At 36.0% G+C, this 65,044-nt stretch overlaps 1 protein-coding gene across 1 annotated transcript; it reads right to left on the bottom strand.

Annotated features, from left to right (window-relative positions):
* Positions 1-35,486: 35,486 nt before the first annotated feature.
* LOC139863552 (uncharacterized) lies at positions 35,487-36,158 on the bottom strand. Its single transcript, XM_071852173.1, has one exon. The coding sequence runs from the start codon at positions 36,156-36,158 to the stop codon at positions 35,487-35,489; it is 672 nt and encodes a 223-aa protein (XP_071708274.1).
* Positions 36,159-65,044: the final 28,886 nt, after the last annotated feature.

Here is a 65,044-nt window from a genome sequence, read left to right on the forward strand (position 1 = left end):
ACTATTTACGGATCAACGTTTATTTTAAAATCATATAAGTTTGGATTTAACTTGTTTAATATCGATCGAATGATAAAAGAGTGTCACTCGTTCACTAAATAAATTTGAAATCACATATACATTATATATTCATTTTAATAATAAATTTTATTATATCTTTATTAACTTACATATTATTTTAACAACAATTGCATATAACAATTTATTGATATTCTTATATATAATTATTTACATATATATTTATATATTTATATACATATCTATTAACACATAGTTGTTCGTGAATCGTCGGAACTGGTCGAAGGTCAATTGAATATATGAAACAGTTCAAACTTTTGAGACTCGACATTACAAACTTTGCTTATGGTGTTGAAATCATAAAAAGATTAAGTTTAAATTTGGTCGGAAATTTATGGGTCATCACAGTACCTACCCGTTAAAGAAATTTCGTCTCGAAATTTAAGTGAGGTGGTCATGGTTAACAATAAAAATGTTTTCATGACAAATATGAGTTGATAAATAAAGTTTTATCATCATCGAGTAATATGGATAAAATGATTTGATTAATCGAAGCGTATGAATGAAGCTATCACAAAAGATCGAGATGAAGAAATGGAGATTTTCCATAACTTTTGACATAGTCACGATTTAATTTCGAAATTTAAGGGATTTAAAGAAAATCTTCGAAATCTAAGAGATTTGATTCTTCGGCGAATAAGGAGGTTAAGATCTCTATAATTAAATACGGTGTTCTGCCTCGATTACTCTGTCTGATATTTCCATTACAAATGAACTTCTTCCGTTCCATTATTTTTCACTACTCCTATACTAAATTCCTAATTTCAAAAGATTTTGAAAATGTTTAATCCAGTTCTGATCCTTGTTTTTATTCTGATTATCGTAATGATCGTTCTTCTTTTCCAACTCCCACCGGAAGTATCTGTTTATTTCTACTATGCTCTAGGGATTATTGTATTTATAATTCTCCCGTGTCTTTATATTGCTATTCGTATTAATATTCACGGCTTGTAACTTTTGTGATGTTATTGGACTTTATATTTTCTCTTATTTTTCAATGTTCCTATTCCTGTCTCCTATAATCACTGTCATTCACCGTTAATACTCCCTCCTATTTGCTGCGGTTTATACTCCAATTTCTATTTCGGAGCTTTGTCCCTTCATTTCTTCTTCTTGCGATTGGGCATCTCTTGTAATGGCCCAGAATTCACAGATATAAGTTTCAGAATGAACATTGTTAATGTTCTAAGAAAGAAACGATAATAGCACAATGTGACTTGTCAGATTACCACAATTCAAGGAAGAAAAAAAAATAGGACTATCAAAAATATGTTCTTGATATGTTTATAGATTAGACAGAACGTAATAGTCGCGTGTAACATGGCACATGATGACGTTAGAGTCTATGAATCATCACGTTTCATTAGAAACTCAGCATGACTTACTGTAATATAATCACGTTGATCAAGTGTCATTATATTATACTAACTCATGCATCAGTTCCCAACATTACTTCAATAACATTCATATTTTAAGCTCGAAAGTTTACAGAATATAGAAACTAACAGTTTCTATATGATGTAACACTGATAGCAGGAAGAGATTAATGATTTCAGATAAGAACAGTTATAAAAATATCTTCAGAAATATGGATGATATTTATAATGAAAGATACGATGATATCTTGGAATTTCTAATATCGAAGGATGGTGAAGAAAATTTGTCCGCAAGAGTTTGGAGTAAGAAGCAAGGTATTCGCTAAAGATTTCATCAGAAACAGATTCATCAGGATTCTTTAATGTACAAGTTTAGTCCTTGTGATTTGTTCAGACACTCCTTCGTAGTTTGCTCAATCAGTTTTTCAGTTCCAACTTTTCTGAGCTTTTTCCAACATACTATTCTATATCATCAAACTTCTGACGATTAAGGTCATTTACGGTTACCCACGGTTTCTGCTGCTTCATTCAGCTTTTTCAACATTCAGAGTATTGATTTGTAGACTGAGTGCTTTTCAGAATTTCAGAATGAAAGATCATAATTCTTAAGAGATAAATGTTATACATTTAACTGTTGATGTAGATATGCTGTGAGTCTTCAAAGTACCGATTGCTAATTCCCGGTAATTGGTATGACAGTTCTCGTTACAAGATACGGATGAGCATATGATAGGGTTTCAATAAATAAATATAGTGATTTGTCGGAGAGATTTAAACCAAGGAGCGACGAGGTTGCTGGTACATTTGCTGATAATAGGGTGGAATATAAAAAGTTCTCCGGTAACAATAAAAGAGCACACGTATATATATATCAAGGTGTTAATAAGGTTGTTTCGTACGAAAAGTCAAAGTTGACTTGCTGGAGCTGTGACAAAATTTGCTACTTTGAAAGGAATTTCCAAGTTAATTTGGGTGATAATACACTAAATGAATTAGCACAGATACGTGTTAAACATTTACTCAGGTTCCGAGTATTTTCAGATGCATAACTATATGTATCAATCTTTTCTTCCGTAGATGAAGTGCGGTTGGTTCATCCTCTCAATTGAGGTGTTTTTAAGAATTATGAAAGGTTCGAACGCAGATTAGAATTGTCAAGATACAAATGGCATTTAAGATGAAATCAAGTGGCAAACTTGAAGAAATATTTAGTTTCATATTTTATATTCAATATTTTAATTCATTTTAATTGTCCAATGTTATTAGTCCACAGTCGATAGTCCACAGTTGACAGTCCAATAATTCATATATAATTTAATATATAATATTCGAATTAATTAATACATGTCGTGACCCATATACGTCTCAGACTCTATCACAACTCAAACTATATATATTATTGTAGAATCAACCTCAACCCTGTATAGAGAACTCGATCATTACTGCATATAGAGTGTCTATGGTGGTTCCAAATAATATATATAGATGCATCGATATGATATGTCAAAACCTTGTATACGTGTCCCGATATTTAGAGTGCGTAAAATAAATAACAAAAATTAAATAACGATAAATAAAGTGCGTAAAGTAAATAACAGAATTTAAATGACGATAAATAAAATTGCGAGAATGTAAATTGTGATAATTTAATTGCGATAAATAAACTGCTATAAATAAAAATGTAATCAGTTAGCTAGGAACAGTTAGCTAGGATTATGTTAGCGTGGTTTCTTAACAAAATTTCATATAGTTAATTAGTCTGTTTCTAATCAAATTTTTTTTATTGTGTTTATTATTTCTTCATTATGCCACTTGTTGGATTCTGGTAAGTCAAAATCCAAATATGAAATTGAATTTGAATGAAAATGGTTATTCTGTGGTGAACGGATTCGTATATCGGTAGATGTAAATAGGATAGTAAATGATTGTTGAATCAGATTCGAAGAATGTACAGTGTATCTTATTAATGTGAAATCTAAATATTTCTCGGGTATTACCTACCCGTTAAAATATTTTCACCATTAACAGTTTGTACAAGAGAATTTTAAATTACAATCTTTATGAAAACATATATGCATATATATCTTCTTCAGATGTATTCATGGATTTAATGAGTTAATATGATATTAAACTCATTTGCTTTTCGGTTGGAACTAGAATAAATAATCTATAAAACTTTAGAGATTACATATTCGCCATGTCGAACGATGATAAATGAGGTAGAACGATACGTAGAACGAAGATCATACTCAAAGTACAAATGATGATATTGAAGCATGGATTGTTGATGGTACTGGTGCTGTTTTTGATGGCACTGTTGGTGCCGGTGATGTTGTTGAAGCTGGTACATTTTGCACCATATTCTCCGAATTGATTATTCGAGCGCGAAGTTCGTTGACTTATTATTCCAGGATGATTGTCGGTCGGAACAAGCGGATGAATAAGGTTCAGAATTGTGGATAGAATTTAATCTTGTCGAGTTACCCTGGAAATGAGACTGAAAATGGTGTCTCGAACAGGTTCGCCGGTAAACGCTTCAGGTTCATTGTCAAGAGGTGAATTTGGTTGGTGGAAGGGATTGCCTTCTGCGCGTTTCCATTAATTAAGTCGACTACGAACCCATCAGATGAATTGATAATGGCTGATTGGTTGATTCATGCCGATGACGCTGTTTCCGGAGCTTAGGTGAACATCTATGTCAGAATAGCTGTCGGAATAACTATCGGAATAGCTATCGGAATCTGAGAGACTCGAACTGGTTGCAGGATTCATCTCGTACGATCAGGTGAAGGATTTTCGATAAGAAATAGATTATAGTATGTAGATTAGTACCATGCAATACATAATTTACATATGCATATATAATACTAAAATCCCATAAGTTACGGAGGAATCTACGAGAGTTGTCAGGTAAAGGTAACAATAACAGATACGCTAAGATATGAATTTATCTATACACTGTCTATGCAATAGAGGCAGTAAGATGTGTCTAGACTTTAAGGATGATAAGCAAATAATTTTCAACAAGAAATTATAAGCAAAACTTTTGACATGCAGACACGATCGAAGTCCAGACTCACTAATGCATCCTAACGACTTATCAGTTATACACACTAATGCAGACCTGGTTCGCTAAGACCACCGCTCTGATACCAACTGAAGCGACCCGTCCTAATCCATCCGGACAAAGTCCATATCGATTATAAACGATTCACAACAGTTGATTACATCGCGAGGTACTTGACCTCTATATGGTACATTTTACAAACATTGTATTCGTTTTTGAAAAGACAATCTTTCATTACATCAAAAGTTGACGGCATGCATACCATTTCATAGTATATCTAAACTATAAATGACTTGTTAATAATCTTGATGAACTTGACGACTCGAATGCAACGTCTTTTGAAATATGTCATGAATGACTCCAAGTAATGTCTCTAAAATGAGCAAATGCACAGCGGAAGATTTCTTTCATACCTGAGAATAAACATGCTTTCAAGTGTCAACAAAAAGGTTGGTGAGTTCATTAGTTTATCATAAATAATCATTTCATCATTTTAATAGACCACAAGATTTCATATTTCCATTTCTCATAAACATACGTCCCATGCATAGAGACAAAAATATCATTCATATGGATTGAACACCTGGTAACCGACATTCACAATATACATATAAGAATATCCCCATCATTCCGGGATCCTCCTTCAGACATGATATAAATTTCGAAGTACTAAAGCATCCGGTACTTTGGATGGGGCTTGTTGGGCCCGATAGATCTATCTTTAGGATTCGCATCAATTAGGGTGTCTGTTCCCTAATTCTTAGATTACCAGACTATATAGGGGTATATTCGATTCGATCATTCAACCATACAATGTAGTTTCGATTACTTGTGTATATTTCGTAAAACAGTTATAAAAGCAGCGCATGTATTCTCAGTCCCAAAAATATATATAAAAAGGGAATAATGAAACTCACGCATATAAATATTGTAAAACAGTTAATAAAGCATTTGCATGTATTCTCAGCCCAAAAATGTAAAGAGTAAAAGGGAGCAAATGAAACTCACCATAATGTATTTTGTAGTAAAAATACATATGACATCATTTAACAAGTGTAGGGTTGGCCTTGGATTCACGAACCTATATCATTTGTATATTTATTAATATTCATAGCTGTAATTGAACATATATATATATATATATATATATATATATATATATATATATATATATATATATATATATATATAAATGTATTAGTTATATCATTTTTATGTTGATAATATATATATGTTTTATATGTTCATTTTGTGTATTTAAAAAAATAAATAAAAATATTAATTTTGTTATGTTATATATATTAAATATATTTATATATATATATACATATATATATCATTCGTTTGTTAAAAATAGTAATTATAATAATAATGATAATATTATTAATAATTATGATACTTGTAATAATACAATATTTAACAATGATAATCATAGTCATAACCCTAAGATTCATTACACTTAATAATGATACTAATTTTTATAATAATAATAATAATAATAATAATAATAATAATAATAATAATAATAATAATAATAATAATACTAATAATGTTTTAATGATATTACTTAATAATAACTACATGATAATAATATTAATCATTTTATTTATGTAATAACAACAATAAATAATAATAATAATAATAATAATGATGAAATACTACCTTAGAAAAGCTTTCCAAAAATAAATGTCATTGCCCAGATTCGAACCCATAACCTCTCATTCAACCGCAAACATCTCAAACCATTGAATCGTTTCAGTCTTTTTGAGTTAAATCAGATTCCATATATATTTAACCCATCTTTTTCTGTTTTCTTATATATGGTTCATCATTCTAATTACAGTTGGGTTTCGGCCCAATATCACCAATGATTTACGGCCCAATTATCAAGAGGGACATAGCAGCCCAATACAGCCCAACACTTAGCCCAAGTCATGCAGTTATTTATTGATAAAAAGAATAACTGAGGCAGCCTAGGTTCGAACCCACGACCTCTCGCTAACACATAAACACCTTAAACCATCCTTCTGTCTTTACTTTTCTGAATTAAATGGGTACATAAATTCTTTTAGTCGAACTTTTCTGTTTTCTTTTTCATCACATATACCATCATCATCATAATAATCAACTATATTGTCATCACTTTAATTAAAGAAATTAGTGGGTGATTGTATAGATTTCGACCCTACCATAACTCAATATAACACAACTCAAAAATTGTATCATTCGATTATTGAGCAAGTGGGTTTGTTTGCTTTATAAGTTGTCGGTCCAAAAGGAAAAGAAAAGAACGTCCTTATCATCATAACCAATTATTGTTGTCATCATCTCAACATCACGATATAATTATCATTGTCATCGTATAATTATCACTTCACTCGTCATCATCCTTAATTATCTAACAGAAATCAAGGAATCAGTCTTGATTCGTTTGGATCACTGATCAAAACAAAAATATATAAGCTGCAATAGAACATTAGCAGCGACGGTTGTGGGTGTTTTTTGTGGGTTTGGTTAGTTTTGCAAGTCAATTAGTAACCAGTAGCAGCAACAAGTAATGATTCGAGCTACATAACAATTTAATGGTGGTTTGAAGTTGGTTGGCTCGAACAGTGAATGGTTACATGCAAGTTGCAGCAGGTTGTTGCTCAATAGTGACAAGAGAAAAAAAAAATTGGGTTTGGTTTTGGTTAACCGGAAACAAAAACAAGTCAGCTGCATTAGTTCATGATGAGGCTGTTACTATGTTTGATAGTTTCGCAGCTGAGACAGAAAATAGATGCATAATAGTAGTAGAATTAACGATATAGCAGCAATGAAATGGTGCAGTTGTATAAGGTGGTTGTTTACGGGTGTGGTCTTGGTGGTTGATGGTAGAAATAAAAAAAATAATTATGATTATCGAAGGTTAATGGTCTCAAGGGTGTTCTTAGGTGATTCACGACCTAGAATATAGGGGACAGAATAGTAACTTGCAGTGGTGATTTTCAGTTATAATAAACCCATAATAACAGTAACGACACCCGTGGTAGATAGTTTCGTCTTGAGCTCAAAAAAATTAATATCAAATAACAAACCTGAGGTGGGGATTGAAACAAGAAGCAACATAGTAACTTGGTAGTTCGTTGTGGATATATGGTGATATTTGATAATGTTTTTGGTGTTCCACTAGCATAAACATAACAAGATAATTGTTTGATGGTTTAACCGATTATAAAGTAGTCTTGTTCATCATGGTGATGATGTTGGTTTGATGAAAGTCATGAGGGTTGTGACTGTTACAAGAAGCAGTAGTTTGGAGATCGAAGGTGTTTTGTTGGGTTTATTGTGTCGTCGGGGTTTGACGAGCAAGAAACAAGAACAACCCGTAAGAGAGTTTAACAGTGACAAATTGATAATGATAAATGATGGTCTTGTTTGCAGAAGAAAATAATAGAAGTAGTAAGAGAAAAAGGGTAATGGGGATAAAGAACAAAGAAAATATTGTTTGTGCTTTCGGTAGTGGTGATAGATCATGTATGTCAAGTATATCTATATAATAGTAATTAAAACAATAATTCATGAATTCACGGACATAATTACTATTAGTCTGCCGACACTATATACAATAATATTTAGTATATAATGATAATAGTATAAGATAATTAAAGAGTGGTAAGAAATGTGTACAAGGAAAGACGCTAATCAATTTATTTGATATTTTGTGCCAACACTTTAAGCACAGATAATCTTTCGTCCTCCATTTCTAATCAGTGAAGGGTAACAGTCTTTAGAAGAAAAGGAATAAAGAAAACTCATATTTCAGGATAGTATTTGCATAATCAATTTAGTCTTAATTCTCGTAAAACTAGTCATAAAATGTAGTCTGTCACTTATTTTTAGTCCCAGGTAATATACACAGTGTATTAAATTTCAGATTAAGAAAGTGAAGGTATTTTTAACAAATTTAATATTTACATAAACTATTTACGGATCAACGTTTATTTTAAAATCATATAAGTTTGGATTTAACTTGTTTAATATCGATCGAATGATAAAAGAGTGTCACTCGTTCACTAAATAAATTTGGAATCACATATACATTATATATTCATTTTAATAATAAATTTTATTATATCTTTATTAACTTACATATTATTTTAACAACAATTGCATATAACAATTTATTGATATTCTTATATATAATTATTTACATATATATTTATATATTTATATACATATCTATTAACACATAGTTGTTCGTGAATCGTCGGAACTGGTCGAAGGTCAATTGAATATATGAAACAGTTCAAACTTTTGAGACTCGACATTACAAACTTTGCTTATGGTGTTGAAATCATAAAAAGATTAAGTTTAAATTTGGTCAGAAATTTATGGGTCATCACACCTTTGATCACTTGACAAAACTAGTCCCTCAAGTTCGGTTGCGGGTGCGTGAATTACCTAGACGAGATATTTTTAAAACACGTATTAACGGGAGATGTTATAAATATATAACAGGATTTAAATAGTATAACGGAAAAGTAAACGGAAAAAGGCGGGATGTTACATTACCTACTCCTTAAAAGAAATTTCGTCCTGAAATTTAAGTAGGCGTAGTAGTCGTTGTTTCTCCCTCGGAATCTTGCGTTTCCGGAACCGGGAACAAGTGAGGGTATTTCTTTTGCATTTGATCTCGCCTTTCCCAAGTAAACTCGAGTCCCCTTTTGGCGTTCCAACGGACTTTAACAATCGGAATTCGGCTTTGTTTCAAAGTCTTGATGGAGGTGTCCACAATTTCAACCGGTTCCTCCACAAAATGAAGTTTGTCATCAATAGTAAGTTCCTCGAGAGGGATGACGATATCGGGTTCGGCAAGACACTTTTTCAAGTTAGATACATGGAAGGTAAGATGAACGGAGTTCAATTGAGGTGGGAGATCTAAACGATAATCAACGGTTCCAATACGCTCTAAGATTTCGAAAGGACCAATATACCGCGGATTTAGCTTTCCGCGTTTCCCAAAACGGATTACACCTTTCCAAGGTGCGACTTTTAACATTACTCGGTCACCGACTTGAAATTCGAGGTCGTTGCATCTTTTGTCGGTGTAGCACTTTTGACGACTCCGGGCCGTCCGAAGCCTATCTCGGATTTGTACAATCTTCTCGGTAGTTTCGTGAATGAGTTCGGGTCCGGTGATTTGCACGTCGCCTACCTCGGCCCAACAAAGAGGTGAACGACATTTTCGGCCATATAGCGCTTCAAAAGGTGCGGCTTTAATACTCGCGTGATAACTATTGTTGTAAGAGAACTCGGCGAGAGGTAAGTGCTTGTCCCAAGCTTTTCCAAAATCAACCACGCAAGCTCGTAACATGTCCTCTAAGGTTTGAATTGTACGTTCGCTTTGTCCATCAGTTTGGGGATGATATGCGGTGCTCATGTCTAAACACGTTCCCAACGCTTCTTGCAAGGTACGCCAAAATCTAGAAACAAAATGGCCATCTCGGTCGGAGATAATCGATAAAGGTACACCGTGTCGGGCTACGATCTCCTTGATGTAAAGTTGTGCAAGTTGCTCCATTTTGTCCGTTTCTTTCATGGCAAGGAAGTGTGCGGATTTGGTGAGACGGTCAACAATAACCCAAATAGTATCATAACCGCCCGACGTTTTTGGTAGTTTGGTGATAAAATCCATCGTTATCCTTTACCACTTCCATTGAGGGATTTTGGGTTGTTGAAGTAATCCGGACGGTCTTTGGTGTTCGGCTTTGACTTTGGAACATGTCAAACACTTGGAAACATAAGTAGCTACGTCCCTTTTGATGTTCGGCCACCAATATTGTTGTTTAAGGTCATGGTACATCTTATTGGCGCCGGGGTGGATCGAGTATCGTGACTTATGGGCTTCATCTAAAATAAGACTTCGTAGGTCCCCATATCTAGGCACCCAAATCCTTCCGGCGAAATATCGAAGTCCGGTCTCCCTAACTTCGAATCGAGAGACGAGAATATTCAAGAGCTCGTGTGAAACGTTTTCATCCTTGAGAGCCTCATATTGGGCTACCCTAATTTGGCTATTAAGGTTTGTGTGAATGGTAATGTTTAAAGCTCGTATACGAAGAGGCACCGCTCTTTCCTTTCGACTTAAGGCATCGGCTACTACATTTGCCTTTCCGGGATGGTAGCGAAGCTCGCAATCGTAATCGTTTAAGGTTTCAATCCACCTTCGTTGTCTCATGTTTAGTTGCTTTTGATCGAAGATGTGTTGGAGACTTTTGTGATCGGTAAAGATAGTACTCTTGGTTCCATAAAGATAGTGTCTCCACATTTTTAGTGCAAAGACAACGGCCCCGAGTTCGAGATCATGTGTCGTGTAGTTTCGATCATGAATTTTGAGTTGTCGAGAAGCGTAAGAAATGACTTTCGTTCGTTGCATCAACACACACCCAAAACCATGTTTCGAGGCGTCGCAATACACAACAAAATCATCGTTGCCTTCGGGAAGTGACAAGATAGAAGCGGTGGTTAGCTTCGTTTTCAAAATTTGAAATGCAGATTCTTGTTCGGTTGCCCAAACAAATTATCTTCCCTTATGAGTTAACGCGGTTAGAGGACGAGCGACCAAAGAGAAATCTTTGATGAATCTACGATAGTATCCGGCGAGACCCAAGAATTGACGAATGTGAGTAGGAGTAGTAGGAGTCTCCCATTTACTAATGGCTTCGATTTTTGATGGATCGACTTTAATACCTTGATCACTTACAACATGACCAAGAAATTGAACTTCCTTCAACCAAAATTCACACTTGGAGAATTTGGCATAGAGTCGTTCTTGTCTTAAAAGTTCAAGCACAAGTCGGAGGTGTTCCTCGTGTTCTTCTTCGCTTTTAGAATAAACCAAAATATCATCGATGAACACGATAACGAATTTGTCAAGATACGGTTTGCACACGCGGTTCATAAGATCCATGAACACCGCCGGTGCGTTAGTGAGACCAAATGGCATGACAAGGAATTCATAACTACCATAACGAGTTCGGAAAGCGGTTTTGGAGACATCTTCCCCCTTAACCCTTAATTGATGATAACCCGAGCGGAGATCGATTTTTGAATATACACAAGGCCCTTGTAGTTGATCAAAGAGGTCATCGATGCGAGGAAGAGGATATCGGTTCTTAACCGTCAATTTATTTAGTTCACGATAATCAATGCACATTCGTAGGGATCCGTCTTTCTTTTTAACAAACAAAATCGGAGCGCCCCAAGGTGAATGGCTAGGTTGGATAAAATCACGATCAAGTAGTTCTTGGATTTGACTTTGCAATTCTTGCATTTCGGAGGGAGCGAGTCTATATGGTGCACGTGCTACGGGTGCGGCTCCCAGAATAAGATCGATTTGGAATTCAACCGGTCGATGGGGTGGAAGACCCGGCAATTCGTAGGGAAATACATCGGAATAGTCACTAACAATTGGCACATCATCGATATGCTTCTCATCGGACTCGACTTTCTTAACGTGAGCAAGGATCGCAAAACAACCCTTACGGAGTAGTTTTCTAACTTTAATGCACGAAACGAGGTTGAGTCCGGTGCAACTCTTATCACCATAAACAATCAAAGGTTCACCATTCTCGATAGGAATTCGGATTGCGTTAAGATCACAAAGGATGTGAGATTTCATTTTGGCTAACCAATTCATACCGATTATTACATCAAAGCTTCCTAGTTCCATGGGTATCAAGTCAATTTCAAACTCATTACCCACAATGTTTAATGTGCACCCTAGGTAATATGTGTCGGTACTTAATAGTTTCCCGTTGGCCACTTCAATGGTATAAGTGGTATCTAGTGGGAGTGGTGGAGTGCTAAACGAATGAATCAAAGTCTTGGATACAAAGCATTTATCGGCACCCGAATCGAATAAACAAGTAACATAAGTGTTGTCGAGAAGAAACGTACCCGTGACTAATTCATTGTCATCTCAGGCTTCCTCGGTGTTGATGTTGAAAGCTCGGCCGCGCGTATTGGGGTTATCTTTCTTCTTCGGGCATGCATTTATATAATGGCCCGTTTGGCCACATTCGTAACAAGTGACCGTTTTTGGAGGATTGGGCCCTTTTCGAGCGATGGGGGCGGCACTTGTGCAATTGTTGGCCTTATGACCAACTCCTTGGCACCGGTGGCAAATTAGCTTGCCGCATTCACCCGAGTGGTGCTTGTGACATTTGTTGCAAAAAGGTTGAGTTCCGGCATAACCTTTCTTGCCGTCGTTGTTGAAAGGCTTTTTGGTGAAGGTGTTGTTGTTGTAGTTGCTTGATGGAGTGGCTTACCATTTCCTTTTGTTGCCACCCAATTTTTCTTCAGCTTTAGGAGCCGGCACTACGATTTCATCAACCGTTTCAATCAAATGGCGGGCCATGTTCAAAGCAGCTTGGTGATTAACGGGTTTGGATGACATCACTCCTTGTTTGATGCTTTTTGGAAGACCGTCCATATATAGTTCAACCCTTTGAGATTCGGGGTTCACGAGATTAGGACACATCAAGGATAGTTCGGCGAAGCGTTGGTTGTAGGCCTTAAGATCGTTTCCGACCGCCTTCAAAGTTCTTAGCTCTTGTTCGAGCTTTCGGGTTTCTTCGCGAGGGAAATATTCAACAATCATATTTTCCCTTAAATCGGCCCAAGAGAGGGCATGAGCTTCATCGGTACCCACCGATTGTATATAGGTGTTCCACCATGTGAAGGCGACACCGGCGAAAGTGTGAGAGGAGTATTTGACCTTGTCTTGGTCCCGACAACCGCTTATGCTAAAGACGGCCTCCGTTTGTTCGAACCATCGAGTAAGAGTAACCGGTCCCCCGGTTCCATCATAAGTGTGAGGTTTGCACCCCATAAAAGCCTTGTAGGAGCACCCTTCACTAGAGTTACCGGCCCCTTGGTTGTTGTTGTTGTTGTTGTTGGTGGTGGAGTGAACGGCCATAGCTGCATCTACGACGGTGGCTATCATTCGTTGTAGAGCTTGTTCGGGAGTCTCATGGCGTGGCACACGACGAGGAGGCATTGTTCCTTCAAAACAAAAGAATACCGTTGGTTAGTATTCTAAATAATACTAACCGTGATATGGAATAAAGATAGAGAGAAAATTATCCTTGACTCGCCTTAAATTCTCTATGTCATAATGTCAGAATGTTCATATGAGTCACCGTAATATAATCTCGGAAATTATATTACCCTAATTCATATGTGCATTCGACATTACTTCATATGGTCAAGGTGGCGCGTCAATAAAATTTATCAACGTAAGATCAAGATCGAATATGAGTTAGATATGATAGAAGAGTTCGAGTATAAATGCACAAGTAGTCAAGTAATTCCTACTTCGAGTCTATATGCCGGTTGTAGTCTAGATTCACTAATGTACCCTATTACTCGGGGTTGACACCAATGAACTCTAAATCCCTACAACCAATGCTCTGATACCATCTGTAGTGACCCGACCAAATCATGTTTGACGGCGCCGTCTACGTAGGTCCCATTACATGGTCATAAGTCTTTAAGACAAAGTTTGACCGAAAATATGTCGCATTCATTTCATAAGTGTGAATGTTTCAAAGTTTACAAAAGTAGTTTCCATAACTAGTACATAACGATGTTTAAGTACAAACGAAACACGTGCGACACAGTTTAAAGTAGTCAAAATACGCTCCACATATGCATGTATACTCGACATCCAAAGCAAGTATCAAAAGAATGAGCGGAAGCATGTATCACCTAATGTTCAAGGACCTGAGAAAAACATAGAAATCTGTCAACGAAAACGTTGGTGAAATCATAGGTTTAAGTAAGTAAGTGAGTAAAAGTAAGTCGAACCACAAGATTTACATCAATGATAAAATAGTAATACATTCTAAAAGTTAATATTCACGAGCACCCAATTATCAAGGCTTAACATTCCGTCCGTTGAACCCCATTAATAGTGCTAGAACAACACTGTTTCTCGAAAATATATTTCATCTGCGGACGGTAGCGAACCGTCCGAGATGAGGGTTTGTCAAACCCATATGGCCATACAACATAAGTTCACGCCTACACTTACACCCTGCAAGTGTAACTAATGATAATCGAATTGAGGATTTCGTTCTAAACTCGTATGTAGAATGTTTGTTTTCCGGTACTTGTGTTCACTTAGTTAAAAAGAAACGTTTATGTTTTCTCATCCCAAATACAAGTTCAAAAAAAAAGTAAAAGTGGGACTATGATCTCACCTTGAGCGCAAGAGTAAATAAGTACTTCGACAAGTAACGTGTGCAAAGAACAATGCTAGTCTTGACCTAAACAAATAGGTTGTATCAATAACGATAGTCATGATTGGTCAAAGATGTTCAATTAGTCCTATGGCTCGTTACGAACTCGATTATGTAGCATGTGAATCAATTTGTCAAGTTTCATGCAAGATACAAGTATAGAAACAAGTTAGGAATGTTGCATAATCATTTGGTTAAGTTTGACAAAAAGTCAAACTTTGGTCGGTCAGAGTCAACGAAAAAGTCAACACGTTCGGGTCGGGTCCCGAACTATTTTTCTGAGGTTTTTAATCATATATGAGCATGTTAGAACAAGTTACATGTGAATTGGAGGTGCATAGCATAGCAAACATTATTCGAAAATTGACAAAGTTGGACAGACCACTTTGGCGCGCCGCGCGGGTATATGGCGCGCCGCGCCATCACCTGTACAGAGAAATCTGGCAGTTTTTAAGTTTTATGCACGAACCTAACTTCAAACAATCACCATTTATGACCCGCAAACAACCAAAACATGTATCTTATATCATCGGAAAGGTATTTTGACAAGGAAAACAACTAAACACATTTCAACAATCACATTTACTTTTACAACAACCAAAATCACATTCAAAGCTCCTCATTAAATGCATTCAAGTTCATAAATGAAATTTGATGATTCGGCAACCAATTTACATGAATGATATGCCGTTTCGAAGGTGATCAAGCATACAATACAACCTAACACTTACAAATAACATTTCATGTCATTCAAAGCATTAAATGTTCACATTAAATTCTATCAAACCCTAACCAACAACATCAAAATCACTAATCATGTTTATGAAGTTTTGTAAAACAACCTACACATCAAATTGAAGCTAGTGATACTAGGAACACATTTAATACATGCATTTATAACTTTTAACAACATTCAAACAACTAAATCACCAAATCAAACACACCAAAGTTCATATTCAAACTAGTTACTTCAAATAACGAAATCGAACATATAAATCATATATTCATGTTAGACTTGAGCCATAGACACTAGTTAACAACTTTATAACTTAAAAACATCAAGAACACAAAATCTAGTGATTTTAGAAAGTTACCCAATTGTAATGAAATCGGTATGGAATCGAAGAGGAAGTTGCAAGGATTCCAAATATGCAATTTGTTTTGATTGATGCTTGCTTGAACGATTTTAGATGATGAATCTTTGTATGAGTGTTTGAGAGAAAAATGAAAAGTATTAAAAGAAAAGAGAAATGAAAGGGATAATGGATGGTGGAAGGGGTGTTGACTAGTCAAAAGCTAGTCACACCTTTGATCACTTGACAAAACTAGTCCCTCAAGTTCGGTTGCGGGTGCGTGAATTACCTAGACGAGATATTTTTAAAACACGTATTAATGGGAGATGTTATAAACATATAACGGGATGTAAATAGTATAACGGAAAAGTAAATGGAAAAAGGCAGGATGTTACAAATTTTAGGGGTCCACCTTCGGACTTCTTTCTAGGCGTTCTAGATCATTACCACGTACGATTAGGGCAATTACATCCATATGCCATAGGAAAGATAGTGCTTTTTGAGATGTGGTGCGTTGCGCTAAACAAGGTACCACTAGTGAAGGTGTTCTGCCATCTATACCGTCTAGCCACCCACCATAAGTCCTGGTTCACTTTCTTTGCCCGGCAAAATTTTACCAAAACCCCCAAATCGAATGCTGGTATTGGAAAGAAACTTTCTTTTTCATCGACCAATCAGTTGTTGGATTTAAATTTCCGCAAATGTTAATTTGGTGCGATAGCGTGACAAAAGATGTGAACAAGACCTCAGTCCTTGATGATGAGGAAACGAAACTGTTAGCAGAGTGCGCTAATGCACAGCTTGTGCACCGATCGTATGGGAACGTTATGCTGTAGTTAGGAAAGAATTCCGCGCACTGGCCATGGGAGAACATGCGTCCTGCCATAATCGCGTCGAATGGCAAGGGTAGGAATAGTACAAATGCATGTAAATATCTAACCACCACTGCATACTTATATGTTCTAACTGTGCGCATATGTTTGCAGAGATGAAGATGAAGAAAGTTCTTACTGCTGAGGAGATTGCGGATATCTCCTTCCACAAGCAGAATGTTGATGAGCAGCTGAAGCAAGAGAAGACCGGCGAGAACGAGGTGTCCATACCCGCAACCTTAGGCAACAAGCGTAAGGCAGCTGACACTCCGCAAACGATCCAACTAAAGAAGAAAAAAGTGACTCCGAAACAAAGGGAAGATATGCGGAATGACAACTTTGTCCCCATGGAGCAGGCGTCCGTAGATCTGCCTCCCCCAATTACTAGTAAGCGTCTTTTCTTGTTTAAATGCTGCACAACTGCTTACTGTGTGCTAACCAACACGTATTCGCAGAGCACATTGACGAGACGCATCAGACGCCGATGCGAGGAAATTCGGACCTCGAAGCCGCCGCCACGTCAAAAGATAAGGCGATACACCTGGACTCCGATTCCACACCAACACCACCACGCGGTAGCTTCCGCTTGGCAAACCTGGCGCAGCTCACCCAATCCTCCGCCGAAAATGCCGCAGAGCAATTCGCCTTCATGCAGCAAATCTTTTCAACGGAATTCCGGAACCAACTCTCCGCACTACCCTTCCGCCAAGCACATGACGTCATTATTCAAAATGGCCTAGTGTTCTTTGGCATGTTTGCAGATTAAGCCAATCGCTCCAACAATTTATACCAAGTGGCATTGCGAAAGGAGACTGAGCTTGATCTGCTGCAGGCAGGTGTTGATCAAGTGAAGAAAGATAGGGAAGACGCGGAAGAGGAGCGTAAAGCTGCTGAGGCGACTGTGGCTGAGACAAAAACCGCACTCATTGAATAAAGGAAGAAAAACCGCGAGCTGGTGGGGGCGGTTGATTAGGCAAAGGGTGAGACTGAGCGTCTGCGGGCAGAGCTTGATAAGGTGCGCAGGGAGAAGGATGACACGGTGACCGGCCGTGAGCTGGCAGAGGCAGACTTGTTGAAGCTTTGTACTTCTCTTCCAACCATTGCGCAAAAGGTAATGGACTCGGAGCCCGTATCCAAAAAGTTCAATGCTTATGTTGATGCGATGAAGGAGCATGACCGCAACAAGGTGATGTTGAAAGTGATTAAAGGATGTGACCTTATGCCATCGTACTCTGAAGTTGTGCAGAAGTGTCATAACCCGACCTTAACCATAAGGACGAATACAATAACATATGATTTCATCGCGATTATTGACCTCTATATGCAACATTTTTCAAAAATTGCATTCGTTTTTACAATATAAACCATAGCTTTTATTACAAATACAAGGTTTAAACAACTTAATAATGATTATCGTTTAGCGATAATCTTAGACTTACAAACTTTACATGTGATAATAACAATATGACCTCCAACATATTTTACATTACAAATCCTCCGATATGCAGTTTTATTTTTGACACAAATATGCATACTCAAGATCTTGCTTAAATTCAACATGTTGCAGCGGAAGCTTTTAGTTATCACCTGAGAATAAACATGCTTAAAACGTCAACATAAAGTTGGTGAGATATAGGTTTAAAGCCGGCAGCGTTATGAATATAGACCACAAGATTTCATATATAAACATTTTAATAAAAATATTCTAAGTTGTTGAGCACTTGATAACCATACTTAACATTTAATCAACGTCGCATATTCCCTTTATTATGAAATCTTACTACACCGTACCAAGTGTAGTCACTGAAACGAAGTACTGTGCAACCGTTGAATACTGGTCGTCCAGTCCGGTTGGGGTTGTCAGGCCCGATAGATCTATCAACAGGATTCGCGTTTACAATACCTCATGTAAATAGTAGTTACCAAGTTACAGGGAAGTATGCCAGTGGTACAACTCAACGTAGAATATATATTTTTAATCACTTGTGTCCATAACGTAAATCATAAAATGCATGTATTCTCATCCCGAAATATTTAGAGTTTAAAAGTGGGACTATATACTCACTTTTGTCTTGAAGGTATTTAACTCGACTTGGTCTCCGATAGATATCACGAACCTAACCATATATATAATATATCAACATATTTTATTTTCAAGTAATCGTTACATATATATATATATATATATATATATATATATATATATATATATATATATATATATATATATACTTTTAATATTTTCTTAGTCCGTAGTTAGCAGTCCGATGTTAGTGGTCCACAATTAGTTGCTTAAATAAAAAAAATAAAGACCCCATCGTATTCGTGTTGATCAGAATTAATCTTGACCCATGGTACCATGTTGTCAAATGACGTGTTGCGTACATAAAGTACCGTGTTGTCAAATGACGTGTTGCGTACAATCATGAGGTCTTATGATTAATCTTCTCGTGTTGTTTACGGGTGGTCCTGAAATATATAAAATAAAATCATAAGTAAATATATATTAAATATTATGTTAATTAGCCAAGATATGATTAATCCGATTTTGTCATAATATGATATATTACAGGTCTTGAAGTGTTATTAAAAATCAAATTAGAAGGATCTATTTAGTTTGCGAACAAGTTTGAAATCACTCAAACTATGTTCTTGTTGTTAAAATTTTATAACACAAAATAAGATAGCTATATAAATATGAATCGAATAAGGTTATGAATAAGGTTACTACCTCAAGTTACTTGGACAAAGCTACTGGAAAAGGTAAGAAAAATCTTGGAATCAAAAGAGTGGTGGAGTGGGATTGAAAGATTGGAAGTTATCTCCTTGAAATCGGATGACTATATTGATACGTTCTTGAGTAGGTAAATGAAGAGAGATTAGGGAGTGAATTAACTTGAAAGAAAATTGGAAATGAAATTGTATGTGTGTGTGTGTGCAAAATAGCATGATTATGGGATGGATATATAGGAGATTTAGTTTGTTTTCTTGCACAAAAGTCACACATGAGGTTAAATGGCTGGTTCCCACATGTAACATCATGTCTAGTGGCTGATCATTGAAGTTTATCGTTGGTATATACCAATAGTAAATACGTATAGAAGCTGGGTATGATACGGTTGCCACCCCTTGGACCCCGCTTATCGGGGGCGCTGCCCCCGAACCCCCGTCATAATCAAGATAAGTCCAAACAAGTGTGCACTCCACACTTCCCCAAACTTGTTCGATATTTATCAAGATTATTTTGGTTACAAATTAATCCCATTACCCTTAAATCATATTGGTGACATAGATCACCAACACATTATAGATTGTAAGTATATATGTCAAAGAACGTTACATATAGTTATCGTTTAGAAAACTTAAGTTTGTGGTCTCAAAGTATACTTATAACTCATTGTTGTTAGTTCACAATGAAATGTTAAACCATCCTTAAATCATGTTAAATATGTATAGATATGTACATATACATAATCGTATAATTATCGTGTGTTATATAGTTCGTGATATCATCGGTCAAATTGGACGGTCAAACGTTGTGTGAAACTCTTTTCAAAAACATAAGTCTCAATAGTTTGGATTTCTTATCATGTTGGTAAGGTTTATTTTATGTAAATATTAATCTCATAAGTATAAAACGATCGGAAAATCCGGGTCGTTACAGTACCTACCCGTTAAATAAATTTCGTCCCGAAATTTTAAAGTTGTACCTATTTTGCGTTGTCGGGAAACAAATGTGGATACTTTTGTTTCATATGATCCTCTCGTTCCCAAGTAAACTCGGGACCCCTTCGAGCATTCCAACGAACCTTGACGATTGGTATGTTGCTCTGCTTGAGTTGTTTAACTTCACGGTCCATGATTTCGACTGGTTCTTCTATGAATTGTAGTTTCTCGTTGACTTGGATTTCTTCAAGAGGAATGGTGAGATCTTCCTTTGCAAGACATTTCTTGAGGTTTGAGACGTGAAATGAATTATGTACCCCAGCGAGTTGTTGTGGTAACTCGAGTCGATAAGCTACCGGTCCGATGCGTTCGATGATCTTGAACGGGCCTACATACCTTGGGTTCAGTTTGCCCCTTTTTCCAAAACGTATTACACCTTTCCAAGGTGACACCTTTAGCATAACCATGTCACCGATCTGAAACTCTAATGGTTTCCTTCGGACATTGGCGTAGCTCTTTTGGCGACTACAGGCTGTTTTTAATCTCTCCTTGATTTGCACTATCTTCTCAGTAGTTTCATGGATAATCTCGGGACCAGTTAATTGTCGATCTCCTACTTCATTCCAACAGATAGGGGATCTACACTTCCTTCCATACAGTGCTTCGAATGGTGCAGCTTTAATGCTCGCATGATAACTATTATTATACGAGAATTCTGCTAATGGTAGATATTTATCCCATCCATTTCCAAAATCGATCACACATGCCCTGAGCATGTCTTCAAGAGTCTGAATTGTTCTTTCACTCTGCCCGTCAGTTTGCGGATGGTATGCGGTGCTCATATCCAAACGGGTTCCCAGGGCCTCCTGTAGTGATTGCCAAAACTTTGATGTAAATCTACTATCACGATCGGATATAATGGAAATAGGTATTCCATGCATTGAAACAATTTCCTTTATGTATAATCGTAATAGTTTCTCCATTCTATCCGTTTCCTTTATAGGCAAGAAATGTGAAGATTTGGTGAGACGATCAACTATTACCCAAATGGTGTCATAACCCCAGGCAGTCTTAGGTAACTTTGTGATGAAATCCATGGTAATACCATCCCATTTCCATTCTGGGATTTCTGGTTGTTGAAGTAACCCTGACGGCTTCTGATGTTCTGCTTTGACTTTGGAACAAGTTAAACATTCCCCAACATATGTTGCAACATCTGTCTTTAAATTAGGCCACCAATAATGCGTCTTAAGATCTTGATACATCTTTCCAACTCCAGGATGTATCGAGTATCTTGTCTTATGTGCCTCATTCAATATCAACTTCCTTAATCCACCCAACTTTGGTACCCAAATACGGTTTGCAAAATATCGAATTCCGTCTTCCCGCATAACGAGTTGCTTCTCATACTTCTTCATTATTTCATTTCCTATGTTTTCTTTAGTAAGAGCTTCTCGTTGAGCCTCTTTGATTTGTGAGTTGAGATTCATGCGAATTTTTATGTTCATTGCTCGTACTCGAATTGGTTCCCATTCCTTTCTGCTTAGAGCGTCGGCTACTACATTCGCTTTCTCGGGATGATAGCGAATCTCACAATCATAGTCGTTTATCAGCTCGACCCACCTATGTTGCCTCATGTTCAGCTGTTTTTGATCAAAAATATGTTGAAGGCTTTTATGATCAGTAAACACAGTGCATTTAACTCCATATAAATAGTGTCTCCATATCTTCAATGCAAACACTACTGCCCCCAATTCTAGATCATGCGTCGTATAATTCCGCTCGTGAATCTTCAATTGTCGAGATGCGTATGCAATAACTTTCTTTCGTTGCATAAGGACGCAACCAAAACCTTGTCGCGAAGCGTCACAATATATCTCAAAATCATCTTTCCCTTCAGGTAACGATAAAATAGGTGCCGTGGTCAACTTCTTCTTGAGTAATTGAAATACACTCTCCTGCTCAACGGTCCATTCGTACTTCTTCCCTTTTTGTGTTAACGCTGTCAATGGTTTAGCTATTCGGGAAAAATCTTGAATAAACCTTCTATAATAACCGGCTAAACCCAAAAATTGGCGTATCTGCGTTGGTGTCTTAGGAGTCTCCCATTTTTCAATGGCCTCAATTTTAGCTGGATCAACCTGAATTCCTTTGCTACTAACAACGTGGCCAAGAAATTGCACTTCTTTCAACCAAAATGCACACTTAGAAAATTTGGCTTATAACTGTTCTTTTCTTAACAATTCTAATACCAACCTTAAATGCTGCTCATGCTCTTGCTCACTCTTGGAATAGATAAGAATATCGTCAATGAAAACGATAACAAACTTATCTAAATACGGACTACAAACTCGATTTATGAGGTCCATGAATACAGCTGGCGCATTAGTCAACCCAAACGGCATGACCAAAAATTCATAATGACCGTAGCGTGTCCGAAAAGCAGTTTTCGGAATATCTTCTTCTTTGACACGTAATTGATGATAGCCCGATCTTAAGTCGATTTTCGAGTACACACATGATCCTTGTAATTGATCAAATAAGTCATCAATTCTCGGTAGTGGATACCGATTCTTGATAGTTAACTTATTTAATTCACGATAATCTATACACATTCGGAAAGATCCATCTTTCTTCTTGACGAATAAAATCGGAGCTCCCCACGGTGAAGTGCTCGGTCGAATGAAACCGCGGTCCAGTAATTCTTGTAACTGGCTTTGTAACTCTTTCATCTCAGATGGTGCAAGTCTATATGGAGCACGAGCCACTGGTGCAGCTCCTGGTACTAGATCTATTTGAAATTCTACAGATCTAAATGGAGGTAATCCTGGCAACTCTTCCGGAAATACTTCAGGAAAATCTCTTGCCACAGGCACGTCGTTGATGCTCTTTACTTTTTCCTTCGTTTTGACTTTATTAACATGTGCTAGGATAGCATAGCACCCTTTCTTCAAGCACTTTTGAGCTTTCAAACAACTAATGAGTTTTAGCTTTGAGTTACCCTTCTCTCCATAAATCATTAATGGCGTTCTATCCTTACGAGGAATGCGAATTGCCTTCTTGGCGCACACAACTTCAGCTCCTATTTTGGACATCCAGTCCATGCCGACTATTACATCAAAACTTCCTAATTCTACGGGTATCAAATCAATCTTAAATGTTCCTCCGGCTAAATTTATTTTACAATCACGGCAAATTTTATCGGCTTTAATCAGTTTACCATTAGCTAACTCAATCATGTACTTAGCATCTAGAGGTAATGATGAACAATTCAATTTAGCGTGAAAGTCTCTACATACGTAACTTCTATCGGCACCAGTATCAAATATAATAGATGCGGATAAGTTATTAATGGTAAACGTACCCGTAACAAGCTCCGGGTCTTCATACGCCTCCCTAGCATTAATAACAAATGCTCTTCCACGTGCAGATCTGTTATTCTTCTCTGGATTCGGGCACTGACTCTTATAATGACCCTGTTTCCCACACCCATAACAAGTAACAGTGGCCAAGGCAGTTCTATTTGCATTGGTGGCAGGAGTCTTGGTACCGTTTGCATTTGTAGCGGGAACCCTACAATCTTCAGCAAGATGACCTTTTCGATTACAATTGTTGCACACCACATTACAATAACCAGAGTGATGTTTGTGGCATCTGTTACATAAAGGATTTCATCCCTTGTAACCTGAGTTCGAACCGCTACCCGCACCTTGCGTGGTTTCTTGTTTCTTGTTGGATTGTTGATGATTACCTTCCCACTTTCTTTTGTTTCCCGATGTCTTGACATCGGTGTTCTTATCCAGAATAATCTGGTCCATCAACTCGTTCGCCATGGTGATAGCTTCATGAATAGTCTTGGGTTTGGATGCTGTAACATTTGCCTTGACCTTTTTAGGCAAACCGTCTTTGTACAGTTCAATCTTCCGTTCTTCGGTTGGTACCAATTCGGGACATAGCAAAGCTAATTCCATGAATCGCTAATTATAGGTGGTGAGTTCAGTACCAACAGCTTTCAGGCTTCGTAATTCAGCTTCCAACTTCCTAACCTCGTTCCTTGGACAATATTCGTTGATTAGCATTGTTTTGAATTCTTCCCAAGGAGTATCATAAGCTACATCTCCTCCTACGGCCTTCACATAGTTTTTCCACCACGTGAGTGCACTATCTTGTAGGGTACATGATGCATACTTGGTCATGTCCTTCTCAATACAACCACTGATTTTAAACACAGACTCAATCTTTTCGATCCACCGGGTTAAACCAACCGGTCCTTCTGTTCCACTGAATGATGAGGGCTTGCAACCTTGAAAAGTTTTGTAAGTGCACCCCACACGAGGATTTGGGTTAACTGCAGCACCTCTTGCAGCCTCAACCCATAACATTCTGTCGTTCACTCGCTGATTAATGAGTTCCTGGATTTATTGTTCCGTCATTCGGTTCAATCGCGCCATAATCTTCAACAAGAATGAAAAAAAAAATAATTATTCACATGGAATATTATAGATGTAGTATGTATTTACAGTACATCGTAGCTTATTAATAATATGAACCAGTTATTATTATAAAAGCCTTTTCTTCTTATTAGCGTTTTATAATTATATCTAGGGTAGTACCTACCCGTTAAAGTTCATACTTAATAGCTTAGTACGAAAATCAATTACTACCACCTAAATAATACTTAACCATGGAAAATTATTGCATTTCACACTTCACTATTTTACATATGCTTATCTTACATCAAACATTAAGCAAACCACACTAGTAATATTATACAAAACATTATATGATCCCATGGTTTAAAACAACAGCGCATCATTTAACCCAAAGCGTTTGTGTTCAAAGAAATCGCTTAAAGGTTATCCTGGTTGTCTCCCTGCGTTTTGGCTGAGGAACCGAAGAACTGGATGTCGGGATAGAACTAATAGGAATAGCGGGAATAGGTGTGGAAGTATCTGGTGGAGTTGGTGCCACAACATCCTCTCTAGACTCGGGAATTAGATTTTCCATTTCAGTAGCCTTTCGTTTCTTTCCTCGTTCGAACTTGTCTTTCGTAATTTCCTGTATTTCTTCCTCCTCGGGATCACTTTCCGGTTCCTCTTCGATTGATTCATCCGGAACTTGTGAGTCTTCCCCAAAGGTATCGTTTTCATCATCAGATAGATTAATGACTGGAACACCATCTGAAGAGTCTGGTTCGGAGTCGCTGAATGTGATAATAAGTTCTAAACCAGACATCTATCACATAACAACTAGTACGTTAATACCACATAATATTTACATATTAATTTTTAACCAACAAGGATAAGCAATAGTTTTCGAAATCAAACACGGTCAAAGTCCAGACTCACTAATGCATCCTAACAAACTCGATAAGACACACTAATGCAAATTCTCTGGTTCTCTAAGACCAACGCTCTGATACCACATGTCATAACCCGACCTTAACCATAAGGACGAATACAATAACATATGATTTCATCGCGAGGTATTGACCTCTATATGCGACATTTTTCAAAAACTGCATTCGTTTTTACAATACAAACCATAGCTTTTATTACAAATACAAGGTTTAAACAACTTAATAATAATTATCGTTTAGCGATAATCTTAGACTTACAAACTTTACATGTGATAATAACAATACGACCTCCAACATATTTTACATTACAAATCCTCCGATATGCAGTTTTATTTTTGACACAAATATGCATACTCAAGATCTTGCTTAAATTCAACATGTTGCAGCGGAAGCTTTTAGTTATCACCTGAGAATAAACATGCTTAAAACGTCAACATAAAGTTGGTGAGATATAGGTTTAAAGCCAGCAGCGTTATGAATATAGACCACAAGATTTCATATATAAACGTTTTAATAAAAATATTCTAAGTTGTTGAGCACTTGATAACCATACTTAACATTTAATCAACGTCGCATATTCCCTTTATTATGAAATCTTACTACACCGTACCAAGTGTAGTCACCGAAACGAAGTACTGTGCAACCGTTGAATACTGGTCGTCCAGTCCGGTTGGGGTTGTCAGGCCCGATAGATCTATCAACAGGATTCGCGTTTACAATACCTCATGTAAATAGTAGTTACCAAGTTACAGGGAAGTATGCCAGTGGTACAACTCAACGTAGAATATATATTTTTAACCACTTGTGTCCATAACGTAAATCATAAAATGCATGTATTCTCATCCCGAAATATTTAGAGTTTAAAAGTGGGACTATATACTCACTTTTGTCTTGAAGGTATTTAACTCGACTTGGTCTCCGATAGATATCACGAACCTAACCATATATATAATATATCAACATATTTTCTTTTCAAGTAATCGTTATATATATATATATATATATATATATATATATATATATATATATATATATATATATATATATATATATATATATATATATACTTTTAATATTTTCTTAGTCCGTAGTTAGCAGTCCGATGTTAGTGGTCCACAATTAGTTGCTTAAATAAAAAAAATAAAGACCCCATCGTATTCGTGTTGATCAGAATTAATCTTGACCCATGGTACCATGTTGTCAAATGACGTGTTGCGTACATAAAGTACCGTGTTGTCAAATGACGTGTTGCGTACAATCATGAGGTCTTATGATTAATCTTCTCGTGTTGTTTACGGGTGGTCCTGAAATATATAAAATAAAATCATAAGTAAATATATATTAAATATTATGTTAATTAGCCAAGATATGATTAATCCGATTTTGTCATAATATGATATATTACAGGTCTTGAAGTGTTATTAAAAATCAAATTAGAAGGATCTATTTAGTTTGCGAACAAGTTTGAAATCACTCAAACTATGTTCTTGTTGTTAAAATTTTATAACACAAAATAAGATAGCTATATAAATATGAATCGAATAAGGTTATGAATAAGGTTACTACCTCAAGTTACTTGGACAAAGCTACTGGAAAAGGTAAGAAAAATCTTGGAATCAAAAGAGTGGTGGAGTGGGATTGAAAGATTGGAAGTTATCTCCTTGAAATCGGATGACTATATTGATACGTTCTTGAGTAGGTAAATGAAGAGAGATTAGGGAGTGAATTAACTTGAAAGAAAATTGGAAATGAAATTGTATGTGTGTGTGTGTGCAAAATAGCATGATTATGGGATGGATATATAGGAGATTTAGTTTGTTTTCTTGCACAAAAGTCACACATGAGGTTAAATGGCTGGTTCCCACATGTAACATCATGTCTAGTGGCTGATCATTGAAGTTTATCGTTGGTATATACCAATAGTAAATACGTATAGAAGCTGGGTATGATACGGTTGCCACCCCTTGGACCCCGCTTATCGGGGGCGCTGCCCCCGAACCCCCGTCATAATCAAGATAAGTTCAAACAAGTGTGCACTCCACACTTCCCCAAACTTGTTCGATATTTATCAAGATTATTTTGGTTACAAATTAATCCCATTACCCTTAAATCATATTGGTGACATAGATCACCAACACATTATAGATTGTAAGTATATATGTCAAAGAACGTTACATATAGTTATCGTTTAGAAAACTTAAGTTTGTGGTCTCAAAGTATACTTATAACTCATTGTTGTTAGTTCACAATGAAATGTTAAACCATCCTTAAATCATGTTAAATATGTATAGATATGTACATATATATAATCGTATAATTATCGTGTGTTATATAGTTCGTGATATCATCGGTCAAATTGGACGGTCAAACGTTGTGTGAAACTCTTTTCAAAAACATAAGTCTCAACAGTTTGGATTGCTTATCATGTTGGTAAGGTTTATTTTATGTAAATATTAATCTCATAAGTATAAAACGATCGGAAAATCCGGGTCGTTACAAGAAGTATTTGAAGGAGGGTACAGCTGCGGTGCTCCTAGAAGCTGAACATGCGGACCCTAATATGTCACTTGATAACTTCCTTAAGGAAGAATTGTAATAATTAGCTCATCGTTTGCGTCGTAAGTCCTATGCTTAGGCAGGAAATTGTAATTATTGTTATTTTTTGTGGAGCCCTAAGTCCCTTGTTGGGCAGGCGCTTAGGGTGATGGTACGTTATTAATTTTTTATATGTAAAATATATTTGTATATTTTGCATGCGTCTTTACTATATTGTTTGTATATCGCGAATCAAAACAAAATGTATACCACATGCCTATGCGCGTGAGTTAACCAAAACTCATGCGCATACGCGGGTACTGCGTAAAATAAACCAATACTTTAGCAAATTTACCCTTAGTGTTTTAGACTCAAAAGTTACTGCATTCTTGCTTTGTCATATGCTAGAGGTACACTTTAGCCGTATGGTAAGCAACGCAACTAAAAACAAACCAATGTTTTTATACTTAAGAGTTCCTCAAGCAAACCAATGTGAGAGTAATTACGCACAAGCAAACCAATGCTTGTTTTTTTTTAAGTAGAGCCATCTAGTCTGCGTGGCGCTTGGTTAGGGGAAAACTAATTCCCTTCACCTACCGTTTATGTCTAGCCTTGTAACCAAACAGGCTTCTGCCGCGCGGGGGCTAGAGGACACCCCTTAAGTAGGCAGGAACCGCATACAAAAAGACATATATATAGAAAGAGTATGTGCGAGTAAATATTTTAATTGGCATTAATCATGATTACAACCGCGACACATCCAAACGGACGGAAATTCCATAAAGAAAAAAATAATGTGCTAAAATATATTGGAGTGATCAGGTCCAACCAGCTACATGTAACATTTTTTCAACAACGTCGCGTGCCAAGTGCGCTTCACAGGTATTCCATCTAGTGTCGCAAGATGGTATGCCCCGGTGTTGCTTGTTCCCACCACCATGTATGGACCTTCCCAACGGGGGCTCAATTTCCCAGTATCTTCCGCATGACTTGCGTCATTCTGATTCCAAACTAGGTCCCTGCACTTATAAGAGCACGAACGCACGCGCTGATTATAGTACTTTACGATTTTCTGCTTATTGTTAGCTTCGTTAATCACCGCAGAGAGTCTGCGTTCTTCCATCAAATTAATATTTTCCCGCAAAGCTTCCGAGTTGTTTTGCTCATCAAAATTCTGTACGCGGAACGTTGGTACCCCAATCTCTGCGGGTACAACAGCTTCTGACCCATACACCAAACTGAACGGAGTCTCACCAGTGCTCACTTTAGGTGTTGTTCGATACGCCCATAATACCTTTGGTAGTTCGTCTACCCAACCGATGCGACCGTGGCCCAATCTAGCTTTAATTCCAGCTACTATATCCCGGTTGGTGACTTTGCACTGGCCATTCGCTTGCGGATGCGCAACGGATGTAAAAGTTTGCTTAATATTAAGCCCTGCGCACCAACTGCAAAAAGGATCTCCCGCAAACTGCGTGCCATTATTGCTAACAATTTCGTTTGGTATGTCGAATCGACAGACAATGTCATCCCATACAAAATTTCGCACTCTTTTTCCAGAAATTATTGCCAGCGGTCTTGCTTCCACCCACTTTGTGAAATAGTCAATTACAACAATCAAGAATTTGATATTTCCTGCGTATGCAGAGTATGCGTAAGATACTGATGTAAGTAGCATATGGTATAAAACAAATGGTTATATTACCTCGACCTTTTGGAAATGGTCCGACTATGTCGATTGCCCATTTGTAGAATGGCCATGGTGATGAGACTGGAATCATTAGATGCGCAAGTGCTCTGCTGATAGGTGCATGTATTTGGCATGATTCGCAGTGCTTAACTATGCATGCGGTATCTGCATACAGGGTAGGCCAATAATAACCTAGCCGCATAATCTTTGACACAATAGACCTGTACCCCGAATGAAGAGCGCATGCGCCCTCATGCACCTCGCGTATGACCTCCTCTGCTTCGTTTGGGCCAATGCACCTTAAATGCGGTCCTAAATAATTTTTTCGATATAGGACGTCACCCTCAAGGGCATACATTGGTGCCTTGGTACGAACTTTCTTTGCGTCAACAGAGTCTGCGGGTGATGTGCCATCCCGTAAAAAAGCAATAATGGGTGTCATCCATGTTGAGCTGGATTCCTCTACAGGTGTCACTAAAGGCATCATAACAATGAATTTTGCATGTAGTTCTTCTATGAGAACTCTTTTCCCCAGATGATCAAAGGCCAATGCAGCCAATTTGCTAAGCGCATCCGCCTTCTTATTATGCCCTCGCATTACATGAGAGATTTGAAAAGCCTCAAACTGGTCAGTGAGGTTATGAACAAGTGATAAATATTGCTGCATGGCTATGTCATGTGCTTCAAAATCTCCGCTAACTTGGCTGCATACCAGCTTTGAATCCACATAAGCGTGCAGAAGTTTAACATTTAATTTACGTACAATCCGCATACCTGCTAACAATGCCTCATATTCTGCTTCGTTATTTGTAACAGCAAAATTAAACCGCAACGCATATGTATGCTCTTCGCCATCTGGGCCAGTTAAAATTATCCCTGCACCCGCGCCAGCTGCGCTACAGGCACCATCGGTGTATAACTCCCATGGTGTCAGAATTGGTGCAGACGTATCCTGATGTTCAGCCGATGCTTCAACATCCGTGGGTAACTCTGCTAGGTAATCCGCAAGTATTTGACCCTTAACCGCGCTTCGCGAAGAAAAATTTATTTCGTGTTCTCCTAACTCAACTGCCCATTTAGCCATTCGGCTAGAAATCTCAGGCTTATATAGCACCTGTTTGATCAGCTGATCAGTTAGAACCACAATTGGGTGTGCTTGAAAATACCGACGCAAACGTCGTGCTGTGTGGACTAGCGCATACACTAGTTTCTCCATTGGTGAATAGTTTACTTCTCTTGCTGTCAGCGTCTTGCTTACGAAGTAGACCGGCATTTGCGTCTTTCTGCGGTCCGCGATAAGAACCGAGCTGGCAGCTTCTTTTGATGCCGCAAGGTACAGCGTAAGTGTTTCTTCTGATACTGGCGCGGTGAGTGTTGGTAATTCAGCAAGCACCTTCTTCATCTCTTGAAAAGCTGATTCTACTTCCTGAGTCCATACGAAGTCTTTTTTCTTTAAGCAATTCTTCAAAGTGTTGAAGAATGGCAGCTGCCTCTTTGCAACTTTTGACAAAAAACGCGTAATCACTGCGAGCTTCCCGGTTAGACTCTGCATGTCTTTCTTTGTTCTTGGGGATGGTAAATTATCAATGGCCTCAATCTTTTTGGGATTTGCCTTGATTCCCCGCGCCGTCACCATATGACCTAGAAACTTGCCTTCCTCTTCCCCGAAACTACACTTGAGCGGGTTAAGCTTCATGTTGATCTTGCGTAAAGACGCAAACGTTTCTAGGATGTCCGCGAGCATTTCCTCTTCGGTGTTACTTTTAATTACCAAATCATCGACATATACTTCAAGATTTCTGCCAATTTGGTGCTTGAAGGCTGCGTCAATTACGCGCTGATAGGTAGCGCCTGCGTTCTTTAATCTGAAAGGCATCTTCGTATAACAATAAATACCCTGCGGTGTATGAAAAGCAGTTTTGTCCTCATCTTCCGCAGCCATGAGGATTTGGTGATAACACTTGTACGCATCCAGAAAACATTTGTACTAAAAACCCGATAATGATTCTACCTTCCAGTCAATCTCCGAGAGAGGGTAGTTATCTTTGGGGCACGCTTTATTAATGTCCTTAAAATCGACACACATCCGCCAGTTACCGTCAGCCTTTTTTTACCAACACGGGATTAGCAACCCATGTCTGGTACAGTACTTCCCGCAGAATGTTTGCTCTGACAAGGTTATCAACTTCTGCGCATAACCAATCACTGTGCTCAAGGGCCATGTGCCGCTTCTTTTGCCTAACGGGCATGAGTGATGGATTAACATTCAACTTATGTTCCGCAATATCCCACAGGACCCCGGTCATATCTGATTCTTGCCATGCGAAAACATCTGCATTAGTGGACAAGATACCGTGCAATTTAGCTTTAGTTTTGGCTGACAAGCCTGCGCCAATTTTGATACGCTTGTCCGGATGCAAGCGGTTAGCTATGACTGCACTGCTTTTAAGTTGTTCTTCCATGATGGGAATGCTTACAGGCACAACTGAGCCACATAACTCGGTTGTTTGATGTGACACAATTATTGCAATTCCGCCTATCGTAGGAAACTTAATCAAGCCATGCACTACCGATGTGTGACGGCCCAGAAATTTCCGACCAAATTTAAACTTAATCTTTATATAATTCCGACTTGATAAGCAATGAATTTTAATAAATCTTGAACCTCCGAAAAGAGTTTTACACAAGCTTTTGGTCACCCTTTTATTCTGACAATTCACGAACGTCATAACTTGATTTAATTGTTTAATTGTTTAATTATTGTGTATATATATGGATTTATATATATTTAACTTGAAAATATGATAATTTAATATCTCATTAATTATATTAACAAAGTATTATATATATATATATATATATATATATATATATATATATATATATATATATATATATATATATATATATATATATATTCATACTACTAATTTAAAGTGTTTTCAAACAATATATATGTTACTATTTAAACGACGTAATTAACTTATGTTAAATGTATTTACATATAATGTATTACGAGTGTAAATACATCCTAACAAGTATTGAATACACTTTATAATATACCAATACATATAAAGGATAGCTATACTCTTATTTCCATTCAATTTCCTCAAGAATTCTACTTGCATTCATACGGTATTTTTAGCCGTATTATACACAGCTTCTAGAAGTATTTACTATTGGTATATACCAATAGTAAATCTATAATTATTTGTGTAATATGTCATCCATGACCTAATCAATTTAATATGTCATGCATGACTTAATACAATTTAACTTATCTTAGATATTTTCACTAAAGCCAAAAATTATAAGCTTATAACTAAGGACCATTTTTACTCCACATTTTCTTAAACTAAAAACACACACTTTAATGCTCTCTTATCATACTTTAATCTCAGCAACTTTCCTCTTCATAATCAAGGTAAAATACTTCTCAAAATCCTTATTCAAATCCATGTATAGTTGCTATCTTATTATACTTATAAAACTTGTAAAAACTAGAACTTATTTTGGTGAACACCAAGCTTGTTTGAAAAACTAATCTAATCTTTATAACTTAACTCTAATAACACTTATTTATATATATTATGATGTTATATTAAGTTAATATAACAACTTATAACTTGTACATATGAAGAACACCTTGAAACTTAACATATATCCTTTAATCTCCATTCGGTAAAAATCGGGTTGTTTTGGGTTGGGAATTAAAAACCTATCTTAGACTTCGAGTTCGAGGCTAAGACTTTGGAAATATGTTAATATATGTAAGTAAGACTTCCAGTATTTTTTTCATGATTTTAGACAAAGTGGAAGTATTTTATCAAAAATATATATTGGGTGGATGCCGGGATTTTTCTAAATCTGTCCACCGACACAAAAAGAGGATAAAGCTCTAAAAATTACTACTTGAGATGAACTTTTCGAATTGGTTTTATAAAATTTACTTCTTAATGAATCCATATCAATTTGATTCACTTTAAACGGAGTTGTAATGAATATTTGGCGAGCAAAAAAAAATCTGCTAAAATTAACGTTGTATGGACGAAATTTATATTATAAAAACTATATTAACCATATCCTTGTTAACTTTTCCTATATCCTATATATATTTGGACATGTTATTAGTAGTATAACAAAATATTATAATCTTGGTTAATTCTGTGATTGTATATATGTATAATAATATTCTTGGTACGTCCTAACACAATAAGTATACAATACGTTTTGATAAATCCTAAGACAATACGTACACAATACGTCTTAGTTAATTCTAAGACAATACATATACAATACGTCTCTGGGTTGATGCAATGACAATACGTGTACAATACGTCGTGGGGTAATTCTAAGATTATATATATATATATATATATATATATATATATATATATATATATATATATATATATATATATATATATACCGATTATTGGACTGTTGACTTTTCGGACTACTAACAAAGGACTACTAACAATGGACTACTAACATAAAATGTTAAAAATTATTATATAAGTATTCTATGAACTTGTTTTATTTTATTCATATGTCGTATTATTATCTGAATCGTTATTATTGTTATAGGTTCGTGAATCCAAGGACGACAGTCATATTTTTAATAAGTTGAAAACTTATTATTAATATACTTTTACTACTGTGAGTATATAGTCTCATTTTTAAACTCTAAAAATATTTTGGGATGAGAATACATGCATTTTATATTTTACGCTATGGACACAAGTACTTAAAATATATTCTACGTTGAGTTGTACCACCTTGCATATCTTCCCAAATAACTTGGTAACTAATATTTACATGTTGTAAGAACATGTAAGCACGAATCCTATTGATAGATCTATCGGGTTTGAAAATCCCAACCGGGCTAGTCGCTCTAGTATCGTAAACGGTTGCATAGTACTTCGTTTTTACTACACTTGGTACAGTGTAGGGAGATTTCATAATAAAGGGAATATGCGACATTAATGGTTAAGTATGGTTACCGAAGCGCTCAACAACTTATAGAATACTTTTATACACTTGCGAGTGTACATATATTTATAACTATGAAATCTTGTGGTCTATATTTATATCGATGCTAAACCTATATATCTCACCAACCTTTGTGTTGACTGTTTAAGCATGTTTATTCTCAGGTCCTTAAGAAAGTCTTTCGCTGTTGCATAATCTGAGCAAGCTGTGCATGGAGTCTCATGCTTTTGTTTAATGCATTCAATAAAACCTTTGTCATGTATTATATTCGACTGTTATGTCATGTGTGTAGTATTTGGTAACCAATGTATCATGGGGATTATTTCTTAAATAATCGTCCACTTGTTTAAAACATGCATTATGTATAATAATGGTGTTTTTTTTATGAAACGAATGCAATATTTTTCTAAAACATATCATATAGAGGCCAAATACCTCGCTATGGGACCAATGAATAACGTACTACATTTATAATCATATGGACGAGTCATTTCATGATGGGATGATGTTAAAACGCCGTATGAAATTCCTCCCCGGAAGCGCATTGTAGCGCGAAGTCGAATGGACCACATAAAAATCAATTGACTCGCTTCTAACCATCTGCGGATTCTTATCATCCGCAAGCTCTACTACAACCTCTATCCTGCCTAGCGGCCATGAGCTTTCCCCCGAGAATCCTGACAGCGTAATATCGGGTTGGCGCAACTGTGCTTTTACTTCTGCGGGAAGAAAATGATAGCAATGCTCATACATAATGTCGACACCACTTCCGGTGTCGACATGCATGCGTTTAATCTGTGTTCCGCAATGAGGAATGTGACACTTGATGATAACAGGCTCGTTAACTGTGTCAATTGACATTACAGGAGGGAATGTAATTGGGATAAGTTCCCAATCATGGTAGTCATTGTACTTTCGTCGCTGACCAACTTTCTCTGCGTCAACCATATTAATGGTTAAATCGGCGTTTTTAGTTTTATCTGTTTTTTGCCATGCGAAAGTTTTGGCTTTTGAACCCTCTTCCGCAGGTTTTCCCTTGTCTTTCTTTGGTGGTTTCAGGTAATCTAATTTTCCTGCGCGCAGCGCTTCCAATACTCGTTCCATTAAGTTTTTACATCGATTGGTGTCATGGCCGTGATCGTCATGGAACTCGCAATACTTCATTTTATCCCGCTTACCAAATTTTGTCAGTGGAGTTGGAACCGCAAAGGTTGCACACACTAGTTCGGTGGCCAAAATTTCTTTTGGAGTCTTAGACAGGCTTTTGAGCAGCGCATAGTTCTGATTATTAATGCCGCGCTGATTATTATTCCGATAATTAGCACTTGCTCGTCCCTTATCACTCCTTATAGGACCACCGCTAGGATACCTTCCGCGAGAATTGCTACCGCGGCTTTGATCGCGCGACCGATCATCATCGTCTTTCCTCTCGTTGCGTGAGCTAGCGGTGGGAATATCATTATCTTTGCCACTCCGCATATAATCGTGGCATTCTTTAAGTGCTTCAGTAAAAGTTGTTGGCACCATATGGCGCAGGCGCTTGACCAACGTTGGGTGACATTCTGAACTTATACCATGTATGAGCCCAGAAATCTGCTGCTTTGGCTTAAGGTCTGGTATGCGCAAGCACTCATTAGCATATCTCGTGAGAAATTCACCCAAAGATTCCTTGAGTTTCTGCACAATATCATGACATTCGATATGAGTGCGTTTGCGCGGCCTCTGATTTTGATACTGCGGTAAGAACTTTGTCCGCAAATCCATGAACCTGGATATGCTGCCGGTTAGAAGTTTATTGAACCATTCGCGTTCAATGCCCTGCAGCGTCATGGGAAATATCTGACATGCAATCGGATCCACCCACCCTTGGGTGCGCATTGCGCCCTCGAAACACTGCAAGAAATCATCTGGATCAGTCAAACCATTGTAGGTACCTAACGTGTGAGGTATCTTTGGTGCTGATGGAAACGGATATGCAATTATATACGAAGAAAACTTATCGAAAGTGGTTGGTAGTTCAAAGGGTGGTTTAACATGGTCCCCTTTAAGCCCTGCGAAGAAACGCTTCATCATATCCTGAACAAAGTCAGGTTGTGAAAATAAGTGAACCATGTCAGGAGGTGCAGCCTGCATAAATTGACATGCGAGATTCGCCTGCCCCTGAATATTTTGCCAAGGCTACCCTGGCGTCTACGGATATAACCAAGGCTGTTGCGTTGGAAAAGAAGGAAGGCTTGATGGCGCAGAGTATAAAGGCAGTTGAAAAGGAGCCAAAACCTATGGAGCAGATGCCTGCGAAACCTGAGGATATGCTGTTAAGATGTAGTGACCCGAACTTTTCCATGATTATATATTATATGAGATTCATATTTACATGATTAAATGTTTCCAACATGTTAAGCAATCAAACTTGTTAAGACTTGATTAATTGAAATGAGTTTCATGTAGACAATTGACCACCCAGTTGTCCGGCGATTCACGAACGATAAAACTTGTAAAAACGACATGACGATATATATATATATATATATATATATATATATATATATATATATATATATATATATATATATTTAACATGATATTATGATAAGTAAGTATCTCACAAAGTATATTAACAAAGAGTTATATGCATAAAATGAAACTATTGAATTAAAAAAACTCGAAACGATATATATAACGATTATCGTTATAACAACGTTTTAATTAAAATAAATACATATGTATTGTATTAAGATATGAACACACTATGTTTAACATGATAAAATGATAATTAATTATATCATTAAGTGTATTAACATTGAACTACACAAATAAAATGAGACTACTAACTTAAGGATTTCGAAACAATATATATATGTATAACGATTATCATTGTAATAGTATTTTAACATATATATATATATATATATATATATATATATATATATATATATATATATATATATATATATATATATATATATATATATATATATATATGATATTAAGATATATCCATACATCATGTTATCTTGTTAACATAACAATTTAACATCTCAATTAAATATAATAACAATGGATTAATTACATTTAACATGATCGTTAACTTAAAGGTTTCGAAACAACACTTACATGTAACGACTAACGATGACTTAACGACTCAGTTAAAATGTATATACATATAATGTAATAAGATGTATTAATACACTTTTGAAAGACTTCATGACACATATCAAAGTACTTCTACTTAACAAAAATGCTTACAATTATATTCTCATTCATTTTCATCAACAATTCTACTCGTATGCACCCGTATTCGTACTCGTACAATACACAGCTTCTAAATGTACATACTATTAGTATATACACTTCAATGATCAGCTCCTTAGCAGCCTTAATGAGTCATCAAACATGTGGGAACCATTCTTTGTAATCTAGTATGAATTATTTAGCAAAATTACAAAAATATTATAAATCATTCATGAATTATTTACAAAAAAAAAAAAAAACAAACTTACATATCCTTTATATCTAATCCATGAGTCACGACCAAAAACACATACAAACACTTTCATTCTTCAATTTTCTTCATCTAATTGATCTCTCTCAAGTTCTATCTTCAAGTTCTAAGTATTCTTCATAAATTCTATAAGTTCTGGTTTCATAAAATCAAGAACACTTCCAAGTTTGCAAGTTTACTTCCAAGCTTTCTAATCCAAAAACCATGGTTAAGCTCAAAGTGGAAATATGTTTTTCAAAATGGTCATCAAGACGTCGTTTTTTCGACTGAAATGACTACCTCTACAAAAATGACTTGTAATCTGTATTTCCGACTATAAACCTATACTTTTTCTGTTTAGTTTCATAAAATACAGTTCAATATGAAACCATAGCAAGTTGATTCACTCAAAACGGATTTAAAACGAAGAAGTTATGGGTAAAACAAAATTGGTTAAAAATGGTTAATTTGACTACGGGATGAATTGACAAAAATCTATACTAACCATATCCTAACTAACTTATATTGTATTATACATGTATTCTAACATATATTATGTAATCTTGATAGACCATAGACACGTATACTATATTTTGACATATCATATCGACGTCATCTACATATATTATTTGGAACAATCATAAACACTCTATATGCGGTAATGTGAGTTAGCTATACAGGGTTGAGGTTGATTCCAAAATAATATATATACTTTGAGTTGTGATCGAGTCTGAGACTTGTATACACTGGGTCGTGGATTGATTCGAGATAATATATATTGATTTATTTCTGTACTACTAACTGTGGACAACTAATTGTGGACTACGAACGTTGGACTGTTAACTTAACAAACTTAAATCGTTAAAACTTAATAAAACATATTGTGAATATATTTCGATCATACTTTGATATATATGTATATATTTGTTATAGGTTCGTGAATCGACCAGTGGCCAAGTGTTACTTTTCGACGAAGTGATAATCTGCGAAAGTGAGTTATAGTCCCGTTTTTACTATCGAATATTTTTGGGATGAGAATACATGCAGTTTTATAAATGATTTACAAAATAGACACAAGTACTTGAAAATCACATTCTATGATTGAATTATCTTATTGAATATCACCCTTTTGCTTGGTAACCTAAGAATTAGTGAACGCCACTAATTGACGCGAATCCTGAAGATAGATCTATGGGCCTAACGAACACTATCAAGGTTATGGATGCTTTAGTACTTCAATTTTTATATGCAGATGAGTGTACCTGTATATTTGGGGATATTCTATATGCATTTGTTAATGTCGGTTACCAGGTGTTCTTTATATGAATGATTTTTATACAGATGAGTGTTCATGTATTATATTTTTTGCAGATGAGTATTGCTGCAGTTAATTATGAAAAATGAAATCTTGTGGTCTATTAATATAATTTGATATATAGGTTAAACCTATAACTCACCAACATTTTTGTTGACGTTTAAAGCATGTTTATTATCAGGTGATTATTAAGAGCTTCCGCTGTTGCATGCTAAATAAAGACATGATTGGAGTCTGCATGCTTGTACAATATTGTTTAAAAACTGCATTCGAAGACTTAAGTTGTTGTGTAATATTATTGTAAACTATTATGTAATGGTCGTGTGAAAACGCTACATTTTAGATTATCATTATTTGATAATCTTCGTAATATTTTAAACCTTTATCGCAAATATAAAGGTTATGGTTTGTTTCAAAAATTGAATGCAGTCTTTGAAAAACGTCTCATATAGAGGTCAAAACCTCGCAACGAAATCAATTAATATGAAACGTTTATAATTATTATGAACGGGACATTTCAGTTGGTATCCGAGCGTTGGTCTTAGAGAACCAGAAATTGCATTATTGTGTCTTATCGAGTTTGTTAGGATGCATTAGTGAGTCTGAACTTCGACCGTGTTTTCTTTAAAAACGATTGCTTAACACTTTTTGTTGGAAACTACAAATTGTTAACATGTAAATATTATGTGATATATTAATTTCTTAATATGTTTGATATTGTGTGATAGATGTATACTGTAGTGACCCGAACTTTTCCATGTTTATATATATATTAAATGAAATTGTTATTTACATGATTAAGTGTTTCCAACATGTTAAGCAATCAAACTTGTTAAGACTTGATTAATTGAAATAGGTTTCATATAGACAATTGACCACCCAAGTTGACCGGTGATTCACGAACGTTAAAACTTGTAAAAACTATACGATGACATATATATGGTTATATATATAGTTAACATGATTTTATTATAAGTATGTATCTCATTAGGTATTTTAACAATGAGTTATATACATAAAAATGAGACTATTAATTTAAGAAACTCAAAAACGATATATATAACGATTATCGTTATAACAACGTCTTACTAGGTACATATGAATCATATTAAGATATTGATACACTTGGTTAATTATGTTAAATGATAAGTAAATATATTATTAAGTGTATTAACATTGAAATACATATGTAAAAATAAGACTACTAACTTAATGATTTTGAAACGAGACATATATGTAACGATTATCGTTGTAACGACATTTAACTGTATATATATCATACTAAGATATATTATATATCATAATATCATGATAATATAACAATTTAACATCTCATTTGTTATAATAAACAATGGGTTAACAACATTCAACAAGATCGTTAACCTAAAGGTTTCAAAACAACATTTACATGTAACGACTAATGATGACTTAACGACTCAGTTAAAATGTATATACATGTAGTGTTTTAATATGTATTCATACACTTTTGAAAGACTTCAAGACACTTATCAAAATACTTCTACTTAACAAAAATGCTTACAATTACATCCTCGTTCAGTTTCATTAACAATTCTACTCGTATGCACCCGTATTCGTACTAGTACAATACACAGCTTTTAGATGTATGTAATATTGGTATATACACTCCAATGATCAGCTCTTAGCAGCCCATGTGAGTCACCTAACACATGTGGGAACCATCATTTGGCAACTAGCATGAAATATCTCATAAAATTACAAAAATATGAGTAATCATTCATGACTTATTTACATGAAAACAAAATTACATATCCTTTATATCTAATCCATACATCAACGACCAAAAACACCTACAAACACTTTCATTCTTCAATTTTCTTCATCTAATTGATCTCTCTCAAGTTCTATCTTCAAGTTCTAAGTGTTCTTCATAAATTCCAAAAGTTATAGTTTCATAAAATCAAGAATACTTCCAAGATTGCAAGTTTACTTCCAAGTTTTCTAAATCCATTCCAAGTAATCATCCAAGATCAAGAAAACTTTATTACTTACAGTAGGTTATCTTTCTAATACAAGGTAATAATCATATTCAAACTTTAATTCAATTTCTATAACTATAACAATCTTATTTCGAGTGGAAATCTTACTTGAAATTGTTTTCGTGTCATGATTCTGCTTCAAGAACTTTCAAGCCATCCAAGGACCCTTTGAAGCTAGATCTATTTTTCTCATTTCCAGTAGGTTTATCCAAGGAACTTGAGGTAGTAATGATGTTCATAACATCATTCGATTCATACATATAAAGCTATCTTATTCGAAGGTTTAAACTTGTAATTACTAGAACATAGTTTAGTTAATTCTAAACTTGTTCGCAAATAAAAGTTAATCCTTCTAACTTGACTTTTAAAATCAACTAAACACATGTTCTATATCTATATGATATGCTAACTTAATGATTTAAAACTTGGAAACACGAAAAACACCGTAAAACCGGATTTACGCCGTCGTAGTAACACCGCGGGCTGTTTTGGGTTAGTTAATTAAAAACTATGATAAATTTTGATTTAAAAGTTGTTATTCTGGGAAAATGATTTTTATTATGAACATGAAACTATATCCAAAAATTATGGTTAAACTCAAAGTGGAAGTATGTTTTCTAAAATGGTCATCTAGACGTCGTTCTTTCGACTGAAATGAATACCTTTACAAAAAAGACTTGTAACTTATTTTTCCGACTATAAACCTATACTTTTTTCTGTTTAGATTCATAAAATAGAGTTCAATATGAAACCATAGCAATTTGGTTCACTCAAAACGGATTTAAAATGAAGAAGTTATGGGTAAAACAAGATTGGATAATTTTTCTCATTTTAGCTACGTGAAAATTGGTAACAAATCTATTCCAACCATAACTTAATCAACTTGTATTGTATATTATGTAATCTTGAGATACCATATACACGTATACAATGTTTCGACCTATCATGTCGACACATCTATATATATTTCAGAACAACCATAGACACTTTATATGTGAATGTTGGAGTTAGCTATACAGGGTTGCGGTTGATTCCAAAATATATATAGTTTGAGTTGTGATCAATACTGAGATACGTATACACTGGGTCGTGGATTGATTCAAGATAATATTTATCGATTTATTTTTGTACATCTAACTGTGGACAACTAGTTGTAGGTTACTAACGAGGACAGCTGACTTAATAAACTTAAAACATCAAAATATATTAAAAGTGTTGTAAATATATTTTGAACATACTTTGATATATATGTATATATTGTTATAGGTTCGTGAATCAACCAGTGGCCAAGTCTTACTTCCCGACGAAGTAAAATCTGTGAAAGTGAGTTATAGTCCCACTTTTAAAATCTAATATTTTTGGGATGAGAATACATGCAGGTTTTATAAATGATTTACAAAATAGACACAAGTACGTGAAACTACATTCTATGGTTGAATTATCGAAATCGAATATGCCCCTTTTTATTAAGTCTGGTAATCTAAGAATTAGGGAACAGACACCCTAATTGACACGAATCCTAAAGATAGATCTATTGGGCCTAACAAACCCCATCCAAAGTACCGGATGCTTTAGTACTTCGAAATTTATATCATATCCGAAGGGTGTCCCGGAATGATGGGGATATTCTTATATATGCATCTTGTTAATGTCGGTTACCAGGTGTTCACCATATGAATGATTTTTATCTCTATGTATGGGATGTGTATTGAAATATGAAATCTTGTGGCTATTGTTATGATTTGATATATATAGGTTAAACCTATAACTCACCAACATTTTTGTTGACATTTAAAGCATGTTTATTCTCAGGTGAATACTAAGAGCTTCCGCTGTTGCATACTAAAATAAGGACAAGATTTTGAGTCCATGTTTGTATGATATTGTGTAAAAACTGCATTCAAGAAACTGATTTTGATGTAACATATTTGTATTGTAAACCATTATGTAATGGTCGTGTGTAAACATGATATTTTAGATTATCATTATTTGATAATCTACGTAAAGCTTTTTGAACCTTTAGTTATGAAATAAAGGTTATGGTTTGTTTTAAAAATGAATGCAGTCTTTGAAAGAAAAAAAAACGTCTCATATAGAGGTCAAAACCTCGCAACGAAATCAATTAATATGGAACGTTTTTAATCAATAAGAACGGGACATTTCATATACCTCTAGTACAAATCTCATCGACTCACTAAATAATAATGAAGAGTCGAATTTATATTGGGAAGATTAGAGGAACCGGAAGAAGAGGAACCGGAAGAAGAGGAGCCGGAAGAAGAGGAGCCGGAAGAAGAGGAACCGGAAGAAGAGGAACCAGAAGAAGAGGAACCGGAAGAAGAAGAGGTTCTGGAAGAGGAAATATTAGGAATCACAGAAAAACAGATAAATAAAACAAAAATTCCCAACCAATGGACCAAAGTTAAAAATGGTCAATGGAGTTTCCATCGAGGAAGCAAAATATTGGGAAAATTACCAATTTTCTGATGAATCGGATCCCGATGAGGATTCCGATGATGTTATAGAAATTATCCCGACCCAATTTGAAAAAGCAAAAGAAAATAATAAGGGAAAAGGCATCAAGATAGAAAAATCTAATTCCAACTCCGATGAACTTTATGTTAACATGAAATATCCCAATGGGAAATACCGTCAACACCCGTATTTCTTAAGTTTTAACTATAACCCGGGGACATCTAAGCCCCCAAGTTTTTCTAAACCATTCGTGAAAACAACGGCTCGTATTAGAGGAACACCATATATCCCTAGGAAATTAGCGAAACGAACCAAATCCGAAGAGGAAGAAACAAGTGAGTCGGAATGAAGAGTAGTAATCATGTTGTGTAACATATGTATTGTAGTGTGCTTGTACTTCGATGTTATATGTAAAAATTGCTTGTATTGTTTGTTAATTATCTTTTACAAATCTAATCCTTGTCATTTTACAGTATAAAACACACAATGGACGTTAAGGATGGACAACCAAAAATTTTAGAAGACCTACCAAGGGATATGATTGATGAAATCTTGTCTAGAGTCGGTCAGAATTCATCGGCACAATTATTTACGGCGAAATTAGTTTGTTGAACATTTGAAAGACATTCCAAGCATGCCTTAGTTTATAAAAGACTTTCCTTTGAAAGATGGGTATATCACATTGGGGAGACTTTAAGTTATGCCGTGTTTTCTTTAAGGCATTAAATGTGGAAAACCCAGATGCAATGTTACGCTACGGGTTGAGAACCTATTTTGACTCCACATATCCCAACATAGGACTTCATTCTTTAGAAAGAGCTTCAAACATGCAACATAAAGAAGCATGTTATGTTTACGGGTTAGTGATGTTCTCTTTTCACCAAATTGAGAAAAAGAACATCGGATTGCAACTGTTAAATAAAACATTCCACAAGACCAAGGATGGGAAATAATACTAGTAAAACCCGAATGCATTATAGTGACTCGAACTTTTTCATGTTTATATATATTAAATGAAATTGATATTTACATGATTAAGTGTTTTCAACATGTTAAGAAATCAAACTTGTTAAGACTTGATTAATTGAAATAGGTTTCATATAGACAATTGACCACCCAAGTTGACCGGTGATTTACGAACGCTAAAACTTGTAAAAACTATATGATGACATATATATGATTATATATATAATTAACATGATATTATGATAAGTAAGTATCTCATTAGGTATTTTAACAATGAGTTATATACATAAAATTGTGTTTATTGAATTAAGAAACTCTAAACGATATATATAACGATTATCGTTATAACAACGTCTTACTAATTACATATGAATCATATTAAGATATTGTTACACTATGTTTAATAATGATAAATGATAAGTAAACATGTCATTATGTATATTAACAATGAACTACATATGTAAAAACAAGACTACTAACTTAAGGATTTCGAAACGAGACATATATGTGACGACTATCGTTGTAACGACATTTAAATGTATATATATCATATTAAGATATATTAATATATCATAATATTATGATAATATAATAATTTAACATCTCATTAGATATAATAAACATTGGGTTAATAACATTTAACAAGATCGTTAACTAAAAGGTTTCAAATCAACATTTACATGTAACGACTAACGATGACTTAACGACTCAGTTAAAATGTATATACATGTAGTGTTTTAATATGTATTCATACACTTTTGAAAGACTTCAAGACACTTATCAAAATACTTCTACTTAACAAAAATGCTTACAATTACATCCTCGTTCAGTTTCATCAACAATTCTACTCGTATGCACCCGTATTCGTACTCGTACAATACACAGCTTTTAGATGTATGTACTATTGGTATATACATTCCAATGATCAGCTCTTAGCATCCCATATGAGTCACCTAACACATGTGGGAACCATCATTTGGAAACTAGCATGAAATATCTCATAAAATTACAAAAATATTAGTAATCATTCATGACTTATTTACATGAAAACAAAATTACATATCCTTTATATCTAATCCATATACCAACGACCAAAAACACCTACAAACACTTTCATTCTTTAATTTTCTTCATCTAATTGATCTCTCTCAAGTTCCATCTTCAAGTTCTAAGTTTTCTTCATAAATTCTACAAGTTCTAGTTTCATAAAATCAAGAATACTTCCAAGTTTACTAGCTCACTTCCAATCTTGTAAAGTGATCATCCAACCTCAAGAAATACTTGTCGTTTATAGTAATATATCATTCCAAATCAAGGTAATACTCATATACAAACTTTGATTCAATTCCTATAACTATAACTATCTTAATTCGAGTGATAATCTTACTTGAACTTGTTTTCGTGTCATGATTCTACTTCAAGAACTTTCAAGCCATCCAAGATCCTTTGAAGCTAGATCATTTCTTGTAACTTCCAGTAGGTTTACCTACTAAACTTGAGATAGTAATGATGTTCATAACATCATTCGATTCATACATATAAAACTATCTTATTCGAAGATTTGAACATGTAATCACTAGAACATAGTTTAGTTAATTCTAAACTTGTTCGCAAATAAAAGTTAATCTTCTAACTTGACTTTTAAAATCAAATAAACACATGTTCTATATCTATATGATATGCTAACTTAATGATTTAAAACCGGAAAACACGAAAAACACTGTAAAACCGGATATACGCCGTCGTAGTAACACCGCGGGCTGTTTTGGGTTAGTTAATTAAAAACTATGATAAACTTTGATTTAAAAGTTGTTCTTCTGGGAAAATTATTTTTCTTATGAACATGAAACTATATCCAAAAATCATGGTTAAACTCAAAGTGAAAGTAGGTTTTCCAAAATGGTCATCTAGACGTCGTTCTTTCGACTAAAATGACTACCTTTACAAAACGATTTGTAACTTATTTTTCTGACTATAAACCTATACTTTTTATGTTTAGATTCATAAAATAGAGTTTAATATGAAACCATAGCAATTTGATTCACTCAAATAGGATTTAAAACGAAGAAGTTATGGGTAAAACAAGATTGGATATTTTTTGATTGTTGTAGCTACGGGAAATATTGTAACAAATCTATACAAATATTATCCTAGCTAACTTATATTGTATTATACATGTATTCTAATGTAATCTTGAGATACCATAGACACGTATGCAAATGTTTTGACATATCATATCAACCCATGTATATATATTATTTGGAACAACCATAGACACTCTATATGCAGTAATGTTGGAGTTAGCTATACAGGGTTGAGGTTGATTCCAAAAATATATATACTTTGAGTTGTGATCTAGCCTGAGACGTGTATACACTATGTCGTGGATTGATTCAAGATAATATATATCGATTTATTTCTGTACATCTAATTGTGGACAACTAGTTGTAGGTTACTAACGAGGACAGCTGACTTAATAAACTTAAAATATTAAAACGTATTAAAAATGGTGTAAATATATTTTGAACATACTTTGATATATATGTGCATATTTGTTATAGGTTTGTGAATCGACTAGTGGCCAAGTCTTACTTCCCGACGAAGTAAAAATCTGTGAAAGTGAGTTATAGTCCCACTTTTAAAATCTAATATTTTGGGTTGAGAATACATGCAGTTTTATAAATGTTTTACGAAATAGACACAAGTAATTGAAACTACATTATATGGGTGAATGATCGAAGCCGAATATGCCCCTTTTGCTTGGTAGCCTAAGAATTAGTAAACCGATCTACTAATTGATGCGAATCATAAAGATAGATCTATTGGGCCTAACGAACCCCATCCAAAGTACCGGATGCTTTAGTACTTCGAATTCGTTTTTATCATGTCCGAAGGATTTCCCAGAATGATAGGGGATATTCTTATATGCATATTGTTAATGTCGATTACCAGGTGTTCACCATATGAATGAATTTTATCTCTATGTATGGGATGTATATTGAAATATGAAATCTTGTGGTCTATTATTATGATTTGATAATATATAGGTTAAACCTATAACTCACCAACATTTTTGTTGACGTTTTAAGCATGTTTATTCTCAGGTGATTATTAAGAGCTTCCGCTGTTGCATATTAAAATAAGGACAAGATTTGGAGTCCATACTTGTATGATATTATGTAAAAACTGCATTCAAGAAACTTATTTTTGATGTAATATATTCTTATTGTAAACCATTATGTAATGGTCGTGTGTAAACGGTATATTTTAGATTATCATTATTTGATAATCTACGTAATGCTTTTTAAACCTTTATCGATAAAATAAAGGTTATGGTTGTTTTAAAAATGAATGCAGTCTTTGAAAAATGTCTCATATAGAGGTCAAAACCTCGCGACGAAATCAATTAATATGGTCAAAGGTGTTTCCGCCGAGGAAGCAAAATATTGGGAAGATTACCAATTTTCTGATGAATCAGATCCCGATGAGGATTCCGATGATGTTATAGAAATTACCTCGACCTAATTTAATAAAGTGAAAGAAAATAATAAGGGAAAAGGTATAAAAATAGAGAAACCCGATTCCAACCCCGATGAACTTTATATGTATCGGCAACATCCGTATTTCCTAAAATGTAACAATCACCCTGGAACCTCTAAACCACCAGGTTTTTCTAAACCATTATGGAAAACGACGGCTCGTATTAGAGGAACACCGTATATTCCTAGAAAATTAGGAAAACGAACCAAGTCCGAAGAAGAAGAAACCAGTGATTCAGATTAGAGGGTTGTAATCATGTTGTGTATTATATGTATTGAAGTGTGCTTGTACTTTTATGTTCTATGTGAAAATTGCTTGTATTGTTTGTTATTACGAATCTAATCCTTGTCTATTTTACAGTATAAAAACAAAATGGACGTTAAGGGTAGACAACCGAATATTTTAGAAGACCTACCATAGGATATGATTGAGGAAATCTTGTCTAGAGTCTGTCAGAATTCATCAGCACATTTAGTTATGGCGAAATTAACTTGTCAAACATTTGAAAGACTTTCCAGAAATGCCTTAGTTTATAAAAGGCTTTCTTTTGATAGGTGGGGTATATCACATTAGGGAGACCGTAAGTTACGCCGTGTTTTCTTTAAAGCATTAAATGCGGGGAACCCAAATGCAATTTTACGCTACGGGTTAAGAACCTATTTTGACTCAACATATCCCAACATAGGATTTCGTGAATTAGAAAGAGCTTCTAGCATGCAACATAAAGAAGCATGTTATGCTTACGGGTTAGTGATGTTCGCTTCTTACCAAAGTGAGAAAAAGAACATCGGATTGCAACTTTTAAATAAAACCTTCCAAAAAGTGATGGATTCAGTAGTTGGGGTGAGAAATAAGGTTTTTAGATTATTACGGGGCTGTTGGACATTACGAAACCCTCATTCTTTTGACGACATTACAACATGCTGCCTAGCCAATGGTCATAACGGTTATTTTCCACAAGACCAAGGATGAGAAGTCGTCTTAGTAGAACCAGAATGCATGACTTGTTTCTGGACTTATGAATTACGTGTCTTTATTTCCTTTGCTGAACAACTTGCGTATTAACTAGATTTATCTTCAAAACTGTCATGTATCATAGTGTACTATATTTCATGTTATATGTAATATGGCGAAGTTGTAAGTTTGAAGAATATTTGCATGTGATATATTATTATAATCAGTTTTTCATATGGAATTGTAGTAGTTGAATTGTATATTAGCTATTAAGTATGAACTTAACGGGTAGGTAGTACCCGAATTTAAACTTATAAAATGCTAATATGAAGAAAAAGCTTTTATAAATGAGTTCATATTATGCTACGAAATACTATTGACTACTCTTAATATTCTGTATGATTAACTCGATTCAGTTGGCTATTTTGAAGGAAATGGCACCCACTACTCGACACACCATGAATATGAGCGAAGAGGAATTTCGTACCTTTCTTGCTGCAAACATAGCCGCAGTACAGGCTGCGCTACATACCAATAATAACTCTGAATCTAGCAATGCAGCTAACGGCGCAAGAAATTGTGTAGGATGCTCCTACAAAGAATTCACTGCCTGCAAACCTTTGGAATTTGATGGAACCGAAGGACCAATTGGATTGAAATGGTGGACCGAGAAAGTCGAATCGGTGTTTGCCATAAGTAAGTGTACTGAAGAGGACAAAGTTAAGTACGCTACGCATACCTTCACAGGTACTGCGTTAACGTGGTGGAACACCTATCTTGAACAGGTAGGACAAAATGTTGCTTACGCACTACCATGGTCGGCATTCAAGCAATTGATGAACCAGCAGTACCGTCCTAGAAACGAAGTCAATAAACTCAAGGCAGAACTTAGAGAGTTACGAACACAAGGGTTTGACATTACCACATATGAACAACGATTCACAGAGTTGTGCCTATTGTGTCTGGGAGCATTCGAAGATGAAGAAGAGAAGATCGACGTGTATGTAAAAGGGTTACCAGTAAGGATTCAAGAAGATGTGAGTTCACACGAGCCCGCTTCTATACAGAAGGCAAGTCGAATGGCTCATAAACTCGTAAATCAGATTGAGGGAAGAATTAAAGAGCATGCAGCCGAAGAAGCCAACACGAAACAACTCAAGAGGAAGTGGGAGGAAAACGGTGACAAGAGTCACCGGTACAACAACAACAACAATTACAACTACAATCGCAACAACTATCCCAACAACCGCAATAACAATCGCAACAATAACCGCAATCCTAAAAATAACTATAACAAACAACCCAATAACAACAACAACTACAACAATCGTTTCAATAACAATAACAATCCCAACAACAACCTTAATAACAACAACGGCAACAAAAACCAAAAACAGCCATGTCATAGGTGTGAAGAAAATCATCAGGGGTTTTGCACGACATTTTGCAACAGGTGTAAAAGAAATGGTCATAGTGCGACAAAGTGTGAGGTCTACGGACCAAAGTTTAATAGAACTAAAGGAACAAATAATGTCGGAACAAGTAATGCCGAAACGAATAGTGTCGGAGCAAGTAATACCAACGCTGTTTGTTATAAATGTGGGAAACCGGGCCACATTATTAGAAATTGCCCAAATCAGGGGAATACTAATGGGCAGGGTCGTAGAAGAGTTTTCAATATTAATGCGACAGAAGCGCAGGAAGACCCGGAGCTTGTTACGGGTACGTTTCTTATTGATGATAAATTTGCTTATGTTTTATTTGATTCGGGTGCGGATAGAAGCTATATGAGTAGAGAATTTTGTGCTAAATTAAGTTGCCTACTGACGCCTTTGGATAGTAAACTTTTACTCGAATTAGCAAACGATAAATTAATTTCAGCAGATAATATATGTCGGGAGAGAGAAATTAAACTGGGGGATGAAACGTTTAAAATTGATTTAATACCAGTCGAGTTAGGAAGTTTTGATGTAATAATTGGCATGGACTGGTTGAAAAAGGTGAGAGCAGAGGTCGTTTGTTACAAAAATGCGATTCGCATTATGCGTGAAAAAGGAAAACCTTTAATGGTGTACGGAGAAAAGAAAAACGCGAAATTAAATCTTATTAGTAGTTTGAAGGCGCAAAAACTAATAAGAAAAGGTTGTTACGTCATTCTAGCACACATCGAGGAAGTTAAACCTGAAGAAAAGAACATCAGTGATGTTCCCGTCGCAAAAGAATTTCCTGACGTATTTTCGAAAGAATTACCGGGATTACCCCCACATCGATCCGTTGAATTTCAAATAGACCTTGTACCAGGAGATGCACCAATAGCTCATGCTCCATACAGACTCGCACCCAGCGAAATGAAAGAATTACAAAGTCAGTTACAGGAACTTTTAGAGCGTGGTTTCATTCGACCAAGCACATCACCATGGGGAGCTCCTATTTTGTTTGTCAGAAGAAAGATGGTACATTCAGGTTGTGTATCGACTACCGAGAGTTGAACAAACTTACCATCAAGAACCGCTACCCACTACCGAGAATCGACGACTTATTTGATCAACTACAAGGCTCGTTTATTTATTCAAAGATCGATTTACGTTCTGGATATCATCAAATGCGGGTGAAGGAGGATGATATTCCAAAGACTGCTTTTAGGACGCGTTACGGTCATTACGAGTTTATGGTTATGCCGTTTGGATTGACTAACGCACCAGCTGTGTTCATGGACCTCATGAACTGAGTGTGTGGGCCATATCTTGACAAGTTTGTCATTGTTTTTATCGATGACATACTTATTTACTCGAAGAATGATCAAGAGCAAGAAGAATATTTGAGAAAAGTGCTAGAGTTGCTGAGAAAAGAAAAACTCTACGCTAAGTTTTCAAAGTGTGCATTTTGGTTGGAAGAAGTTCAATTCCTCGGTCACATAGTGAACAAAGAAGGTATTCAAGTGGATCCAGCAAAGATTGAAACCGTTGAAAAGTGAGAAACCCCGAAAACTCCGAAACACATACGTCAGTTTTCCGGACTAGCTGGTTACTACAGAAGGTTCATCCAAGACTTTTCCAGAATAGCAAAACCCTTGACTGCATTAACGCATAAAGGGAAGAAATTTGAATGGAAAGATAAACAAGAGAAAGCGTTTCAATTGTTAAAGAAAAAGTTAACTACGGCACCTATATTGTCATTACCTGAAGGGAATGATGATTTTGTGATATATTGTGACGCCTCAAAGCAAGGTCATGGTTGTGTATTAATGCAACGAACAAAAGTAATTGCTTATGCGTCTAGACAATTGAAGATTCACGAGCAGAATTATACGACGCATGATTTGAAATTAGGCGCAGTTGTTTTTGCATTAAATACTTGGAGGTATTACTTATATGGGGTTAAAAGTATTATATATACCGACCACAAAAGTCTTCAACACATATTTAATCAGAAATAACTGAACATGAGGCAGCGCAGATGGATTGAATTATTGAATGATTACGACTTTGAGATTCGTTATCACCCGGGGAAGGCAAATGTGGTAGCCGACGCCTTGAGCAGAAAGGACAGAGAACCCATTCGAGTAAAAGCTATGAATATAATGATTCACACTAACCGTACTACTCAAATAAAGGAGGCGCAACAAGGAGTTTTAAAAGAGGGAAATTTAAAGGATGAAATACCCAAAGGATCGGAGAAGCATCTTAATATTCGGGAAGATGGAACCCGTTATAGGGCTGAAAGGATTTGGGTACCAAAATTTGGAGATATGAAAGAAATGGTACTTAGAGAAGCTCATAAAACCAGATACTCAATACATCCTGGAACGGGGAAGATGTACAAGAATCTCAAGAAATATTTTTGGTGGCCAGGTATGAAAGCCGATGTTGCTAAATACGTAGGGGAATGTTTGACATGTTCTAAGGTCAAAGCGGAGCATCAGAAACCATCAGGTCTACTTCAACAACCCGAAATCCCGGAATGGAAATGGGAAAACATTACCATGGATTTCATCACTAAATTGCCAAGGACTGCAAGTGGTTTTGATACTATTTAGGTAACAGTTGATCGTTTCACCAAATCAGCACACTTCCTGCCAATAAGAGAAGATGACAAGATGGAGAAGTTATCACAACTGTATTTGAAGGAAGTCATCTCCAGACATGGAATACCAATCTCTATTATCTCTGATAGGGATGGCAGATTTATTTCAAGATTCTGGCAGACATTACAGCAAGCATTAGGAACTCGTCTAGACATGAGTACTGCCTATCATCCACAAACTGATGGGCAGAGTGAAAGGACGATACAAACGCTTGAAGACATTCTACGAGCATGTGTTATTGATTTCGGAAACAGTTGAGATCGACATCTACCGTTAGCAGAATTTTCCTACAACAACAGCTACCATTCAAGCATTGAGATGGCGCCGTTTGAAGCACTTTATGGTAGAAAGTGCAGGTCTCCAATTTGTTGGAGTGAAGTGGGGGATAGACAGATTACGGGTCCGGAGATAATACAAGAAACTACCGAGAAGATCATTCAAATTCAACAACGGTTGAAAACCGCCCAAAGTCGACAAAAGAGCTACGCCGACATTAAAAGAAAAGATATAGAATTTGAAATTGGAGAGATGGTCATGCTTAAGGTTGCACCTTGGAAAGGCGTTGTTCGATTTGGTAAATGAGAGAAATTAAATCCAAGGTATATTGGACCATTCAAGATTATTGATCGTGTCGGACCAGTAGCTTACTGACTTGAGTTACCTCAACAACTCGCGGCTGTACATAACACTTTCCACGTCTTGAATTTGAAGAAATGTTTTGCTAAAGAAGATCTCACTATTCCGTTAGATGAATTCCAAATCAACGAAAAACTTCAATTCATCGAAGAACCCGTCGAAATAATGGATCGTGAGGTTAAAAGACTTAAACAAAACAAGATACCAATTGTTAAGGTTCGATAGAATGCTCGTAGAGGACCCGAGTTCACCTGGGAACGAGAAAATCAGATGAAGAAGAAATACCCGCACTTATTTCCAGAAGATACGTCAACAACTCCAACTGCTTAAAATTTCGGGACGAAATTTATTTAACGGGTAGGTACTGTAGTGACCCGAACTTTTCCATGTTTATATATATTAAATGAAAATGATAATTACATGATTAAGTGTTTCCAACATGTTAAGCAATCAAACTTGTTAAGACTTGATTAATTGAAATAGGTTTCTTATAGACAATTGACCACCCAAGTTGACCGGTGATTCACGAACGCCAAAACTTGTAAAAACTATATGATGACATATATATGATTATATATATAATTAACATGATATTATGATAAGTAAGTATCTCATTAGGTATTTTAACAATGAGTTATATACATAAAATTGTGTTTATTGAATTAAGAAACTCGAAACGATATATATAACGATTATCGTTATAACAACGTCTTACTAATTACATATGAATCATATTAAGATATTGTTACACTATGTTTAATAATGATAAATGATAAGTAAACATGTCATTATGTATATTAACAATGAACTACATATGTAAAAACAAGCCTACTAACTTAAGGATTTCGAAACGAGACATATATGTAACGATTATCGTTGTAACGACATTTAAATGTATATATATCATATTAAGATATATTAATATATCATAATATCATGATAATATAATAATTTAACATCTCATTAGATATAATAAACATTGGGTTAACAACATTTAACAAGATCGTTAACTTAAAGGTTTCAAATCAACATTTACATGTAACGACTAACGATGACTTAACGACTCAGTTAAAATGTATATACATGTAGTGTTTTAATATGTATTCATACACTTTTTAAAGACTTCAAGACACTTATCAAAATACTTCTACTTAACAAAAATGCTTACAATTACATCCTCGTTCAGTTTCATCAACAATTCTACTCGTATGCACCCGTATTCGTACTCGTACAATACACAGCATTTAGATGTATGTACTATTAGTATATACACTCCAATGATTAGCTCTTAGCAGCCCATGTGAGTCACCTAACACATGTGGGAACCATCATTTGGCAACTAGCATGAAATATCTCATAAAATTACAAAAATATTAGTAATCATTCATGACTTATTTACATGAAAACAAAATTACATATCCTTTATATCTAATCCATATACCAACGACCAAAAACACCTACAAATACTTTCATTCTTCAATTTTCTTCATCTAATTGATCTCTCTTAAGTTCCATCTTCAAGTTCTAAGTGTTCTTCATAAATTCTACAAGTTCTAGTTTCATAAAATCAAGAATACTTCCAAGTTTACTAGCTCACTTCCAATCTTGTAAAGTGATCATCCAACCTCAAGAAATCCTTGTTGTTTATAGTAAGATATCATTCTAAATCAAGGTAATACTCATATACAAACTTTGATTCAATTCCTATAACTATAACTATCTTAATTCGAGTGATAATCTTACTTGAACTTGTTTTCGTGTCATGATTCTACTTCAAGAACTTTCAAGCCATCCAAGATCCTTTGAAGCTAGATCATTTATTGTCACTTCCAGTAGGTTTACCTACTAAACTTGAGGTAGTAATTATGTTCATAACATCATTCGATTCATACATATAAAACTATCTTATTCGAAGATTTGAACATGTAATCACTAGAACATAGTTTAGTTAATTCTAAACTTGTTCACAAACAAAAGTTAATCCTTCTAACTTGAATTTTAAAATCAACTAAACACATGTTCTATATCTATGTGATATTCTAACTTAATGATTTAAAACCGAAAAACACGAAAAACACCGTAAAACTGGATATACGCTGTCGTAGTAACACCGCGGGCTGTTTTGGGTTAGTTAATTAAAAACTATGATAAAATTTGATTTAAAAGTTGTTCTTATAGGAAAATGATTTTTCTTATGAACATGAAACTATATCCAAAAATCATGGTTAAACTCAAAGTGAAAGTATGTTTTCCAAAATGGTCATCTAGACGTCGTTCTTTCGACTGAAATGACTACCTTTACAAAAACGACTTGTAACTTATTTTTTGACTATAAACCTATACTTTTTATGTTTAGATTCATAAAATAGAGTTCAATATGAAACCATAGCAATTTTATTCACTCAAATCGGATTTAAAACGAAGAAGTTATGGGTAAAACACGATTAAATATTTTTTGATTGTTGTAGCTACGGGAAATATTGTAACAATTCTATACAAATCATATCCTAGCTAACTTATATTGTATTATACATGTATTCTAATGTAATCTTGGGATACCATAGACATGTATGCAAATGTTTTGACATATCATATCGACCCATGTATATATATTATTTGGAACAACCATAGACACTCTATACGCAGTAATGTTGGAGTTAGCTATACAGGGTTGAGGTTGATTCCAAAAATATATATAATTTGAGTTGTGATCTAGCCTGAGACGTGTATACACTGGGTCGTGGATTGATTCAAGATAATATATATATCGATTTATTTCTGTACATCTAATTGTGGACAACTAGTTGTAGGTTACTACCTAGGACAGCTGACTTAATAAACTTAAAATATTAAAACGTATTAAAAATGGTCCAAATATATTTTGAACATACTTTGATATATATATATACATATTTGTTATAGGTTCGTGAATCGACCAGTGGCCAAGTCTTACTTCCCGACGAAGTAAAAATCTGTGAAAGTGAGTTATAGTCCCACTTTTAAAATCTAGTATTTTGGGATGAGAATACATGCAGTTTTATAAATGTTTTACGAAATAGACACAAGTAATTGAAACTACATTATATGGGTGAATGATCGAAGCCGAATATGCCCCTTTTGCTCAGTAGCCTAAGAATTAGTAAGCCGATCTACTAATTGACGTGAATCCTAAAGATAGATCTATTGGGCCTAACGAACCCCATCCAAAGTACCGGATACTTTAGTACTTTGAATTCGTTTTTATCATGTCCGAAGGATTTCCCGGAATGATAGGGGATATTCTTATATGCATCTTGTTAATGTCGGTTACCAGGTGTTCACCATATGAATGAATTTTATCTCTATGTATGGGATGTATATTGAAATATGAAATCTTGTGGTCTATTATTATGATTTGATAATATATAGGTTAAACCTATAACTCACCAACATTTTTGTTGACGTTTTAAGCATGTTTATTCTCAGGTGATTATTAAGAGCTTCCACTGTTGCATACTAAAATAAGGGCAAGATTTGGAGTCCATGCTTGTATGATATTATGTAAAAACTGCATTCAAGAAACTTATTTTTGATGTAATATATTCTTATTGTAAACCATTATGTAATGGTCGTGTGTAAACGGTATATTTTAGATTATCATTATTTGATAATCTACGTAATGCTTTTTAAACATTTATCGATAAAATAAATGTTATGGTTGTTTTAAAAATGAATGCAGTCTTTGAAAAACGTCTCATATAGAGGTCAAAACCTCGTGACGAAATCAATTAATATGGAACGTTTATAATCAATATGAACGGGACATTTCATGCATGACTTGTTTCTGGACTTATGAATTACGTGTCTTTATTGCCTTTACTGAACGACTTGCATATTAACTAGAATTGTCTTCGCAACTGCCTTGTATCAAAGTTATTGTGTGCTATACTTCATGCTATATGTAAAATAGCGATATTGAAAATTTGTAAAAATTGTATAAAAGTTTGAACGCGAAATATTATTGTATTTAGTTTTTCATATAGAATCGTAGTTGTTGAATTGTATAGTAGCTACTAAGTATGAACTTAACGGGTAGGTACTACCCGAATTAAAACTATAAAACGCTAATATGAAGAAAAAGCTTTTATAAATAAGTTCATATTATGCTACGAAATACTATTGACTACTCTTAAATTCTATATGATTAACTCAATTCTTTTGGCTATTTTTGAAGGAAATGGCACCGAAAACTCGTCAGAACTTGAACATGAGTGAGGAAGACTTCCGTGTTTTCCTTGCTGCGAACATAGCCGCAGTGCAGGCCGCAATGCAAAATAACAACAATAACTCTGGTTCTAGCAGTGGAACTAATTCCACAAGAAATCGTGTAGGATGCTCCTACAAAGAATTCACTACTTGTAAACCTCTGGAATTCGATGGAACCGAGGGTCCAATCGGATTAAAACGGTGGACCGAGAAGGTCGAATCGGTGTTTGCCATAAGTAAGTGTACTGAAGAAGTGTAACAACCCAAACCAACCCTCGACCAAACCCCGTGAAAATACAAACAAAAAAAAATTGTTGTACAGTGACCCCGCGCGCCGCGCCCCTATCTGGCGCGCCGCGCCAAAACGGCCTGTCCCCGGGCTTTTTAAATGCGAAAAAGATAGACTCGTTCCCGACACTTTCAGACGAAACGCTTTTTGTTTACAACACATTAATATAAGTAAAACTAACATGATTAATTAATTAAAACGAGTTTTACATCGCGGGGCCCACATATGCCCAAAATACCCCTTTTAATACAAAATACAACTTCGACCCAGTGAGTTTAAGTTCCAACAAACTACGAGCATGATGTTGGGGATAAACTACCCAATCCTAGGTCGAATCCAAGCAAGCATCAAAATGGGAAAAATCATCTAATCCCGAGCATACCCTTGCCACGTCCGCCTTCGAACCTAAAAATGTAAACAACGAGAGGGTAAGCTAATGCTTAGTGAATGCAATACTTATACGCATACATACATAATCCAATTACTTGCATACACCTACACAACAACACAATAACATTAGCAAACCGCAATAACAAATAAACGATTAATCGTACGTACAACAAGTCAACATCATTAGCATAGAGATCTCAACAATAATACATGCCAAAAACGAATACGTACAATGCTAATAAAATTACACATCCCAATATACCCAATGTCGACATTCGACTCGATGGTGGCCGACGAAGAGTAGTAGGTCAAAATCGTTAACTACTCACCACCCATCGCACGCGTAAGTGGCCGACGAAGAGTAGTAGGTCAAAATCGTTAACTACTCACCACTACGCACCATGAGGCCGACGAAAAGTGCAACCGAAACGTTAACACTTACCTCAATCACAAGGATGGCCGACGAAAAGCGGAACCGCTTACCATCCCACGATAAGTGGCCAACGAAGAGCGGATCCCGAAACGGATGACACTCACCACTTACCCCAACACACATATGTGGCCGACGAAGAGCGATAGGTCAAACATTAATCACTCACCACATATCTAAACATACACATGTAGCCGACGAAGAGTGATAGGTCAAACGTTAATCACTCGCTACATGCCCGAACACACACATGTGACCGACGAAGAGCGATAGGTCAAGCATTAATCACTCGTCACATAACCAAACACACACATGCACACGTGGCCGACAAAGAGCGATAGGTCAAGCGTTTATCACTCGCCACATACGCCAAACAAATATAGTCAACGAAGAGCTATCCACGCGGATATCACTCACTATATTTTCCAGCCCAATTGTGGTCCCCGAAAAGTGAGTCCTAACGGATGTCACTTACCACACCGCACGCAAGCAACCAAATTATATACATAAGCGTATAAATATTCCACTCACCTTGAAATACTTGAAGAACGTATTCCGCGATCTTAACTTCTTCCACCGACTTCACGCAAATCACCTACGCAAAGTATACATGCAAATAAGCTACTCACAATGCTTGTTCGACTTAAACAATACATATGTTCTCCTAGAACATCCTATTGACCAACTTTGACCAAAAACCATTTTTCGCTCGAAAACCTTCATAATCACAAATGACTTGTGATTATGCCTCAACAACATCATTTAAACATGGTTTGGTCATTCGATCACTCATTTAAACACACGACCCGCCCATTTGGTCCTAAAGTGTGTTTTACACCCTATTAAGCATAAAACGATACTCACAAGTCCAAAACTTATGAAATCACTTCCCGCGTTCCCGAAATAGCTAATCTTAATTCTTTTAGCCATTAAACGCCATTTATAGGGTTGTTTACTCAAAAACCCATTTTGACCTAAAACTAGTCAAAACACCAAATTGTAAGTTTACACCCCTAATCACCAACAATCCAAGTAGCTAGTGATTTCATCAACTAATTTAGTTTTACAAACCCACAATATCATCATCCAACCCTAGACCCACCAATATTAGGGTTATTGCACTAAAACTTAACCCGTTTACCCCAAACTTCCAAGAAATGGGTTTTACATCTACTTTAACACAAACCCTAGCATAATAAACGAATTAACACAACTAAATCCAAATTAGGGTTTTACCTTTTGAAGAAAACGAAGCTAGTACAACAACAACACAAGTAATGAGCTTAAACTTGAAGAATCCAAGCTTCTTCTTCCTCTTCTCAAGCTTTCTCACTCTACTCTCACTCTAGAACTTGAGGTTGAAGATGAGAGTGTTTGTGGACTTGAAAATGATCCAAAAGTGGATCTAAAACTGATCTAAAAGCCACAAATCCGTCCACAAGTGAAAGGACCATAATACCCTTCATTTAGACACTTAAAATGCTGAAAAAAACGCATCAGACCCATTCGGCGCGCCGCGCCAAAAGGTCGCGCGCCGCTCCACACTGCAGGTCAGATTTCAGAAACTTGTTTTGGCCATAACTTTTTGACCGTAGCTCCGTTTTCGATGAACCAAATATCGTTGGAAACGTAATAAGATATTCTTTCCAATGGTAAGGCTTTGAAACATCAACTCAAACTTTATTTGGGGTTGAAAAGATACGTACACACTTTGTACCTCAAACAACGTCCAGTTTTCTTCGACATTCGAGCAAGCAACACGTACCTGCTTCGTACACTTCGTATACGCATCGTACACCATAAATACATTATGTACAATAAATATTTGGGTCTTACAACTCTCCCCCACTTAGAATCGATCACGTCCTCGTGATCCTCGTCACTTAAATTAGCAAGTACCAAAATCCATGGTCCTTCGACATACGTCCAAACTCGATGTCCACAACATTTCCCCCAAATTCGAAGATTTCATACAAATCCTTTAGGTGACCTTACACAAGGTTACCTTTCCGTTTAGAATCATCATCCGTGATTCACCAATTCTACCAAACCGAGCACTAAGTCTCGCTTCATCCCCGAACCGGGACAAACTCATGCCTCGACCGCATGACATAAACAAGCTAACATTCCATATCCTCGTACCAAGTTAGCAATCCCTTTAGTGTACCCTTATCACGTACATCTCTAAAGTAACAACACACCAATAACATGGACAATAAACAACACAATGGAGCCGACGAAAAGTGAATCCTCACGATTGGATACCACTTGCCCCACATCCTTACGCGTACGTGGCCGACGAAAAGCGGTAGATCAAACGTTAACCACTTACCACTACGCAACAAGAGGCTGACAAAAAGCGCATCCTTACGGATCACACTTACCTCTACCCACACATGGCTAAACAAAAGCGATCCCTAACGGAAAACGCATTCCACACACCAATAAGTAGCCGACGAAAAGTGAATCTTAACGGATAACACTTACTACTTATCACACTTCAACCGTGGCCAACGAAAAGTAAACCCTCACAATTGGATGACACTTGCCACAATACATATAAACAAATTAAGTATATGCACATACTTAGAATCATTCCACACATCCAGGAATTCCCGCACACAAAATATCCGCACGCGCGAATATCGCCATCACAACCGAGCAAGAACCACCTATATCGCACATAGGCACAAAACAATAATTCTCTAGAAGAGAATCCGACACACACATCCCTTAACCGAGGGATTTCACCTTGCTCGTCAAACACGTCCATTACCTCTCAACGAGATTTACCACATTACCACCTCGGTGATAATTTAAGTCCAAAATCATAAGTACAATTTTAACCGAAATTGTACTCTACCGCAAACCGACCAAATCTAGGTCCCTACACAAATTTCAGATCCACTATGAGCATCATCCGAAATCTCACACTAAAAACCTATCCTCAAACACTTCGAACGAAAAATGTACCATAATTTACCCAAACTTTAACCTTGCAAATTCTCCGTTTGCCGTAACTAATCAAAGTTTCACCTAGTCACTCATGTACCTAAGGGTTTATCTTCGGTACCCTAAGTACAACATAACCGCATCACCATCGGAGTCGAACACTACGCTTGTAGGTATGGAAAAAAAAAGGCACCTAACGTCGCGTCATGTAGACTCCTTCACCAATACACGTCGAGATCAACACTAGATCTCTCGGGTTTTACCCACCCGACGAACCTCACGGTTTAACAACCTCTACACGAGAGCGAACACGCTCTATCATTCGAACACCAAAACCCACCCATGTGGCTTGGTATAAACATTTTCCAAATATCAAGGAATGCTTGGTTGCACCAAGTCTTATGCCCTTCGCCCGACAACCGGATCAACAACATAGGGTAATTCCATGAGGAACACTACCCCTCATTACACTACGCACTAACACAAAATGCAACAAACAACATCATAAGTACGTTTCAATAAGATAGTCGAAAAATTACCTGAACACCATCGTCAGGTTCTCATGCATCACTAACTAAATCCGGACACGTAGACCTTCGGTGTCCCTCCTTTTGACAATTAAAACACATAACCTTGTTAGATTTTGCATTCGTACACTCGCGCGACAAATGACCTCGTTCGCCACAATTATAACACGTGGGCACAAAACCACCGGTGCCACTCCTTTTCATGCTCCCGCGGCCCTCGGAAATACTCTTACTTTTCTTGTTTGAATGCATCGTAGTCTCGGACTTCCGTTTACTAACATCAGACACACTTGGCTTCGACACCTCCGGTTCGAAACCCCGAGCCAATTCGAATAGCTCCTCAAAAGACTTAGCCATTCCCCGACTAATTTTACCCTTCAATTCATCATTCATCGTACGGTAAAAATCTTTCATCAACTTGTGATCGTCACCAACATACTCCGGACAAAAACGAGTCTTTGCCAAGAAGGTAGACTTGAGAGTAACCAAGTCCATCGAACCCTGTCGCAAATTGTGTAACTCGTCCTGGATTCTATCAAGATCGGAAGAAGTTCGGTATTCATCAAAGAACTCCTTTTTGAACTCATCCCATGACAAGCTCATACATTGTTCCTCGCCATACAATTGAATCTTGTCATCCCACCACAACTTGGCTTCTTCACGTAACATACTAGAACCGTACCTCGTTTTCTTCTCGGTAGGACATTCACTAGTACGGAAAACCCCCTCGATGTCGAAAACCCAACATGTACTCTTCAACGGATCCCTTACCGCATTAAACATAGGAGGTTGTGCATCCTTGAAGTTTTTGTAATGGAAGTCCCGCCTCCCATTTCCTTCACTCCCTTCACCTCGGGGATAAATATTTCTAGCATCAAGCGCTTCCTCGATTGCGACCTTCACCCTTTCATCAATTAGATCGGTTATTTGCCCATCAACAGATTCCCGGAAAACCTTTCTAACATCCTCGAGAAACTCCGCTTTTTGACGTTTAAAGATGGCCTCAACCTTAGCCGTGAACTCAACGTCTTCGTCTTGATCTTCGTTGGCTTGTTTGCTCCTTGTCGTCATTCTAAGAAATGAACTCGGTTAGGAACACAACATGAATAACTTACACACACCACCACGATCAATCGTTCACAAGCATATAATATGCCACCGTTCGTACATCCCATCTAGTTCAACACTTGTTGTACATCACTTGCATGACTTGGCTTGCAACCGTAATAATGGTCGCGAAGCATTATTACGCTCACACGCCATGCCGAACTCATGAATACAACAATCATCTCGCTAGATGTTCAACACAACACAACATGATTAGTAACACATAATCAACACATAGTTAAAGCACCTATTCTCAAAGGCACTAACTAGAAACCCGAACCGACCCGTAATCCTACAAGTCCCGCATAAAAGCATACATAAAAGTCTAAGTCTAGGCACCTATCTCAAGTCGCCTAAATCCCTTAGACCAAGCTCTGATACCACTTGTAACAACCCAAACCAACCCTCGACCAAACCCCGTGAAAATACAAACAAAAAAAAATTGCTGTACAGTGACCCCGCGCGCCGCGCCCCTATCTGGCGCGCCGCGCCAAAACGGCCTGTCCCCGGGCTTTTTAAATGCGAAAAAGATAGACTCGTTCCCGACACTTTCAAACGAAACGCTTTTTGTTTACAACACATTAATATAAGTAAAACTAACATGATTAATTAATTAAAACGAGTTTTACATCGCGGGGCCC

This window comes from Rutidosis leptorrhynchoides, chromosome 8 (genome assembly GCF_046630445.1).
Source record: "Rutidosis leptorrhynchoides isolate AG116_Rl617_1_P2 chromosome 8, CSIRO_AGI_Rlap_v1, whole genome shotgun sequence".
Taxonomy (NCBI): Eukaryota; Viridiplantae; Streptophyta; class Magnoliopsida; order Asterales; family Asteraceae; genus Rutidosis; species Rutidosis leptorrhynchoides.

What these genes read in the sequence shown, in the direction of transcription:
- LOC139863552 (XM_071852173.1), bottom strand. Translation starts at nt 36,158, where the DNA reads ATGAAGTATTGCGAGTTCCATGACGATCACGGCCATGACACCAATCGA.